The sequence below is a fragment of the Hyla sarda genome, chromosome 7 (genome assembly GCF_029499605.1).
Source record: "Hyla sarda isolate aHylSar1 chromosome 7, aHylSar1.hap1, whole genome shotgun sequence".
Classification (NCBI taxonomy): Eukaryota; Metazoa; Chordata; class Amphibia; order Anura; family Hylidae; genus Hyla; species Hyla sarda.
The window spans coordinates 27,858,174-27,930,262 of NC_079195.1; positions in this window are offsets into that span (position 1 = coordinate 27,858,174).

Sequence of the window (72,089 nt, forward strand, 5' to 3'; positions counted from 1 at the left end):
CTAAAGTGCATGCTGGGAGTTGTAGTGGTGCATCTGCTGGTTGCATAACTACAACTCCCAGCATGCCCGTTGGCTGTCGGTGACTGCTGAGAGTTGTAGTTTTGCAACAGCTGAAGGCACAATGGTTGTGAAACTCAGAGTTTCTTTTTACCTAACTCAGTGTTTCACGACCGGTGTGCCTCCAGCTGTTGCAAACTACAACTCTAAGCAGTCACCGTACACCATGCACCGTACATGCTGGGAGTTGTAGTCTTGCAACAGCTGGAGGCACACTGGTTGTGAAACACTGAGTAAGGTCACAAACTCAGTGATACATAACCAGTGTGCCTATAGCTGTTGCAAAACAAAAACTTGTAGTTTTGCAACAGCTGGATGTCCCCCCCCCCCCCCCAATGTGAATGTACAGGGTACACTCACATGGGCGGAGGTTTACAGTAAGTATCCGGTTGCAAGTTTGAGCTGTGGCAAATTTTCTGCCGCAGCTCAAACTGCCAGCGAGAAACTACTGTGAACCCCCGCCCATGTGACTGTACCCTAAAAACACTACACTAACACAAAATAAAATAAAAAGTAAAAAACACTACATATACACATACCCCTACACAGCCCCCCTCCCCAATAAAAATGAAAAATGTCTGGTACGCCACTGTTTCCAAAACGGAGCCTCCAGCTGTTGCAAAACAACTACTCCCAGTATTGCCGGACAGCCGTTGACCGTCCAAGCATGCTGGGAGTTTAACAACAGCTGGAGGCCCCCTGTTTGGGAATCACTGGCGTAGAATACCCCTATGTCCACCCCTATGCAATCCCTAATTTAGGCCTCAAATGGGCATGGCGCTCTCACTTTGGAGCCCTGTCGTATTTCAAGGCAACAGTTTAGGGCCACACATGGGGTATCGCCGTACTCGGGAGAAATTGTGTTACAAATTTTGGGGGGTATTTTCTGCTTGTACCCTTTTTAAAAATGTAAAATTTTTGGGAAAACAAGCATTTTAGGTAAAAAAAATATATATTTTTTTTACATATGCAAAAATTGTGAAACATCTGTGGGGTATAAAGGTTCACTTAACCCCTTGTTGCGTTCACCGAGGGGTCTAGTTTCCAAAATGGTATGCCATGTGTTTTTTTTTTCCTGTGCTGGCACCTTAGGGGCTTCCTAAATGCGACATGCCCCCGAGCAAAATTTGGTCTCAAAAAGCCAAATATGACTCCTTCTCTTCTGAGCATTGTAGTTCGCCCGTACTGCACTTCAGGCCAACTTATGGGGTACCTCCATACTCAGAAGAGATGGGGTTACAAATTTTGGGGGGTATTTTCTGCTATTAACCCTTGCAAAAATGTGAAATTTGGGGGGGAAACACATTTTTGTGAAATTTTTTTATTTATTTTTTTACGTATGCAAAAGTCGTGAAACACCTGTGGGGTATTAAGGTTCACTTTATTCCTTGTTACGTTCCTCAAGGGGTCTAGTTTCCAAAATGGTATGCCATGTGTTTTTTTTTGCTGTTCTGGCACCATAGGGGCTTCCTAAATGCAACATGCCCCCCAAAAACCATTTCAGAAAAACGTACTCTCCAAAATCCCCTTGTCGCTCCTTCCCTTCTGAGCCCTCTACTGCGCCCTCCGAACACTTTACATAGACATATGAGGTATTTGCTTACTCGAGAGAAATTGGGCTACAAATATAAGTATACATTTTCTCCTTTTAGCCCTTGTAAAAATTCAAAAATTGGGTCTACAAGAACATGCGAGTGTAAAAAATGAAGATTGTGAATTTTCTCCTTCACTTTGCTGCTATTCCTGTGAAACACCTAAAGGGTTAAAACGCTTACTGAATGTCATTTTGAATACTTTGGGGGTGTAGTTTTTATAATGGGGTCATTTGTGGGGTATTTCTAATATGAAGACCCTTCAAATTCACTTCAAACCTGAACTGGTCCCTGAAAAAAAGCGAGTTTAAAAATTTTGTGAAAAATTGGAAAATTGCTGCTGAACTTTGCCCTCTGGTGTCTTCCAAAAGTAAAAACACATCAATTTTATGATGCAAACATAAAGTAGACATATTGGAAATGGGAATAAAAAAAAAAATATTTGGAATATCCATTTTCCTTACAAGCAGAGAGCTTCAAAGTTAGCAAAATGCTAAATTGTCAAATTTTTCATCAAATTTTGGGATTTTTCACCAAGAAAGGATGCAAGTTACCACAAAATTTTACCACTATGTTAAAGTAGAATATGTCACGAAAAAACAATCTCGGAATCAGATTGATAACTAAAAGCATTCCAGAGTTATTAATGTTTAAAGTGACAGTGGTCAGAATTGCAAAAAAAAAGTCCTTAATGTGAAAAAGGGCTAAGTCCTTAAGGGGTTAAGGGGGGCAGCACTTTAGTGAGTAAAATGTTTCCTGCAGATTTAAATCATTGTGGCTTTGTGAATGATTTGTTTTGTGTATATATCTACAGTGAATCTGCAACAAAATCTGCTTGTAACACACATTTACTGTATATTTAGACAGATCTGTGTAAAAAAAATAAAATAAAAAAGTTGACACTTGTGGCACATTAATGGGGTGTACAAGCTGTAAATATGGCCCCACATGTTCAGCCACCACTCTTTTTACTTTTTATGGCGCTTCTGAACATTGCTTAGCCCTGAACTAATCACAGTAACTGGAGGGGTGACTGAACGTATGTACTTCACTCAGGGGGCAATTGACCTGTGTTCTTAAAGGGGTACTCCGCTCAGAACGTTTTTGTTCCAAATGCTTAGAGCCAGCGCCGGGGGATCGTGATGTCACGGTCACACCCCCTCCCATAGACTTGTATTGAGGAGGCGGGGCATCACGTCAAGAGGGGCGTGGTCATGACATCATGAGCCCCCCACGGGATCTCAACTCTCCTAAGACATTAAGAGGAAAATTTATCAAAATCTGTGCAGAGGAAGAGGGGTGCAGTTGCCCATAGCAACCAATCAGCTGACTTCTTTCATTTTTTGCAGACCTCTTTCAAAATGAAAGAAGCAATCTGAGTGGTCGCTATGGGCAACTGCACCACTTTTCCTCTCCACGGGTTTATATAAACACAGAGGTGTCTGGCAGCAGCCTATTCCCTTTTGAAAATGCAAGTATGTTAAGCTACGAGATACCTGTTGGCTAAATGAGCGTATGGCCAACATCTATTGAAGGTGTATGGGCACCTCTACCTGTTGACTCCAATGGAGGAGAGGCACTGGGGCCTGCAATAACTCTCTGGGTCATATTTGAGATCTGTATCACATAGGTTCTGAATACACTACTAATTTATTTCAAAGAGGCAGTGCATACTGATGTAAGTGCGTCATACATGTAAGTACGTCATACACGTAAGTACGTCATACTGATGTAAGTACGTCATACTGAGGTAAGTGCGTCATACTGATGTAAGTGCGTCATACATGTAAGTACGTCATACTGAGGTAAGTGCGTCATACATGTAAGTACGTCATACTGATGTAAGTACGTCGTACATGTAAGTATGTCATACTGATGTAAGTACGTCATACTGATGTAAGTGCGTCATACATGTAAGTACGTCATACTGAGGTAAGTGCGTCATACATGTAAGTACATCATACTGAGGTAAGTGCGTCATACATGTAAGTACGTCATACTGATGTAAGTACGTCATACTGATGTAAGTACGTCATACTGATGTAAGTGCGTCATACATGTAAGTACGTCATACTAAGGTAAGTGCGTCATACTGATGTAAGTGCGTCATACATGTAAGTACGTCATACTGAGGTAAGTGCGTCATACATGTAAGTACGTCATACTGATGTAAGTACGTCGTACATGTAAGTATGTCATACTGATGTAAGTACGTCATACTGATGTAAGTGTGTCATACATGTAAGTACGTCATACTGAGGTAAGTGCGTCATACATGTAAGTACGTCATACTGAGGTAAGTGCGTCATACATGTAAGTATGTCATACTGATGTAAGTGTGTCATACATGTAAGTACGTCATACTGAGGTAAGTGCGTCATACATGTAAGTACATCATACTGAGGTAAGTGCGTCATACATGTAAGTACGTCATACTGATGTAAGTATGTCATACTGATGTAAGTGCGTCATACATGTAAGTACGTCATACTGATGTAAGTGTGTCATACATGTAAGTACATCATACTGAGGTAAGTGCATCATACATGTAAGTACGTCATACTGATGTAAGTATGTCATACATGTAAGTACATCATACTGAGGTAAGTGCATCATACATGTAAGTACGTCATACTGATGTAAGTACGTCATACTGATGTAAGTACGTCATACTGATTTAAGTACGTCATACTGAGGTAAGTGCGTCATACATGTAAGTACATCATACTGATGTAAGTTCGTCATACATGTAAGTACATCATACTGATGTAAGTGCGTCATACATGTAAGTACGTCATACTGATGTAAGTGCGTCATACATGTAAGTACATCATACTGATGTAAGTATGTCATACATGTAAGTACATCATACTGATGTAAGTACGTCATACTGATGTAAGTACGTCATACTGATGTAAGTACGTCATACTGATGTAAGTACGTCATACATGTAAGTACGTCATACTGATGTAAGTGCGTCATACTGATGTAAGTACGTCATACTGATGTAAGTACGTCATACTGATGTAAGTACGTCATACTGATGTAAGTGCGTCATACATGTAAGTACGTCATACTGATGTAAGTGCGTCATACATGTAAGTACATCATACTGAGGTAAGTGCGTCATACATGTAAGTATGTCATACTGATGTAAATGTGTCATACATGTAAGTACGTCATACTGAGGTAAGTGCGTCATACATGTAAGTACATCATACTGAGGTAAGTGCGTCATACATGTAAGTACGTCATACTGATGTAAGTATGTCATACTGATGTAAGTGCGTCATACATGTAAGTACATCATACTGAGGTAAGTGCATCATACATGTAAGTACGTCATACTGATGTAAGTATGTCATACATGTAAGTACATCATACTGATGTAAGTACGTCATACTGATGTAAGTACGTCATACTGATGTAAGTGCGTCATACATGTAAGTACGTCATACTGATGTAAGTACGTCATACTGATGTAAGCACGTCATACTGATGTAAGTGCGTCATACATGTAAGTACGTCATACTGATGTAAGTACGTCATACTGATGTAAGTGCGTCATACATGTAAGTACGTCAGACTGATGTAAGTGTGTCATACATGTAAGTACATCATACTGAGGTAAGTGCATCATACATGTAAGTACGTCATACTGATGTAAGTGTGTCATACATGTAAGTACATCATACTGAGGTAAGTGCATCATACATGTAAGTACGTCATACTGATGTAAGTATGTCATACATGTAAGTACATCATACTGATGTAAGTACGTCATACTGATGTAAGTACGTCATACTGATGTAAGTGCGTCATACATGTAAGTACGTCATACTGATGTAAGTACGTCATACTGATGTAAGCACGTCATACTGATGTAAGTGCGTCATACATGTAAGTACGTCATACTGATGTAAGTACGTCATACTGATGTAAGTGCGTCATACATGTAAGTACGTCAGACTGATGTAAGTACGCTGTACATGTAAGTACGTCATACTGCACCCGGAGCAGTGCAGCTGTAGCCGCACTGCTCCGGATGCAGTATGACGTACTTACATGAAACCATCATAGCAGACCCGCAGTGTCTGACAGTGTTCCTGAAAACACATTGTGCCCCATAGGTCTTCCAAATATAATAGCGTCAAACAGATAGTGACCCATATTGTGTCCTAAGCATTAGATTTGCCCCACTCAGACACACAATGTGCCACATAATGAAAGTGCCACCATGTGTGCCTCAAAAAATAATAGTGCCCTCTTTATACCCCATTCAGTATTAGGGCTCCCGGCAGTGCTTCACACAGTAATAATGCCCACTTGTTGTATGTATACCCCTTTTATATCCCCATATAGTAATAATAGGTAATATTGCTCCATATTAGGTAAAAGTATATAATTTTTTTTCCCCCAGAAAGTGATAACATTTATTCTTACCCAACCCCAATTTCCTGACAAGTCAAGCAGATGGGGCCTGTAAGGTCAAGGCCATGGCCATGTCATCAAGGCACTTGTTACCACCATGGCATCCTGTGTATGGATCTGGCATTTTGTAGCTTGTACAAAAGTAGTAGAGAGATGGGCACTCGTCTAGGTGGTGGTGCACGTGGACCAAAGGTACAAATGGTAGATAGAAGAAATCCCGGCACTCACTAGGTATGCTGAATCATAATGGTTTTATTAATCCATATGCAAGATAATGGTAAGGGAGCAGCATAAATTTCATTGGATACAGTAGTCATCAAGGAAAAAACAAAATATCTGTACTTGGACTATATAGAGATTCATTTGGAACCATTCTGATATTTTGTTTTTTCCTTGATGACTACTGTATCCAATGAAATTTATGCTGCTCCCTTACCATTATTGGTTTATATTTATTTATTATCCTTTATTTATTTTCCTTTGTTTATGTATTATTTGTAAGATGCAGTCTCCTCCCGACTCAGCTGTCAGGTGTTTACACCTATGAGCCGGAAGGGGAGGGCTTCCTCTCCCTATATATGTACACCTGTGATCTCTATTTGGTAGATCAGTTGACAAAGGCCACCTGGCCGAAACGCGTCCTGCGAGTCGCTACATTATCTTGCATATGGATTAATAAAACCATTATGATTCAGCATACCTAGTTTTGTAGCTTGTAGGCCTAAAGCGCCCTGTTTTTACTCCATGATCCAACAAGGATCTGGGGCTCCAGGTCAAATGTCTGATGCCCCAGATGAGGGTGAAGGTCCTGGTCAGGTTCATGACCATTTGACCCCGAACCTGAACTTGGGTTTTTTTTCCTCCTGGGAAGAAGCCATGGAAAACATAACCCAGAATTAGGGTTCTGGGAACTATAGTGCTAATAACTGCTATAATCGATCAAAAACAATACAGATAAATCCCATTTATGTTTTAAAAGTAATAAAAGAACTGCGGGCTGTTCTGTACACATCAGAGGAAGCAGAGGAGATCAGAACCCATCAGAACAGCATTGGCGGGGGGATCAGAGTAAGGCTGGGTTCACACCATGTTTTTCAAATACGGTTACCGTATAGGTTTTCCGCTAAAAAATGTATGGCAAAAACCGTATGCAACCGTATACAACCGTATGGCTCCAAATTAAAACGTATACGTTTTTTCCCCGTACAGTTCTATCCGTTTGCATCAGTTTTTGCCAACGGTTTTGCTATTGTGTTGGAATTAGTTTTCCAGCAATTTAATAAAGTTACTATTGTTCTATTGAAATTCCAATCTGCGCATGTGTCAACTCCAAAAACGGATTAGAAAAACCGTGAGCAACCGTATTCTGAAATTCTGTGTACGGTTCTCATAGACAACAATGTTAAAAAAAAACGCATACGGTTCACATACGGTTTTCCAACCGGAGGCAAAAACGTGGTCGACAGCGTTTTTGCCTACGTTGAAAAATCGGCAAAACGGATGCAACCGTACACAACATTTGGAATACGGTTTACAATGCATTCTCTATGGATATGGTTTTGGATACGGTCGTATATGTTTTTTTGCGGAAAACCATATATGGTTACCGTATTTAAAAAACGTGGTGTGAACCCAGCCTAAGTGAGTATTGTTGCTTTTTAATTTTTAAAGCACCCTGAGCCAAATATAACAAAATTATCGGAATAACCGTATAAGCTTTCCTAATTTTATCTACACAAAGTCTAATCAATCATTGCATAATTAAAATTTCTGCAGTTTTCTAATATACTTATGTATGTCAATTATTCACTATTTTTCAAGATTTCAGTTTTCTGTGGGGATATATTTAATCACATCCAGAAGCCGAAAAAAACCTTTACCAACCTAAAGCTTATCACAGCTGTGGGTTTGTTACAATTGCATCACGTCTGAACAATCTTCTGTATGTTTTACAGCCCAAACTAATTTACCTGCACTGATACATTCTAGCAAATTATCAGGAAAAGAAGCAGATGTGGGCTGCACATTTATTTAGACTGGATATAGCTGTAGCAAACTCTCAGCTGTGAGAAGAATTAGGTATGAAGCCTCTGTTCACCAGCAGCAAGCAGAGAACGGAGAGGAACTGAAACACAAAGTATATTAGAAAGTTCCAGAACATTTAATTACCCAATGATTGAATGTTGTTTACATAAAACCACATAACCCCTTGAAGCGCATTAATAATGCTGACTGACACGGCCTCCGCGCCCACATCTTATTGCTTATTTCATCTTCATAATTTCATTCATCATTTCATTAGGATATGTGCCAATTGTCTGAGGGGAAATAATGTAGTAACAATTCCTTAAATCAATTAATAGGTTCTGAATCTGATTATAACATATTTAGGATTGTCAAACAGTTCATATGACACAAAGTTTCCGGATCAATATATGTTTTAATTAATAGAATTAATATTTATAGAATTTTAGAGGATTTTTTAAAATGTATTTGTTTAATTTATCAATACATAGATAGTTGTGATTGTTTATAGAGCGTGCACCAGGAAGATGCAGCCTTCTATTTGTACAGCTAGAATTTCTGCTTGCGGAATTCTGCCTCAAATTAGAGCCCATAGACTTCTATGGGATTCAGCTAGTGGAATAAGACCAATGATATCCATGATGGTAACGGGAGATTCATCAAAACTTGTGCAGAGAAAAAGTAGAGCAGTTACCCAAAGCAACCAATCAGATTGCGTCTTTCATTTTTTTTTGAAAAGGCCTCTGAAAAATAAAAGAAGCGATCTGATTGGTTGCTATGGGCAACTGGTCAACTTTTCCTCGGCACAGGTCTTGATGAATCTCCCCCAATGTTCCTGGTGTCTTGAGGGTTTAGTATAATTTGCCTGGTGTTAACAGCATTCAGAATGACGTCCCTGGTGTCTACAGTGTCCATAGGGTCCAGGATAATAACAATGATGTTCATGGTGTTTAAGATAATGCCCCTGGTGCAGGGGCGTACTTAGAGCATTTGGCACCCGGGCGGACCCTTTGTTTGGCACCCCCCCCTTAATTACACCCCCTCCCCTCCCCTTTATTTACCCCCTCCTCCCCCCCCCCTGAATTACAACCCCTCCCAGGAGCGGACTGACAACACTCAGGGCCCACGGACCAAAAAAAAAGCAAGGGCCCCTACTAGGCTCTGCAGCTTGTCAATCTTCTGCCACGCCCCTATTCCACCTAAATCCCACACACAATAAACTAAAATTTATAAGAAACACTTTAACATAGGTAAATTTCCATGACCAATAATACTGGTATACAAGGAGCAAATATATACCACCACACAATAACTGGATAATACCGCCATACTGTGCTGAATAAAACCACTATACACAGACCAGTATACTATAAAGGATCTGTATAAGTGATTATATACAGGACCATATGGTGGTAGATATCAGCTGTACACAGGATGTATATACCATATAAGTGATTGCAGTTACATTTTGGGACTCACAATTACGTCTTTTCTGATCAGGAGCGTCCTCTTTCCTTTTCTTCTCCGTCTGGATAAGACCGCCATGTGGATCTCTTAACATCTGCAGGAAAAACATGTCAGACTCTGCATTTTTCCAGTGCCCTCCCCTCCTCTACAGAATCTTCCCATCTATAGGCCCACAAACTGTTATAATGCCCTCCTTGGTGTCCTGCACAGTAAATGGGCAGGTAGGTAGGTAGCCAGGTAAATAGGTAACTAGGTAGGTAGATCAGGAAGCCAGATATGTAGGTAGGTGACAAGTTAGGTAGGTAGGGGGCTATCTAGGTAGTTAGGCAGTCATGTATGAAGGCCAGGTATGTACATAGTTAGGTAGCTGGGTATGTAGGTAAGTAGTGAGGCATCCAGGTATAAAGTTAGGTAGCCCCCCTTCCCTGTAGGTATAGGCAGCAGAGTTAAACCCCCTTCCCAATAGGTATAGGAACAGAGTTAACCCCCCCTCTCTCCTTAGGTATAGGCAGCAGAGTCCCCCCACCCCCTTTCCACGTAGGTATAGCCAGAGTTTAAAAAAAAACCTCCCCCCGTTTCCCATAGGTATCGGCAGAGTTAAACCCCTTTTTTCCCATAGGTATAGGCAGATCCCCCCCCCTTCCCAATTGGTATAGGCAGAGTTACCCCCCCCTTCCCAATTGGTATAGGCAGAGTTACCCCCCTCTTCCCCATTGGTATAGGCAGAGTTATCCCCCTCTTCCCCATTGGTATAGGCAGAGTTACCCCCCTCTTCCCCATTGGTATAGGCAGTTACACCCCCCCTTTCCCATAGGTATATGCAGTTACACCCCCCCTTTCCTCCCCTTTCCTCATAGGTATAGGCAGAGTTACCCCCCCCCCCCTCTTTCCCATAGGTATAAGCAGGTACACCCCCTCTCTTTCCCATAGGTATATGCAGTTACACCCCCCCTCTTTCCCATAGGTATATACAGTTGCACCCCCCCCTCTTTCCCATAGGTATATGCAGTTGCACCCCCCCTTCTTTCCCATAGGTATATGCAGTTACCCCCCCCCCCTTTCCCATGGGTATATGCAGTTACACCCCCCCCCCTTTCCCATTGGTATATGCAGTTACACCCCCCTTTCCCATAGGTATATGCAGTTGCACCCCCCCCCCCCCTCTTTCCCATAGGTATATCAGGGATGTGGAATTCCTATCGCCCGACGCTCGGGACAAGCAGTTTTGGGCACCGGGCAGGTGAATTTGTCCGGCCCTTAGCCCGGCTTCGGGCAAACAGGGCCGGACCTGATTAGCGCTGCGAACCTCTGCAGACTGTATGGAGCGGGCTCCCGACTCCTGCCCGCTCTGTACTCTGCAGCCCCCGGCTGTAAAAACCTGTGTCCTCTGAAGCAGAGCAGGGAGATGAAAAGCTGTGTATTTGTCTTCTCTCCCCTGCTCTGCAGACATGCGGGGGGGGGGGGGGGGATGAGGGGGCATGGCTTCTTGCTTCCCATGCAGACCTGCGTCCTCTGCCTTCACTCCCCCCAGCTGTAGCTTCGGAGATGGTGCGGCGCTCTGCAGTATGTATGGAGCGGGCTCGGAATTCCTGCCCGCTCCATACTCTGTACCCCCTGTCTGTTTTCAGTAGCCGGGGGCCGCCGCTAATAGCTAGCATGCGGTTGACTACGCGGTTCAACTTGTGTGCCACATTCAAAAAGGACTGTCTAGCAGGATTAAAGATGCCTTGGCTGCACGTGATCCTCCTTCTTCTCTTACTGAACTTATCCACCTGGCTACACATATTGGTGTGTGTTTTGTTGAGAGGCAGGAAAAACTGCGCTTAGAGAGGGAACACAGAGATATCCTCGCCTGGCAGCCGTGTTTCAACGTCCACCTCTACAGTTTCCTGCGCCTCTTGCTGAAGAGGCTATGCAAGTGGATCGTTCCCATTTTACGCAACAGGAGAGATCACGACGATGCAGTGAGAATATGTGTTTGTATTGTGCTAGCCCGGAGCACTTCCTCAAAGACCGTTCTGTTCGTCCACAGTATCCGGGAAAACACTCTAGGGCATGTGGGAGAGGCGTCCTAGGTGTGAATACCACCTCTCCTCGCTTGACCATTTCTGTCTTCGCTTCTGCCAAGTCTTCCTTTAGCCCTACAGCATTTTTGGATTCTGGATCTGCAGGTGACTTTATTGATGCTTCTTTCGTCCACAAATATAATCTCCCTGTTACTCGATTTGCCAAGCCTTTGTTCAACTCCTCTGTTAATAAACAAAATTTGGACTGTAAGGTGCTATTCCGTACAGAGCCTCTTGTCATGCAAGTGGTTGTCTTGCATAAAGAAAAGATTGAATTCTATGTTCTGCCTCACTGTACTTCTGAGATTCTTCTTGGCCTTCCTTGGCTCTGACGTCACTCTCCGCAACTAGATTGGAGAACTGTCCAAATTATTTGCTGGGGACAATCCTGTCAAAATCTTTGTCTCAGTCCAGTCCAGCCTAAAATTGTTTCTCGTCCTCCTCCTTTGCATGGTCTGCCTCCACCTTACTAAGATTTCTCTGATGTATTCTGCAAGAAACAGGCTGAGTCTCTGCCTCCACATTGTCCTTACGACTGCCCTATAGATCTTCTGCCTATCGGTTCCTGAGACCAAAGCTATGGTATATCCAGGAGTATCTCAAAAAGTGATTTATCCGTAAGTCCTCATATCCTGCTGGAGCAGGTTTCTTCTTTGTAGGGAAGAAGGATGGCTCACTCCGTCCATGCATTGACTACAGGGGACTTAACAAATTCATGGTCAAGAACAGTTACCCACTACCTCTTATCTCAGAACTTTTTGACCGTCTATGTGGTGCCAAGGTCTTCCCCAAGTTGGACTTAGGTGGAGCATTTAACCTCATTTGTATCCGGTAGGGAGAGAAATGGAAAACGGCCATCAATACTCGTGACGGACATTTTGAGTATCTCATAATTCATTTTGGTCTATGCAATGCTCCAGCTGTTTTTCAAGAGTTTGTCAATGATATCTTCCATGATCTTCTCTACACCTGTGTTGTCATATACCTAGATGACATCCTGATCTTCTCTTCCAACCTAAAGGAGCATTGTTCTCATGTTCGTCTGGTTCTTCAGCGACTACGGAAGAATCATCTCTACGCCAAACTGGAGAAATGATTGTTCGAGAAATCTAGTCTTCCGTTTCTTGGCTACATTGTCTCTCATCGGGGCCTGCAGATGAATCCTGATAAAATGCAGTTTTGGATTGGACTCGTCCTTCGGACCTACGTGCTATTCAATGCTTTCTGGGATTCGCTAACTATTATCGTCAATTTGTCCCACATTTTTCATCCTTGGTTGCTCCAATTGTGGCTCTCACTAAGAAGACTTCTAATCCTAAGTCTTGGCCTCAAGAGGCTGAAGAGGCCTTCTCCCATTTAAATTCTGCGTTTGCCTCTGCTCCCGTGCTTACAAGACCTGATCCGGAGAAGCCCTTAGCTTTGGAGGTTGATGCTTCATCTATTGGAGCGGGTGCCGTTCTTACTTGGAAAAACGCCAAGGGCAAGATTGTAACTTCTCCAAGACATTCTCTCTTGCTGAGAGGAATTACTCCATTGGAGATCGTGAACTCCTCGCTATCAAGCTAGCTTTGGAGGAATGGCGACATTTATTGGAAGGTTCTACTCCGACCATAAGAATCTTCTATACCTTCAGTCTGCTCATTGTTTGAACCCCCGCCAGGCAAGGTGGTCACTGTTCTTTTGAAGGTTCAACTTCTTCATCCACTTCTGTCCAGCAGACAAGAACATCAGAGCAGATGCTCTCTCCAGGTCCTCTGACGTCATTGGTTTGGATTCTATGCCTAGGCATATTATTCCTCCTGACCGTTTGATTCCTGCAGAAATTAAGCAAGTTCCTCCGGGAAAATCCTTTGTGCCTGCCTGATTGAGACGCAAGGTACTGAATTGGGGTCATTCTTCCTTGACAGCAGGACCTCATGGAATACACAAGACTCTACTTCTAATCTCCAGGCATTATTGGTGGCCTCATCTTGAAGGTGATGTTTCTGATTTTGTTCGTTCCTGTGAAACTTGTGCCCGTTACAAAAATCCTCGACAGAGACCTGCAGGACTCTTACAGCCTTTACCCATTCCGGAGACTCCCTTGTCCCATATTGCTATGGATTTCATCACCGATTTGCCACCATCTCATAATAACACTGTCATTTGGGTCGTTGTAGATCGCTTTTCCAAGATGGCTCATTTAATTCCTCTACCATGTCTTCCTTCTGCTCCACAGCTGGCAAAGTACTTCTTGCTGCATGTCTTTCGTTTATATGGTCTTCCTCAGCATATCATTTTGGATCGTGGTGTGCAGTTTGTTTCTAAGTTCTCGCAAGCCATTTGTAGCCGTCTGGACATCAAGCTGGACTTCTCCTCGGCCTACCACCCTCAGTCCAATGGTCAGGTGGTTAATCAAATCCTTGAGACTTATCTTTGGTATTTTGTTTCAGCTCGCCAAGACGATTGGGTCGACCTTCTCCCCTGGGCTGAATTCTCTTATAATAATAAGGATTCCGAGTCAACAAGGTCGTCTCCCTCCATCTCCATTCTCCTCTTCCTCTCCCAGTTTCCTCTGGAGTTTCTGCTGTTGATGAGCTGGTCCGTGACTTCTCCACCATCTGGCAACAGACCCGACAGTCTTTATCCCAGGCTTCTTCACGTATGAAGGTGCAAGCTGATAAAAGTAGAAGACCTCCTCCATCCTTCTCTCCTGGTGACATGGTGTGGCTTTCATCCAAATACATCCGCTTCAAGATCCCCTGTTACAAGCTTGGTCCTCGCTACCTTGGTCCCTTCCAGATTCTGCAAAATCAACCCTGTCTCCTACAAACTCCGTCTACCTGCTACGTTACGTATTCCCAATTCCTTCCACATCTCTCTCCTCAAGCCTCTTGTCATAAACCGGTTTTCTCAGAAGAATCTTGTCCCCACACCTGTCTCCTGCTCTTCTGATATCTTCAAGATTAAAGAGATTCTTGCTACAAAAAACGTGAGAGGTAAATAAATTTTTATTAGTGTAATTCACCTGTGGCTCATTGATAAATTCCTCAAACCTTCTCACTTCGCTGCCAGATCTTTGTTGCCTTGTGCTTGAGAGAAAGCATTCCTGAGTATTGTCTTGCCGTGTATATGATCCTTTGCTCCGTGACTTGACCTTGCTCCTCTGCCGCCTGCCTACTGACCTCCTGCTACGTCCTGACTACACTACTGTGCTGCCTTGTCCTTCTGCTATCCTGACTATGAGCTGCCTTATCCCTCCTGTGCCTCACATCTCCTCAGCCGCCTGTGTGGTCGAGCCGTGCCAGAGGTAGCGACCTGGGTGCTGCCTGCTGCAGCAAGTCCATCCCGCTTTGCGGTGGGCTCTGGTGGAAACCAGCGGCACCTTAGACTCCGCTCCCTGGTACGGTCCAAGTCATCTGCCACACAGGTCCAGTGGATTCACATCCACCGGGGTTCCTGTCTTCTGAAACGTGAGTGTTACACTAGTGGAGTGTAATATCCCTGGTGTCTTGTAAATAACTTAAAATATACCTATAGTTTACCTATGTCTAGTGGGGAACCTATCATATGTCTGGTGTCTATTGGGTTACCTATAATATGTCTAGTGTCTAATGGGGCTCCTATAATATCCCTGTCTAGAGGGGTACTTATAATATATCTGGTGTCTAGTGTAGTACCAATTATATTCATTGTGTCTATTGGGTACCTTTAATATTCCTGGTGTCTAGTGGGGTACCTATAATATTGTTGGTGTCCAATGGAGAGCCTATAATATACCTGGTGTCTAAAGGGGCACTAATAATATCTCTGGTGCCTGGTGGAATACCTATAATATCCCTGGGGTCTAGAGGGATACCTATAATATCCCTGGGGTCTAGAGGGATATCTATAATATCCCTGGGGTCTAGAGGGATACCAATAATATCCCTGGGGTCTAGAGGGATACCTATCATATCCCTGGGGTCTAGAGGGATACCTATAATATCCCTGGGGTCTAGATGGGCACTTATAATATCCCTGGTGTCTGGTGAAATACCTTTAATATTACTGACAAACCTTGTCAAACCTTACTGTCATTTCTCTGTTGCTATTTTGATTCATTCTGTATCGGTGCACTGTGTCCCAACACTGGGGTCCCTGAACTGGAAACCACATTGACCATGAGACTGCTATAGGAAAGGTTGTTGTGTTATTGCTGTGAGATTGGTGGGGGTGCACGTCTGTCATTGGTTGATACAGATGCTTAGTGCATTCGTGTGCGTTCTTCTGTATGCTTTGATCCCACAGCTTTAAGGTGTGTGCACAGAAATAGTTAATGCCATGTGGGTGCTTCAATATGTAAGATTTGTTTTAGAGGATTCCAGTGGGATTTGCTGACAATTTAATGTCTATAGGCACCGCCTCATGGTCTTTTGACATCTCCTGTCAAGAGAAACAAAGATCAGAAATGATAATTTTTTTTCTCTACCAGAGGAGTCTGGCAGCCGCTTATCTCTCTCCCTACATAAAATAACAAGTCTTTGGAGTAACAAAGATTTTCTGCCTTCTAAAAGTCTTATAGAGATGGTTATGGGGGAAAAAAGCTATAACCAGTGCATGCTGCAATTCAAAGAAAGCAACAAATCTCAAATAAACCTCAAAAATTACCTAAAACCGTATGTAAACTTTTAAATAATTTGCTATAGACTTTCATGCAATATCTTTCTTCAGAATTTCTTTAAATAAATAAATAAATAAATAAAACAGGAAATTAATGAGTAAATTAATAAAATACTACAGCAAAAATGTAAAATCTATCATGCTTTCTGTTATCGGACTATTGCATGCATTTGTATAAGGCTAATTTTACATCCTGCATTTTTTTAACCCCTCAAAGGGGTATTCAGCTGCTCAACATTTGGAACAAACTGTTTTAGAGTCTGTGCTGGGAGCTTGTGATGTCATAGCCTTGCCCCCTCATGACACGCTCCCCCCTATAGACTTGCATTGAGGGGGCGGGACGTGACATCATGACGTCATGAGCTCCCGGCTCCAGCGTTCGGAACAGTTTGTTCCAAACGCTGAGCAGCAGAATACCCCTTTAACCCCTTAAGGACTCAGCCCATTTTGGCCTTAAGGACTCAGACAATTTAATTTTTACGTTTTCATTTTTTCCTCCTCGCCTTCTAAAAATCATAACTCTTTTATATTTTCATCCACAGACTAGTATGAGGGCTTGTTTTTTGCGCGACCAGTTGTCCTTTGTAATGACATCACTCATTATATCATAAAATGTATGGCGCAACCAAAAAACACTATTTTTGTGGGGAAATTAAAACGAAAAACGCAATTTTGCTAATTTTGGAAGGTTTTGTTTTCACGCCGTACAATTTATGGTAAAAATGATGTGTGTTCTTTATTCTGAGGGTCAATACGATTAAAATGATACCCATTATTATATACTTTTATATTATTGTTGCGCTTAAAAAAAATCACAAACTTTTTAACCAAATTAGTACGTTTATAATCCCTTTATTTTGATGACCTCTAACTTTTTTATTTTTCCGTATAAGTGACGGTATGGGGGCTCATTTTTTGCGCCATGATCTGTACTTTTTTTTGATACCACATTTGCATATAAAAAAACTTTTAATAAATGTTTTATAAATTTTTTTAAATAAAATGTATTAAAAAAGTAGGAATTTTGGACTTTTTTTTTTTTTTTTCGTTCACGCCGTTCACCGTACGGGATCATTAACATTTTATTTTAATAGTTCGGACATTTACGCACGCGGCGATACCAAATATGTCTATAAAAAATGTTTTTTACGCTTTTTGGGGGTAAAATAGGAAAAAACGGACGTTTTACTTTTTTATTGGGGGAGGGGATTTTTCACTTTTTTTTTACTTTTACTTTTACATTTTTTTTACATTTTTTTTTTACACTTGAATAGTCCCCATAGGGGACTATTCATAGCAATACCATGATTGCTAATACTGATCTGTTCTATGTATAGGACATAGAACAGATCAGTATTATCGGTCATCTCCTGCTCTGGTCTGCTCGATCACAGACCAGAGCAGGAGACGCCGGGAGACGTTCTGAATGGGGGCGATCCGATAGTTCATTTAAATCGCGAACTCCCGCAGATGCCGGGATCTGTATTGATCCCGGCACCTGAGGGGTTAATGGCGGATGCCCGCGAGATCGCGGGCGTCGGCCATTGCCGGCGGGTCCCTGGCTGCGATCAGCAGCCGGGATCAGCCGCGCATGACACGGGCATCGCTCCGATGCCCGCGGTTATGCTTAGGACGTAAATGTACGTCCTGGTGCGTTAAGTACCACCTCACCAGGACGTACATTTACGTCCTGCGTCCTTAAGGGGTTAAGGACATTCTTTTTTTCTTTCTTTTTTTTTTGCACTTTTTTCCCCCTTCTCTCCTTATATTAATCAAAACACTTTCAATTTTCCACCTGTAGACCCATATGAGGACTTGATTCAATCTATGGTGAAACAAAAAAAAATCATTTGTGTGGCAAAATAGAAAAAAATTTTTTTAACTTTTGGGGGCTTCAGTTTCTACACAGTGCACTATTTTGGTAAAAAATGATACATAATCTTTATTCTGTAGGTCAGTTCCATTTAAATTACACCTAATTTATATAGTTTTTTTTTTTTTAAAGACCTTTAAGATATTATAACTTTTTGTGTACAAATAAGTCATCTTCTGACTACGGCCCAGGTTTATCAAACTTTGTGAGAGTTAAAACTGAAGGGATTTTTCTACAGCAACCAATTACAGCTCCGGGTAACTAGCTCTGAAAAAGTGAAAGCTGATCTGTGATTGGTTAGTGTTAGAAATCACTCCAGTTTTTTCTTTCACAAACTTGATAAATCTGGGCCGATAACTCTTAAATTTTTTCCATATACAGTTTTTATTTATTTTTTATTTTTTTTGTGAAATGATCTTTAACGGTATCTTCTTTGTTTTGATGGGACTTTTTGTAAATTTTTTCTGGTATATGAAATTTATGAGAAATATATGAAAAATATGCAAGTCTGGATTATATTTTTATAGTTCAAACATTTACGCACGCGAGGATGCCAAATATGTTTATGGTTATTTTTTTTCACATTATTTTATTTGAAAAAGAGGGGTAATTCAAACTTTTATAAATGAAGCCGCTTATTCACATGTTTTACACTTTTTTTTAATTAACATTTTATTCACAATTTTTTAGTCTGCATAGGAGACTATTACTTATGATCTTTTAATTGCATATACTGAACAATGCTGTCCTATAGCACGGCATTGGTCAGTGTTATAGGTACTCCATTAGTGCAGCCTGCCATGGTTTTCTTCACTAAAGGAGCACCGTTTGAACAACACGGAGGAAGATAAGGGAGATGATTGAGACCTTAGGATTTTGCAGTGGGTGTCCTGATCAGCTCCACTAAGCTACCAACATGTGGTATTTTTTTGTTGTTTTAGACGGCACGATCAACTATGATTGCAGTGTCTAAAGGGTTAATGCCGAACATTGTCTGGAATTACCCGTGGGTCCTTGCTGCTGATAGCATTCCTGATCCACCGGGTATGAATTGCGCTTTATATAACGGAAGCAGGACTAGGGCGTACAGGTACACCCGATGTCGTTAAAGGGGTACTCCGGTGGAAAACTATTTTTTTTATCAACTGGTGCCACAAAGTTAAACAGATTTGTAAATTACTTTTATATAAAAATCATAATCCTTACAGTACCTATCAGCTGCTGCATACTACAGAGAAAGTTCTTTTATTTTTGAATTATTTCCTTTCTGTCTGACCACAGTGCTCTCATTGACACCTCTGTCCATGTCAGGAACTGTCCAGAGCAGGAGAGGTTTGCTATGGGGATTTGCTCCTACTCTGGACAGTTCCTGACATGGTCAGAGGTGTCAGCAGAGAGCACTATTGTCAGACAGAAAGTAAACTCAAAAAGAAAAGAATTTCCTGTGGAGTATACAGCAGCCGATAAGTATTGGAAGGATTAATATTTTTAAATAGAAGTAATTTACAAATCTGTTTAACTTTCTGGCACCAGTTGATTTAAAAAATATGTTTTCCAGTGAAATACCCCTTTAAGGTGTTAAAGGGGTACTCCGGTGGAAAACAATTTTTTTATATTAACTTGCTCAAGAAAGTTAAACAGATTTGTAAATTACTTCTATTTATTCTCTTAATCCTTCCAGTACTTACTAGCTGCTGCATGCTTCAGAAGAAGTTGAGTTGTTCTTTTCTGTCTGACTACAGTGCTCTCTACTGACACCTTTGTCCATGTCAGGAACTGTCCAGAGTAGGAGCAAATCCCCATAGCAAACCTCTCCTGCTCCGGACAGTTCCTGACATGGACAGAGGTGTCAGCAGAGAGCACTGTGGTCAGACTGGAAAGAACTACACAACTTCCTCTGGAGCATACAGCAGCTGATAAGTACTGGAAGGATTAAGATTTTTAAATAGAAGTAATTTACAAATCTGTTTAACTTTCTGGAGCCAGTTGATTTAAAAAATAAAAACCCCTTTAAAGGTTAGAGAATAAAATGTACCTTTTACTATCATTTATTCAGGGCACTTTACATTTGATAGGGTTAAAACACATAACAAAAATGTGAACAGTGAACATGACACAGTAAATGTCAGACTGACATTGAGAGAGAGGGCTCTGTCTTATTCTTTTGCCTCTAGTGACCATTCACTTCTTTTGACAAAAGACAGGATCCGTCTGGATTTGCCTGTTCTTAGCTGGACAGTAAAAAGGAACCTGTATCATTTTTGTGTCCTGTTACATTATGTTTAAGGGAACATTGACATGTACAGTATCTGCTGCATATTTCCTTCAATGGTTCGCAAAATCAGCTGCAGAAAATATGCAGCAGATATTGTACGTGTGAACATACCTTGTATAGTAAATTTGCCCCCCCAAAAAAACAGGAAGTGATTAGTGTTGTGCTCTAGGATCGTGCTGCATTGGTGTTGTACTCTAGGATCGTGCTGCGTTGGTGTTGTGCTCTAGGATCGTGCTGCATTGGTGTTGTGCTCTAGGATCGTGCTGCATTGGTGTTGTGCTCTAGGATTGGGCTGCATTGGCGTTGTGCTATAGGATCGTGCTGCATTGGTGTTGTACTCTAGGATCGTGCTGCATTGGTGTTGTGCTCTAGGATCGTGCTGCATTGGTGTTGTGCTCTAGGATCGTGCTGCATTGGTGTTGTGCTCTAGGATTGGGCTGCATTGGCGTTGTGCTCTAGGATCGTGCTGCATTCATATTGTGCTCTAGGATCGTGCTGCATTGGTGTGCTCTAGGATCGTGTTGCATTGGTATTGTGCTCTAGGATCGTGTTGCATTGGTGTTGTGCTCTAGGATCGTGTTGCATTGGTGTTGTGCTCTAAGATCGTGTTGCATTGGTGTTGTGCTCTAAGATCGTGCTGCATTAGTGTTGTGCTCTAGGATTGGGCTGCATTGGTGTTGTGCTCTAGGATCGTGCTGCATTGGTGTTGTGCTTTAGGAGTGTGCTGCATTGGTGTTGTGCTCTAGGATCGTGCTGCATTGTTGTTGTGCTCTAGAATCGTGCTGCATTGGTGTTGTGCTCTAGGAGTGTGCTGCATTAGTGTTGTACTCTAGGATCGTACTGCATTGGTGTTGTGCTCTGGGATTTTGCTGCATAATTGTTGTACACTAGGGTTGTGCTGTGTTAATGTTGTACTCTAGGATCGTGCTGCATTGATGTTGTGCTCTAGGATCGTGCTGCATTGATGTTGTGCTCTAGGATCGTGCTGCATTGATGTTGCGTTCTAGGATTGTGTTGCATTGGTGTTGCGCTCTAGGATTGTGCTACATTGGTGTTATGGTCTAGGATTGTGTTGCATTGGTGTGGTGTCCCGGTACCGCATCCTACACAGTTTTTATTATTCAGGATTTATGTAAATATAATAGTACTAATGTATATAATTAGTTAATTACCTGTACGGAGTGTAGCAGGACCTGCGGGTCACGTGATCAGGTAAACTCTATGGTTTCTGCTTAGAGGACCTTTGGAGGTCCCTGTGACGTATTGCACCCATCATTCCTTGTAACGGTGAGTGACAGATATTCGGACCAATCAAAACGGCCCCGCCCCTGCCCATATAAGGGAGCGGCGGCCATTGTTAGCTCACTGAACTATATAGAGACTGTTTGAATGAAACTGTTACTGTTCATTGAATGTACCGCAAGCCTTTAAGTAAAGTTATCCAAGTTCAAGTTCAACTATCTTGTGGACCTTCAGTCGTTATTTATATGCACCTGTCGTTACTGGGAAGGGCGGCGATATACTGAAGCAATACTCTAGGATCGTGCTGCATTGGTGTTGTGCTCTAGGATTGTGCTGCATTGGTGTTGTGCTCTAGGATTGTGCTGCATTGGTGTTGTGCTCTAGGATTGTGCTGCATTGGTGTTGTACTCTAGGATCGTGCTGCATAGGTGTTGTACTCTAGGATCGTGCTGCATTAGTGTTGTGCTCTAGGATCATGCTGCATTGGTGTTGCACTCTAGGATTGTGCTGCATTGGTGTTGTGCTCTAGGAGTGTGATGCATTAGTGTTGTACTCTAGGATCGTACTGCATTGGTGTTGTGCTCTAGGATTGTGCTGCATTGGTGTTGTGCTCTAGGATCGTGTTGCATTGGTGTTGTACTCTAGGATTGTGCTGCATTGGTGTTGTGCTCTAGGATCGTGCTGCATTGGTGTTGTGCTCTAGGATCGTGTTGCATTGGTGTTGTACTCTAGTATCATACTGCATTGGTGTTGTACTCTGGGATCATGCTGCATTGGTGTTGTGCTCTAGGATCGTGCTGCATTAGTGTTGTGCTCTAGGATCATGCTGCATTGGTGTTGCACTCTAGGATTGTGCTGCATTGGTGTTGTGCTCTTGGATTGTGCTGCATTGGTGTTGTACTCTAGGATCGTACTGCATTGGTGTTGTGCTCTAGGATCGTACTGCATTGGTGTTGTGCTCTAGGATTGTGCTGCATTGGTGTTGTGCTCTAGGATTGTGCTGCATTGGTGTTGTGCTCTAGGAGTGTGATGCATTAGTGTTGTACTCTAGGATCGTACTGCATTGGTGTTGTGCTCTAGGATCATACTGCATTGGTGTTGTGCTCTAGGATTGTGCTGCATTGGTGTTGTGCTCTAGGATCGTGCTGCATTGGTGTTGTGCTCTGGGATCTAGGTGTTATCTATCTACTGGTGTCACCGTTCACTGTAATTCTGTACTGATCACTTTCCAGCATTCTCTTCCTTATCTTCACAGACAGAACAGCAAGTGTCAGATTAGATTTAGCCCTAGTGGACAGAATAAAAATTGCAGGATTATTTTAAAATATAGATTAGAAAATGGAAAATTAGAAGAAAAAAAAACACCACCACCAATTCCTAAAAAAAAGCAATTTTCTGATGACACATTCTCTTTAAGCTCACAGAGAAGTTTTTCCTAAACAGAGTGCCTCTAGCAGTTGCAAAACTACAACTCCCAGCATGCCCGGACAGCCTTTGACTGTCCGGGCATGCTGGGAGTTGTAGTTTTGCAATAGATGGAGGCACCCAGGTTGGGGTACACTGTCCAGACTGTATACACCCATATCAACACATCAGCTAGGAAACTGTTAGGTCTGTACAGCCTCTGGGTGTAAACAAGAATATTCAATTCCCTGACTGCAAACAGAGGAATTTGAATAAACCAAGTTTACTAAAATGTTTGTTGTTTGTTTTTAAATCAACTGGTGCCAAATAATGTAATAACTTCTATTTGAAAATCTTAATCTCTCCAGTACTTATCAACTGCTGCATGATCCACAGGAAGTTCTTTTCTTTTTTAATTTCTTTTCTGTCTGACCACAGTGCTCTCTGCTGACACCTCTGTCTAGAGTAGCAGCAAATCCCCATAGCAAACCTATTCTGTTCTGAACAATTCCTAAAATGGACAGAAGTGCCAGCAGAGAGCACTGTGGTCAAGAAGAAAGGAAATTAAAAAAGAAAAGAACTTCCTGTGGAGCATACAGCAGCTGATAAGTACTGGAAGGATTAAGATTCTTTTTAATAGAAGTGATTTACAAATCTGTTTAACTTTTTGGCACAAATTGAATTGAATTTTTTTTTTGCTTTTTCACCTGAGTACCCCTTTCACAAAGTAATTGAGCCATTTGTATGGATAAAATAACTTAGAAAAACTGACAAAAAATATGGTCATTTACAGCCATTTGCTACCACTGAAGTTGTCTATCACCCAACTTTTCAGGAGCTCTGCAGAGCAAATTTTCCAAAGTTATTGTGACACCTAGCGCTCCGGCCCTACCTCCTGGCTGTGAGCGCATTGTTCCTCTCTCTTCCCCAGCCCGCATGTGAACCCCAGCCCGTCACTCACCTCAGTTCTCTGCTTCTTCCTCTCAGCTCCGGCATGCATGCCCCCCCCTCCTAAGGCACGCACGCGCCGGAGCTCTTAGAGTTAAAGGGCCAGTGCACCCGTAATTATAGTTTGCACCAGACACACACTTACAGTTTGTGCACCTCCCATATTCCTTTGCCGCATCTTTGTTTGCCCCAGTGCCTTAGTGAAAGCGTTATACTGTGTTTCCTTGCCGTGTACCAAACCTAGTATTCCGTGACCTGACCGTGTACCTTGCCGGCCCCCTACTGACCTTCTGCTACGTTCCTGTTTACGCTCCTGAGCCGCCTGCCCTGACCTCCTGACCACGTCCTGTCTCTTCCTTTCTGCACCTCGTATCTCCTCAGCCGCCTGTGTGGTCGAGCCATGCCAGGGGTAGCGACCTGGGTGCCGCCTGCCACAGCAGGACCATCCCGTTTTGCGGCGGGCTCTGGTGTAAACCAGCGGCACCTTAGACTCCGCTCCCTGGCTTGGCCCTGTCATCTGCCACACATGTCCAGCGGATCTACTACCTCTCGAGTTCCAGACTACTGTGGTCCAGAGGATCTACTTCCTCCCGAGTGCCAGTCGACTATGGTGAGTGTAACAGTTATGCAACCCCAGTGGCCATATCTTCACCCAACTTTTGCAGAAACTGAACAGAAATTGTTAGGGGTTCCTTATCCTTTTCGTACATTATACCCATATCGGGGGAAACTGATTGGAGACCTCTATTCACATTAGTCTATAGATGTCTGTAGGTATCTGAGAAGGCTTCAATGAGGATCTGGGGGGAGGCTAATGAGTATCATCTGGGGAGGAAAGACAATACAGCCTGAGGGGGGTAAAGATCAGAGAAGACAGAGATTTAGGTCATTAGGTATGGCTGAAGAACAATGATGTGTCCCTGAGGCCGGTGTCCAGCACCAGCCCAAGCCCTGCCCTCATAGACCCATCAGGTTTTATTTATCATCTCGCCACGGTTACCGATTTATTATGACATTGCATCATTGCGTTACTTGACATCATCCTTTTGCTTTTCTTCCCCCTCGTAATGCCTGCTATGGAGGTCAAGCCTTATTATAATAATTCCCCTGTTTAATTTTCTCTTTTTTTACAAGGCTGAATGCTGCAGTAATCCTTTTATTGCCTGGGTGCAGTGCAGGGAGCTCAGTGAAACACCACGTAGACATGGGCTGCGCTAGACATCAGCCTCCGCACATCCAGGCTCGGGTGAGACAGCGTTGCCCAGATGCGGAGATGTAGCGATGGCGGCGACGGTGGCCATGTATTGTTCAGGTTACAGGGAGATGCGTACAATGACACACTCAAGATGCTCATCTACAATTAGGAGGACGCTGAGGCAGACAAATCCATACAAATTAGCTGACGCACCATGATTTCAGGAGGCTCTGCGAAACCACGACCCACTGAACCAGAGGAGAGACTGCACCATTTCTATTAACCCCTCACATGACGGTGATAGGGGGTGGGGTAGGGGGGGTGTCCTCCTATGTAGAGGATGATTCTGCAAGGTCTGTGAAGGATCAATCACTACATGTCAGACAGGATGATGACTCTGCTATATGTGAATGATCAGTGAACAAATCCACTCAGCGGCTACATGAAATGTGACCTGAAGATGCAGAGGCTTAAAGGGAATGTGTCATCAGAAAACAACTTCTTTGAATCACGTTTTTATGTTAAATATATAAAAAATATATATTTTTTCATATATCTTACAAATTTTAAATTTGTACACTGAGCCTAATAATAGGCTGGCATTACCTGTTCTGTGAATATCACTTCAGTATCATCACAGGCAGGATTACTATAAAAGATAATGGTCATACTGTATATATATAAATAGAAGTTGGCCATTTGCAATGGTTATAGCTCTCCTCCCTTTACGTTGACCTCTGCACAGGTCACAGAGCATGCTCTAAGCATTATTCAATATGTGATATCTAGACTCCAGCTGCTGGAAAACCCCGTGGACCAAAGGAGGCATAGTTAAACATGTGCTGTGTAGCTCCATTAAAGGGGTACTCCACCCATAGACATCTTATCCCCTATCCAAAGGATAGAGGATAAGATGTCTGATCGCGGGGGTCCCACCGCTGGGGCTCCCGCAATCTCCCTGCTGCACCCGGCATTCGTTTAGGGTATGTTCACGAGCGGATCCCCAGCGCATATTACACTGTGGATCTGCTGCTGAAGGACCGCTGTATGCTGCCTTTACAGGTGCCTGCTTGGAGTGGCAATCCGCCGCTACAAGCAGACACACTGCGATGTGCGAGTTGTCCTGCGCATGTGCAGTATACTCGCACATCACGGCAGCTCTCGGCCTAGTTCATAGAGTAGGGGGAGCGGCCGTGATGTGTGCAAGTACACTGCGCATGCGCAGCGACTCGCACATCACTTCAGTGTGTGTACTTGTAGCGGAGTATTGCCGCTCCGAGCAGGCACCTGTAAAGGCAGCATACAGCGGTCCTTCAGCAGCGGATCCGCAGCGTAATACCCGCTGGGGATCTGCTCGTGTGTATGTACCCTTAGAGCGTTGGGTGCAGCAGAGGAGGCTCGTGACGTCACAGCCACACCCTCTCAATGCAAGTCTATGGGAGGGGGCATGATGGCAGTCATGCCCCTTCACATAGACTTGCATTTAGGGGGCATGACCGTGACATCACAAGCCTCCGCCCAGCATCGCCATTCATCTGGCACAGAGTGAAGTTCACCTTGTGCACCGAATGTCTGGAGTACCGCAGCCGAAATCGCGGAGGGGACCCCCGCGATCAGCCATCTTATCCCCTATCCAAAAGATAGGGGATAAGATTTCTAGGAGTGGAGTATCCCTTTAAGTGTCTATGAGGCTTATGGAAATAGCCAAGAGCTGTTTTTAGCTCCATAGACCTTGAATGGAATGTTCAACTACTGTTTCATTTGTGGTGATGGGGTGGTGCTGGTGATATTGTAGGGTCTGTTGGTGTTAACCCTTAAATGTTGTGATGCCAGGGTGCGGTTTCCTCAATGTAATGGTCTTACTGCCAACCGTCCCACAAACGGCAGGGAGAAATAACGGAATGTCCACAGCAGATTTTGTTAAGTAAACTTGAAGTAACTTTGCTGTATATTTTATGCAACAGCATGGAACAGAACAGTCTTTTGAGAGAGAGAGAGAACCGTGGTACAGGTTCCTTACAGGTTTGCTGGGACTCCCGGATCAATGAGCTTTGTTTGCTAGCCACTGTGCTACTATTTTTAGGAGATTTGGGTTTCTAGTAGTCAAACAGAATTCAGTAGTTTGAGCTTTGAATAACTCACATTTAGTGGCAGCGGATTCTTAGGTTTTGGGCCTAGCTTGAATTGATGATTTGTGCTGAGATGTGCTTCTCTGATAATCCGGAACTAAAGAGGCAGAGCTAAGAGACAGAATTTAGTGGCTGCAGCCCCTTATATATTAACCCCTTAACGACGCAGGACGTATATTTACGTCCTGCGCCGGCTCCCGCGATATGAGGCGGGATCGCGCCGCGATCCCGCATCATATCGCGTCGGTCCCGGCGCTAATCAACGGCCGGGACCCGCGGCTAATACCACACATCGCCGATCGCGGCGATGTGCGGTATTAACCCTTTAGAAGCGGCGGTCAAAGCTGACCACCGCTTCTAAAGTGAAAGTGACCCGGCTGCTCAGTCGGGCTGTTCGGGACCGCCGCGGTGAAATCGCGGCGTCCCGAACAGCTGATCGGACACCGGGAGGGCTCTTACCTGCCTCCTCGGTGTCCGATCGACGAATGACTGCTCCGTGCCTGAGATCCAGGCAGGAGCAGTCAAGCGCCGATAATGCTGATCACAGGCGTGTTAATGCACGCCAGTGATCAGCATTAGAGATCAGTGTGTGCAGTGTTATAGGTCCCTATGGGAGCTATAACACTGCAAAAAAAATGTAAAAAAAAAGTGTTAATAAAGGTCATTTAACCCCTTCCCTAATAAAAGTTTGAATCACCCCCCTTTTCCCATAAAAAAAATAAAACAGTGTAAAAAAAATAAAAAATAAACATATGTGGTATCGCCGCGTGCGTAAATGTCCAAACTATAAAAATATATCATTAATTAAGCCGTACGGTCAATGGCGTACGCGCAAAAAAATTCCAAAGTCCAAAAAAGCGTATTTTGGTCACTTTTTATATCATTAAAAAATGAATAAAAAGTGATCAAAAAGTCCGATCAAAACAAAAATCATACCGATAAAAACTTCAGATCACGGCGCAAAAAATGAGTCCTCATACCGTCCTGTACGTGGAAAAATAAAAAAGTTATAGGGGTCAGAAGATGACATTTTTAAACGTATAAATTTTCCTGCATGTAGTTATGATTTTTTCCAGAAGTGCGACAAAATCAAACCTATATAAGTAGGGTATCATTTTAACCGTATGGACCTACAGAATAATGATAAGGTGTAATTTTTACCGAAATATGCACTGCGTAGAAACGAAAGCCCCCAAAAGTTACAAAATGGCGTTTTTTTTTCGATTTTGTCGCACAATGATTTTTTTTTCCGTTTCGCCGTGCATTTTTGGGTAAAATGACTAATGTCACTGCAAAGTAGAATTGGCGACGCAAAAAATAAGCCATAATATGGATTTTTAGGTGGAAAATTGAAAGGGTTATGATTTTTAAAAGGTAAGGAGGAAAAAACGAAAGTGCAAAAACGGAAAAACCCTGAGTCCTTAAGGGGTTAAGGGGGTGGGACAAAACTCATTGGTCAGCATAACCTGTCAGTCCTGACCCAATGAACTCTGGGTATCACATGACCCAAAGGTCCTTAAACCATAATACAATCAATTTAGGGCACGTGACCTCTAAGGTCCTATACAGAGGTATTCCTATATAACATCATATATATATATATATATATATATATATATATATATATACATACATTACGTACAATCTATATGAGGCGACTAGGGGTTTGTCCTAAAGGAGAGCCATATTGTCATGGAGGGGCTCTGGCTGAAGGGACTTTAGACAGAGGGACAGGACCAGGTCCTGTACCAGGATACCACAAACCCCCTTACTTAAGACAAGTCGTCCTCGACGTAGGTCCCCAAAGACAGAGGGACGAAATGACCATAAGGCCAGACACAGTCCTGGGCATAATTGCAATTGTCCCTGATCAGGCTGTAGATAAATAACAAGATAGAGTCCTTGTGCATAATAGAATGTCCATACATGCTCCAACATTTTATGTAACTAGAATTATATTACCTGAGGCTATTTATATATTTTGTTCAACACATAAGTCATACATGCATAACCTTATGACATTAGATTTGTTGTTGTTTTTTTTTCTTTTACTGACAAATACTTTTGATACGAAACTGCAAGTATGTATAGTGACAATGAAGATACTACATACTAGAATAAAAATCTCACTTTCTATTTTGTTCTATATCGCATTTTTATTATACCACATATTTATTACCTAAGTTACACACATGTTTCAGATTGGATTGTCTGAGGCTTTCTGCCCAATGCCTTAGCTACTAGGGTCCATAGGTATTACACTCTTACGCCTAGAACTCTGACTAGATAACACTTACATACTGTTAACTTTCTGGATACATGCATTTTTATTGAGCTACAGGAGCAACTTCTGGCCAGGAAGAGCATCCTGAACATGTAGGAGACAAAAGAACACATTAGTGCATAAACAGTGGTATGGAACTGAGATATAGCATGTTACAGTCCCTAAAAATTTTTTATTTTTTTATTGTGTAATATATATTTGGGAATTATGTGTACTGAATTTTATTGGGAAGTACACTAATGAGAGTTATGAAATGTATTATGTGTACACTGTATTGAATTAAGTCAGTATTCGTATCTAATGGGGATGTTTCAGTAGGCGCTAATGAGAGGTAGCAGTAATGCTACTCCCAGAGGAGCTGGGAGGGTACCTTAAAGTAACCACTATAACACCTGAAAGAAATTATGCATTTTGTGTACAGGAAAGGATATTCCAGGTAATGTTTACCCGATAGTAAAGTGTACACTTTTGCACACTAAATATGGTTACGTTACTAAACGTGGAACTTTCATGGCATAGTCCTGCCAGGCACCTTTCTTCTTAGACAGGTTACAACTGGAACAGGACAGTCTGTTGAGAAAACAAAGTTACTGGGTACCAAACAGTTAATGGCAAAAAAAAAGAAAATTAATGGCTTAAACAGGGTATCTTTGGGATTCCTAGCCTCACCGATCGGTGCTGCGCGCTATTAGCCACGGGTCCCGGCCATTGTTAGAGGCCGTGGCCCCACGTTATAGAACGGGAGCGGACTTATGACGTACATGTACATCATGGATCCTGAAGGGGTTAAAGATGCCAGGGTGCAGTTTCCTCAATATAATGGTCCTACCGCAAACCATCTCACAAACGACAGGGAGAAATAACGGAATGTCCACAGCAGATTTTATGAAGTAAACTTGAAGTAACTTTACTGTATATTTTACGCAACTGTATATTGCTTTGTTTGCTAACCACTTTGCTTCTATTTTTAGGAGATTTGGGTTTCTAGTAGTCACACAGAATTCAGTAGTTTGAGCTTTGAATAACTCACATTTTGTGGCAGCGGATTCTTGGGCCTAGTTTGAATTGATGATTTGTGCTGAGATGTGCTTCTCTGATAATCCGGACCTCAAGAGGCAGAGCTAAGAGACAGAATTTAGTGGCTGCAGTCTCTTATATATTAAGGAGGGGGGGGGGGGGGGGGCAAAACTCATTGGTCAGCATAACCTGTCAGTCCTGACCCAGTGAACTCTGGGCATCACATTACTCAAAGGTCCTTAAACCATAATACAATCAATTTAAGGCACGTGACCTCTAAGGTCTATATAGAGGTATTCCTATATAACATCTTAAATATATATATATATATATATATATATATATATATATATATAAATATATACATTAAGTACAATCTATATGAGGCTACTAGGGGTTAGCCTTAAAGGAAAGCCCTATTGGAGGGGCTCTGGCTGAGGGGACTTTAGACAGAGGGTCAGGACCAGGTCTTGTACCGGGACATCACACGTTCATATTGCTCCTCACATACAGTGAAGAGGAACAGTAGACACATCGCAGTGTGTCTGCTAGTAGTGGCATATTGCTGCTCATCTGAACGTACCCATAGATGGTTCAGAGCAATATTTCCAAATCACAGGTCTGCAGAGGCTTGGTATTTATTACCTAAAGGACCTCAGTGACAAGAGATGTCCCTTTTATAACATGGGGGGATTTTTAGTGAGTGACATAAATTATGAAAGCTGTGACACTCAAAGTTGTTTTTTATTTTTTTTGGGAGGTAAGCACAAGGGTATGCTAGAAGATGAATTTTTGTATACAAATTTCCCCATGGTAAAAAAGGTTGGGAGTCAATGAAAAGGTTTCTAAATGTATACTAAGTATACTGACACAGAGAATAATGATATTGTGGAAGGGTTAAAGAAAATAAGAGGTTGGGCTGAGAAACGGCAAATTAAATTTAATCTGGATAAAGGTAAGGTTATAGATGTGAGAACTATGTCATTATTGCATATTAAGTGGAATAAAGGAGACAAGGAAAAGGATTTAGGGATATCTATGGATCATACACTGACATGTAGCAACTAGTGCCAGGCAGCTGCCACCTTATCACGTACCGGCAGGACTGGTAGTGGATCCTCTGGACCAGAGAGGCGATGGCGCGGGTTGTACCAGAGGACCGGTTCTAGGTGGTTACTGGTTTTCACCAGAGCCCGCCGCAAGGCGGGATGGTCTTGCTGCGGCGGTAACCACCAGGTCGTATCCTCCAGTAGTAACTCAACCTCTCAGGCAGCTGATATGGCGTGGTACACAGGGAGCAGGCAGGAGTGTAGTCTGACGTAGCAGAGGTCAGGACAGGCGGCAAGGGTTCACAGGCGAGTAGGTGGTAGCAACGGGTTCAGCAACAGGCAAGGCAATACACACAATAGGAATGCTTTCCCAGAGGCACTAGAGCACAAAGATCTGGCAAGAGCAGGAAGGGGCAGGTGCCTTTTATAGGGAAGGCAGGGGAAGTGAGGAACCAGCGCACCAATTACCTTGGTGCTGGCCCTTTAAATTTACTGAAGGCGGCGCGCGCGCGCCCTAGAGAGTGGGGCCGCGCGCGCCGGGAGGCAGAGAAGGACGGCGCAAGGAGCGGGGAGCCAGGTGAGTGGAGCTGGGACGCGGCACGTGAACGGGGGCCAGCTGTCACGGCAGCCGCGTCCCCGACACAAGGGAACCCGGGCTCCCGGTAGAAGGCCGAGGGGGCGGACGCTCCAGTCCGGGGACGGGGAACGGAGCGCACGCATTAACAGTACCCCCCCCCCCTTAGGTCTCCCCCTTTTCTTGGTGCTCAGAAAAGAGAGAATGAGACTGCGGTCCAAGATATTCTCATCAGGCTCCCAAGACCTCTCCTCAGGACCGCAACCCTCCCAATCCACCAGAAAAAATATTTTCCCCCGAGAGATCTTGGTCACCAAGATCTCCTTAACAGAAAAAATATCGGAGGTACCGGCAACAGGGGTGGGAGAAAAAGGCTTGGGAGAGAAACGTTTGAAGACAGCAGGTTTAAGAAGGAAGACATGGAAAGAGTTATGGATTCGGAGGGAGGGAGGAAGATGGAGCTGGTAGGAGACCTGATTAATCCGACTCTTGATTTTGAAGGGTCCCAAGTAGCGAGAGCCAAACCTTGTCACCTGGGCGGAATTCTGGAGGAGCTCTGCGTCTCTTGTCGGCTTGGACCTTCATACAAGCAGATGCCTTGAGGAGAGCCGTTTGAGTATCATGCCAGATGGTGGAAAAGTCCAGTACTAGATTGTCAACAGCAGGTACAGAAGAAAGGGTGGAAGACTGCAGCAGAGGTGGAGTCGGCCAAAAACTACAAAAAAAGGAGATTTTTTAGTAGCAGAGGATAGTTTGTAATTGTAAGAAAATTCCGCCCAGGGAAGGAGATCCACCCAATTGTCATGGCGGGAGGATACAAAGTGGCGCAGATAGTCGTCCAAAATTTGATTCACCAGTTCTACTTTGCCGTTGGACTGAGGGTGGTAGGAAGAAGAGAAGTCCAATTTGATCCCAAATTGCCCACAAAGGGCCCTCCAGAACTTGGAGACAAATTGTACCCCACGATCTGAGACGATATGTTCGGGGAGGCCAAGGAGATGGAAGATTTGTTGGAAGAATAGTTTGGCTAACATGGGTGCAGAAGGTAGACTGGAGAGAGGTACAAAGTGAGCGATTTTGGAGAAGCGATCTACCACAACCCAGATAACAGCCATGCCATGGGAGGAGGGAAGGTCTGTAACAAAGTCCATGGCAATGTGAGACCAGGGCCTTGGAGGAACGGACAGAGGCAAGAGAAGACCCGCTGGTTTCTGACGGGGCGATTTATCCCGGGCGCAAATCACGCAGGCGTGGACAAAGTCCGAGACATCCTTCTCCAGAGATGGCCACCAGTATCTTTGGGAGATAAGCTGAAGGTTTTTGTACCCCTGGATGCCCGGCAAAAAGAGAAGAGTGGCCCCACTTGAGTACCTGCAACCGCTGACGTGGTGGTACATAAGATTTGCCGGGAGGAAGAAGACTCAGGTCCACGGGAGTGAGAACTTGACGCACATGGACCCGATGTTGAATCAAATGGGAGGAGAAGATTAGGATGTCATCCAAGTATACGACCACGCAGGTATAGAGTAGGTCTCTGAAGATGTCGTTGACAAATTCCTGGAAGACGGCAGGTGCATTACAAAGGCCGAAGGGCATCACCAGATACTCAGTGCCCGTCCCTTGTGTTGAAGGTGGTCTTCCACTCGTCCCCCTCTCGGATGCGGATCAAATTATAGGCCCCTCGTATGTCCACTTTGGTGAAGATCTCTGCCCCTCGGAGGCGATCAAACAGTTCTGAGATCAGGGGCAGAGGATAACGGTTCTTGATGGTGATCTTATTAAGTCCTCTGTACTCAATGCAGGGACGGAGAGAACCGTCCTTCTTAGTCACAAAGAAAAACCCGGCTCCAGCAATGGAGGAAGACTTTCTAATAAATCCTCTCTCTAGATTCTCACGAATATAGTCAGACATGGCAAGAGTCTCAGGAGGTGAGAGAGGATAGATCCTACCCCGTGGTGGGGTCGAACCGGGCACCAGGTCAATAGGACAGTCATAAGGTCTGTGAGGAGGAAGGACCTCAGCTTGCTTCTTGCAAAAGACATCCGCAAAAGAATGGTACGGCTTGGGCAGACCAGGAGGCGGAGCGACTTGCAGGACCTGTTTGACAGGGGAAGGCTTGAGACAACGGCCAGAACAAGAGGAGCACCAACGCAGGATTTCACCAGAGGTCCAATTCAGGACGGGACAATGTCGTTGTAGCCACGGCAGACCCAGGAGGAGTTCGGAGGAGCAGAAATGTCCATCTGCAGAGGCTGGGTACGGAACTGCACGTGGTAGAGAGTCTCTCACCGTTAACTGTAGAAATGAGGAACGGCTTAGGAAGACGGGTTACTGGAATATGGTACTTGTCAACCAAGGAAGCATGAATGAAGTTGCCAGCTGAACCGGAATCCAAGAAGGCGGAAGCGGAGAAAGAGGACTTGGAAGAGATGAACAACTGCACGGGTATGATGAGTCGTGGAGAGGAGGAATCCACAACTAGCAACGCCTCTCCCACGTTTACTAGGTGCGAGCGTTTCCCGAACGCGGTGGACGGAGAGGACAGTCTCTTAGGAAGTGCTCAGTACTGGCACAGTACAGACATAGGTTCTCGTCTCTGCGATGGCTTAGTTCTTGCGGAGTCAGGCGTGACCGATCCACCTGCATGGCTTCCACAGCGGGAGGCCCGGAAAGAGGTTGAGGTGGATGCTGGAAAACGGGAGCCAGACGAGGGTAGTGTCTAGGTTGAGCTTTTCCTTTTTCTAGAAGAAGTTCTTCCCGTCTCTCGGCGAAACGATTGTCAATTCTAGTGGCCAGAAAGATGAGGTCACTAAGGGTGGAAGGTAGTTCACGTGCTGCCAGAAAGTCCTTTACTTCACTATTAAGTCCCTTCTTGAACGTGGCACAAAGGGCATCACTGTTCCAGTTCAGTTCTGAGGCTAAGGTGCGAAACTGAATGGCGTAGTCGCCCACGGTAGAGTTTCCCTGGGACAAGTTTAGTAAGGCAGTCTCTGCGGAGGTTACCCGGGCCGGTTCTTCGAAAACATTCCGGAACTCTTGGCAGAAGCTCTGGACGGAGGAGGTGGCTGGATCAGCGCGGTCCCACAGCGGTGTAGCCAAGGCCAGGGCCTTCCCGGAGAGCAGACTGAGAATAAAGGCTACCTTGGCTTGCTCGGAAGGAAACTGGTCATACAGTAGCTTCGAGGTGGAGAGAGCACTGTGAGAGGAACCCTCGGCACTGCTTAGGATCTCCGTCATACTTGTCTGGCAGGGATAGACGGACTCGGGAACCGGTGACAACTTCAGGCAGTGGAGATACAGCAGATGCAGGAGGAGGAGCTGGCTGTTGCTGAGACGGCAGGAGCTGCTGCATCATGGCGGTTAGCTGGACCAGCTGCTGACCTTGCTGGGCCACAATGGAGGTGAGGTCCGCTAGGCTTGGCAAAGGAACATCAGCGGGATCCATGGCCGGATTTTACTGTCACGCACCAGCAGGACTGGTAGTGGATCCTCTGGACCAAAGAGGCGATGGCGCGGGTTGTTCCAGAGGACCGGTTCTAGGTGGTTACTGGTTTTCACCAGAGCCCGCCGCAAGGCGGGATGGTCTTGCTGCGGCGGTAACCACCAGGTCATATCCTCCAGTAGCAACTCAACCTCTCAGGCAGCTGATATGGCATGGTACACAGGGAGCAGGCAGGAGCATAGTCGGACGTAGCAGAGGTCAGGGCAGGCGGCAAGGGTTCACAGGCGAGAAGGCGGTAGCAACGGGTTCGGCAACAGGCAAGGCAATACACACAATAGGAACGCTTTCTCAGAGGTACTAGGGCACAAAGATCCGGCAAGAGCAGGAAGGGGCAGGTGCCTTTTATAGGGAAGGCAGGGGAAGTGAGGAACCAGCGCACCAATTACCTTGGTGCTGGCCCTTTAAATTTACTGAAGGCGGCACGTGCGCCCTAGAGAGCGGGGCCGCGCGCGCCGGGAGGCAGAGAAGGATCGGAGCGCACGCTTTAACACACCTAACCAGGAATGTACTAAAGAGGTGAAAAGGGAATTTATCAAGGCTTATACCATAAAACTGGTGTAAAAAAATTTGCACATTTTTATACAAAGCACAAGAAAAGTTGCAAATTATTGAGCAAAATTGGTTTTCCACGAAAATTTGGGACTATTTTAACGCTGTCTTTTCTGTATGTAATATACAGGAAAGTTGAACCACAAGTTAGGTGTTACCTGATTTTAATAAAGAAAACATAACAAGAATACGCAGTCCATTCAGTACGCAGGTGATATCTCCAGCAGTGACATAGGTTGAGATTTAGGGTTCGTTCACATTAACATCAGTCCCCGTTAATTCATGTCCGGACTCAAATCTGTTCAAGGCTTTTGCAAACAGATGTAAATAGATCCCATTGATGGGATTTTTTTTTTACAGTCCTTTGTCATCCGTTTCCACTCGTTTGGTTCCTATTCCGTTTTTTTAGCAGAGAAAAAACGTTACATGCAGTATTTTTTTCTCTGTCAGAAAAAAACCAAAACAGAACAGAAACGGATATATTAAATTTAACATTGAAGTCTAATGCAAACAGATGAACGGATGCATCCGTTTGCTCCCAGTTTTTAAAATCCGTTTTTGAACTTTTATTACTTCTGAGCATGCCCAGAAGAGGTGCACGTAGGCTCCTGCAGTGCTGCGGGACTACTACTACTCCCATCATGGAACAAGCTTGTTTCCATGATGGGAGTAGTAGTTCTCCCAGCTGCAGGAGTCTGTGGGTGGCTGGGGAGACTACAGTAGTGTTTGTAATACTACCCATATCATGGTACAGAGTCTGTTCCATGTTGAAGGTAGTAGTGCAGGGGCTGAGGGATTGATCACACCAGGTCTCACTTCTGAGACCCGCTACGATCATAAGCTACCAGGGGAGCGGGCGACATGCTCCACTCCCCAGTAATGTATATTTGTCCCGTACTTTCATTTTTAAAGTGTACCTGTCAGCAAAAATGTTTTATATAACGTAGATAATACCATTATATGTATATATGTAATATACATTGGTTAAAAAATATGTATATTTTTGTCCCTATTCCCTGTGTGTCTCTATGAGGAGTCCAAATACAGAAAGTGAGGGTGGACAAGCAGGGCTCTGTGCACTAAGGACAAGCGGGGCTCATGTGCAGTGAGGCTCTGTGACATGCTACGGGCTCACACATGAAAATGATTGACAAGCCAGGAGCCTGCATAGAGCCTTGTTTGTCCTGTCCTTACTTCCTGTATTTGGACTCCTCACAGGCAATAGCTGCAGGGACAGCACATTTTCACCCATAAATATACACATTTTTTAACCAATGTATATTACAAATATACATATAATTGTATTATCTACATTATGTAAAAAGTTTTTGTTGATGACAGGTACACTTTAAATACCCCGCCAGAGCCCTGAATGGCCGGCATCGAGTGGCCATTCACGGCTCTCGGTGGGGTTTTTAACCACCACACGAAGCAGTGGCTGAAGCGCCCCCTCCATGCATCTCTGTGGGAGATCCGGAGATACACAAGAGCTGTGTATAGGGAATTAGAACTTCTGAGTTCATCTTTAAGCTGCGATTTGTCAAGAGAGACATCAGCATCCCAGGCCTGTGTGATGAGCCAGCACTCCTACAGCAGTGTGAGAGAGCGAGAAACCTGCTGGAGCAGCAGACACATCAGCAAGCAAAGATATGCCGGGCCCTAACAAGTGGAGAATGTGAAGCTGTGGCTGCAGAGAAGCTCTGAAATTTGAGACTTCTGTGGAGAGCAGTCGTGCCAATCATTCCTATCAGAGGCTGAGAAAGGGCTCAGACGACTCTTACTAAGAGTTCAATGAGTTCGGTTCAATGAGTTCAGCCGGAGAGGCCGCGTTGTGTAATGCAGAAGCGTTTCGCTACCAGGGTGCCTCCAGCTGTTGCAAACCTACAACCCCCAGCATGCTCAGACAGCCGAACCATTGACGGCTATGCAGTGCTTGTGGACTTCTGCGCAAAGAATGAACATGTTCCTTCATTGCGTGGAACAATTTCAGTGGCTGAATTGTCCGCCGCTGAAATTCCTCAGTGTGAACGGGTCTCGCGGAAGACCCATTTACACTGATGGTAATGTTCACTGCGTGGAATTCCGCTCACTGAATTCCGTAGTGTGAACATACCCTTACCCAGTGATACCAGATGTCCATACAATAGGATAGGGTTGTCAAAACCTAACCTATTGTGAGACCTAACCTAAAAAATGGTAAGAAAAAAACGTTAAAAATGCCATAAAAGTGCTTTTTAACGTTGCAGACGAATAGATTCTACTTGTTCACGACCCACTTTAACACGAGGAACTACGGCTCATATCTCATTTCTTATGCTCGCAGACACAGAGTAGCCTTGTTGTTCCTCCGCTATCTACTGTGCTGACAAAACAAGGTCATTAAAACATGCAAGACTGACGCCTCCTGCGCCCTGTCCAGTAAACAACCTCATCACCCCTCCATATGTGACAATGGCCTTTTCACTACTTTGGAGGGGACTTATCCCCACCAGTTAATCATCTTTTCTGCTCAGGAAGTCATTTATCGAACATTAGCACATCAATGACCTACTAAACCTGCGCATAGCCAGAGAAGACTAATGGAGAACAAAGCTTTTGTTCCCACCTTTCCTGTGTCCATGGACAGAATCTCCAGGACTGTATTCAAGAGCAAAGGGAGGAGAGAAACCAAAATGGGGAGATCAGGTCCATTAAAGAAGCACTCCAGGAATGGTTTTCTATGCTTATGTAGTGCAGCGTAGGCTATTAGAATAATGTAGAGGTTCTTGTGCGTGCCTTGTGCTTACCTGTTTTAGCTGATGTAGCAGGCATGGGATAGGCTCCATGTTGGTTTGGAAGTGTTAGCGTGTCATTATCCAGTACCCCAAGTGTCAGTGCATCATTATCCTGTACTCCAAGTGTCATTGTCATTATCCTTTACCCCAAGTGTCAGTCAGTGGCGGATCCGGTGGGGGGGAGGTGTCAACGGGGAATTAGGACATCCCTGTGTCCCGCAAGATATTTTTGGGACACAAGGACATCCCAGTTACTTCTCTGTGGCCCAGCGTTTACTTTAAAAAAGCAAGGGCTGCTGGGAAGTAGCGCATGCAGCAGTGAGCAGGAGGACGCACACATGGTAAGTCAGCTTCAGTGCTTCGACCACCGCTCCTCCGGTCCAGGGACCTACTGCCAGGGCCGGACTGAGACCAAAAATAGGCCCGGACAGTTTAGACTAAGCAGCCCATTTTTTATGTGGGAGTCTGAATGCTGGGACCCCCATGATCACCTTGGTTCAAGCGGCTGTCCAGCTGTTGCAAAGATACAACTCCCATTGTGCCTGGAGAGCCTCTGGTATTATGGGAGTTATAGTATGGTAACAGCTGGAGAGCCACAGATTGGGCACAGGTTTACCCATTATTCCTGCAGAACTTACAAGTGACTACAGCTCTGATGGGACAGTCAGGAGAATACACAATGATGTCAGTGACCTGAGTGACTCCTTCTCGGTTGTCTTCTTGTCCAGGCACCTGGACTTCTTTCAGAGCTACATCTTCTGTCTGCAGAGATTGACACCCAGACATCATTGGTTCCTATACAGGGGTAAAGTTCTGGGGGGAAAAAGTGTGGGAACTCTTCCACTAAAAGGCTGGTCCTGCAGGACTCCAGCTAATGGAAATGGTGTTCTTGCTGTAAAAAAAAAAAAAGTTCAGTAACTCAGTTCCCACACGTTCCTGCAGGACTTGAGCCCTGTGTGGTATCCCGGTACAGGACCTTGTCCTGTTCCTGTCTTAATTCCCCTCAGGAAGAGTCCCTGCAGTCCATAGGGCTCTCCTGCAGGGCTTCACCCCTTGCTCAGCAGTTACTGTTTCCTATAAATATGCACATAATATGTCTGTATATTGTTCAGTGTATATAAAGGATGTACAGATGTATAAAATGTATAGGACCTTCCTGGGTCATGTGATACTGTCATGTGATGTACCCAGAGTTCCCTGGGTACAGGACCTCCAGGCTTGGCAACCATTGGGATTAGTCTAGCCCCCCCTAGTATATAAGGGGCTGTAGTCTCTAAATTCACTCTCTTGTCCCTGGCACTCAAGCAAGTAGTGTTGAGCGGCATAGGCCATATTCGAATTCGCGAATATTCGCGAATATATGGACGAATATTCGTCATATATTCGCGAATATTCGCATATTCGTTATATTCTCGTTTTATTTTCGCGTGTGCGAAAATACGTGTATGCGAAAATTAACGTATGCGAATTTTCGCATATGCGAAAATTAGCTTATGCTAATTTTCGCATATGCGAATTTTCGCACGCCAGTCTTACACAGTAGTATTACAGCCTTCTTTACACCACACAAGCTGGAAGCAGAGAGGGGTGATCACTGTGATGTGTACTGTGAAGAAAAAAAAAAAAAAAAAAACGAATATTCGTAATTACGAATATACAGCGCTATATTCGCGAAATTCGCGAATTCGCGAATATGCGATATTCGCGAATAATATTCGAATTGCGAATATTCGCGAGCAACACTACAAGCAAGCACAATCAGCATATATACTAAATTCATCTCATCTAGGCCAAAGCCCAAGGAACCTGCAGCCACTAAAACCGTGAGTTACCAAGCTCTACCTACAATTCCTAGTGACTACTATTCAACTCAAGAGTATAATTAGTAGCACAGTGGCCTGCATAAATCTCAATACTACAAGTCCCAGCAAGCCTGCGAGGTATCCTGCATCCCGGTTGCCTCTAGAGAAACTGCATAATTGTAAAGACTGTTCTATAAGACTGTTCTATAAGACTGTTCTATAAGACTGTTCTCATAATTCCTGCTGTGGACATTCCATTATTTCCTGCCGTTTTTGGGTTGGTTGTCGGCAGGGCCTTCTACAGAAAACAACCACATCCTGGTGTCACAACAAATATGGGGTTGATAACGCCTTACCCCACAGGATTAATACCACCAGACCCTACTACACCGTTGCAACACCCCAGACACCAAATCGCTTTTGGCGTCCTACGAACAGGATACGGGTGTGTGCCTTTAACAACTTGACCACCCGCAATGAAAAAATGGATGTACATTGTTATTTCAAGTGCCATAGTCCTTCCCCTATGCAGGAATGTGTATAGAATACAGTCCAGGATTTTCGCAAGTAGCGATTGAAAGTGCGCCCAAAAGTGTACAGGACATTGTTGCTGAAATTGTGCTTTGCCAGGGCGCAAGAAAAAGTAAGGGGGGAGGTGAAGAATATTGTATTGTGGCCATGTGTAAAATCAGGAACGAAGCCATGCTACGTGCTCCGCTGCAGACTATACCTGAAAGGGTTAAGGCAGAACCCAAGAAGCGAGCCAATAAGTCCCGCGCTGGTCTGCGTTCTGTCCCTGGGCGTGGACATCATGTAGCTGCTCCTATGCCGATGTGGAACTGTTATCTTCTGCTTGTGTTTACCGGGAGACAGGAAGTCAGAGCTGCACCGATGACGTCCTTCCGGCTGGCGGCCATTTTGTTGAAGCCTCATATAAAAGAAGCCACGCGGCCAGACCTCTACAGTCCAGAGATGGCAGCGAGGTGTAGGGAGATGGCGGAGCCCACCGCAACATGTGAGGAAAGCAGCAAGATGGCGCAGGAGCAGCGGAAGGTTGCCACGGCCGCAGCGCAACTTTTCCAAGAACTTGCTGACCGCTTGCAGCAGTTGTCCCTTGGGGCTGAGGAGGCCTGCAACCTGCCCCCGCTTCCAGAGGACGACGAGTGGCCAGCCACCCCGAGAGGGGAATCCCCGCAGACTTCGGGACCTGGAGTGTCCCCTCACCACAGATCCTGGGGATCCTGGGTGGAGATCGCAACCGAGTAGTCGGATGTAAGTACGCCGGCCAAAGCCGCTTTTTCTACTCCTTCATCCTCCTCCAGCCCTGACAGGGAACCCCTAGCACAGACGTCTGCACCTGCTAGCGCACGCCTGCGGTCACCCCCTTCCACAGTGGGTGTTCGGCGACGAGCCTGCGCTCATACAGTACATGTGGGAGTAAACACAATAGAGGACAGTGCACTGTGTATAGTAGATAACTGTTAAGTCCCTGCTCCTCCCCGGAGCGCTCGCGGCGTTCTCCTCTCTGCAGCGCCCCGGTCAGACCCGCTGACCGGGAGCGCTGCACTGACATTCATGATGGGGATGCGATTTGCATAGCGGGACGCACCCGCTCGCGAATCGCATCCCAAGCCACTTACCCGTCTCGGTCCCCGGCTGTCATGTTCTGGCACGCGCGCGCCAGCTCTATAAGATTTAAAGGGCAAGTGCACCAGTGATTGGTGCCTGGCCCAATCAGTCTAATTAGCTTCCACCTGCTCCCTGTCCATATAACCTCACTTCCCCTTTCCTTCCTTGCCGGATCTTGTTGCCTTGTGCCAGAAAGCGTTTAGTGTTGTCCAAAGCCTGTGTTTCCAGACCTTCTGCTATCGCCATTGACTACGAACCTTGCCGCCTGCCCCGACCTTCTGCTACGTCTGACCTTGCCTCTGCCTAGTCCTTCTGTCCCACGCCTTCTCAGCAGTCAGCGAGGTTGAGCCGTTGCCGATGGATACGACCTGGTTGCTACCGCCGCAGCAAGACCATCCCGCTTTGCGGCGGGCTCTGGTGAAAACCAGTAGCAACCTAGAACCGATCCACCGACACGGTCCATGCCAATCCCTCGCTGACACAGAGGATCCACATCCAGCTAGCCAAATCCTAACAATAACACTATAGAGGACAGTGCACTGTTACAAATGGATCTGGATAGGTTGGAAGTTTGGGCTGGGAAGTGGCAGATGAGGTTCAACACTGATAAATGTAAGGTAATGCACATGGAGAGGAAAAATCCGGGCGGGGATTATGCATTAAATGGGAGAACACTTGGGACGACTGACATGGAAAAGGACTTGGGAGTCTTAGTTAACAGTAAATTTAGCTGTAGAGACCAGTGTCGGGCAGCTGCTGCCAAGGCTAATAAAATCTTTGAGTGCATCAATAGGGGCATAGATGCCCACGACAAGGAAATAATTCTACCACTGTACAAATCACTAGTCAGACCACACATGGAATACTGTGTACAGTACTGGGCACCAGTGTACAAGAAAGATATAGTGGAGCTGGAGAGGGTTCAAAGATTGCAACCAGGGTAATATGGGGAATGGGAGGACTACAGTACCCAGAAAGATTATCAGAATTAGAGCTATTTAGTTTAGAGAAAAGAAGGCTTAGGGGAGACCTAATAACTATGTATAAATATATCAGGGGACCATACAGAGATCTCTCCCATGATCTATTTATATCCAGGACTGTATCTATAACAAGAGGGCATCCTCTACATCTAGAGGAAAGAAGGTTTCTACACCAGCACAGACGGGGGTTCTTTACTGTAAGAGCAGTGAGACTATGGAAGTCTCTGCCAGAGGAGGTGGTCATGGTGAACTCTGTAAAAGAGTTAAAAAATGGGCCGGATGCATTTTTGGAGAATAATAACATCGCTGGTTATGTTTACTAGATTTATAAGGACAGAACGTTGATCCAGGGATTTATTTTGATGCCATATTTGGAGTCAGGAGGGAATTTCTACATCTAGTATGAGTTTTTTTTTTTTTTTTAGCCTTCCTCTGGATCAACTCAACTCAGTAGGGACTTATTAGGGGTATAGGTTGTACTTGATGGACTCTGGTCTTTTTTCAACCTTATGAACTATGTTACTATGTATGTAACCTAATGTTGGGGAACTATGCTGCCAACCTAATGTGGGGGAACTATGCTTCCAACCTAATGTGGGGGAACTATGCTGCCTACCTAATGTAGGGGAACTATACTGCCTACCCAATGTGGGGGAACTATGCTGCCAACCTAATGTGGGGGAACTATGCTGCCTACCTAATGTGGGGGGAACTATACTGCCTACCAAATGTGGAGGAACTATGTTGCCAACCAAATGTGGGGGAACTATGCTGCCTACCTGATGTGGGGAAACATACTGCCAACCTAATGTTGCGTACTTAAAGGAGTACTCAAGGAGAAGAAAACGTATCACCTATTCTAAGGATGGGGATAAGGTTCAGATCGCGTGGGGTTCGGCCACTGGGACCCCCCTTTGATCTCCCGTACGGGACCCCGGCAGTCTGCAGAAAGGGGTGTGTTGACCACCGCATGAAGCGGTGGCTAACATGCCCCCTCAATACAATTCTATAGGAGAGCAGGAGTGCCGCATTCGGCAATCTCCGGCTCTGCCATAGCGCTGCATTGGGGGGTCAGCCGTGGTCAACATGCACTATTTGGCTGGAGAGCCAGGGCCCGGTATGGGAGATCGCTGAGACCCAGCAATCTGAAACTTATCCCCTATCCTTAGGTTACGGGATATGTTTTCTTATCCTGGAGTACTCCTGTGGGGGACTTATGCTGCGGACTTTATGTGGGGGACTTATGTTGCGTACCTAATGTGGAGGACTTATGCTGCGTACACCTTATTTTCTGTCCACCAACACAAAATACTCTGATTGTGCCCCTCCCGAGACTAGACGCTGGATCCGCCCCTGGTGTCAGTGCATCATTATCTGGTACCCCAAGTGTCAGCGTGTTATTATCCTGTACCCCAAGTGTCAGTGTGTCATATCCTGTACCCCAAGTGTCATCATCCTGTACCCCAAGTGTCATCATCCTGTACCCCAAGTGTCATCATCCTGTACCCCAAGTGTCATCATCCTGTACCCCAAGTGTCATCATCCTGTACCCCAAGTGTCAGTGTGTCATATCCAGTACCTCAAGTGTTATTATACTGTACTCCAAGTATTAGAGTCATTATCCTGTACCCCAAGTGTCAGTGTCATTATCCTGCACCCCAAGTGTCATTATCCTGCACCCCAAGTGTCATCATCCTGTACCCCAAGTGTCATCATCCTGTACCCCAAGTGTCATCATCCTGTACCCCAAGTGTCATCATCCTGTACCCCAAGTGTCAGTGTGTCATATCCAGTACCTCAAGTGTTATTATACTGTACTCCAAGTATTAGAGTCATTATCCTGTACCCCAAGTGTCAGTGTCATTATCCTGCACCCCAAGTGTCATTATCCTGTACCCCAAGTGTCACTGTCATTATCCTGTACCCCAAGTGTCATCATCCTGTACCCCAAGTGTTATTATCCTGTACCCCAAGTGTCAGTGTGTCATTATCCTGTACCCCAAGTGTCATTATCCTGTACCCCAAGTGTCATTATCCTGTACCCCAAGTGTCATTATCCTGTACCCCAAATCTTATTATCCTGTACCCCAAGTGTCATCATCCTGTACCCCAAGTGTCATCATCCTGTACCCCAAGTGTTATTATCCTGTACCCCAAGTATTAGAGTCATTATCCTGTAACCCAAGTGTCAGTGTCATTATCCTGCACCCCAAGTGTCATTATCCTGTACCCCCAGTGTTATTATCCTGAACCCCAAGTGTCATATCCTGTCCCCAAGGGTTATTATCCTGTACCCCAAGTGTTATCATCCTGTACCCCAACGGTTATTATCCTGTGCCCCAAGTGTCATCATCCTGTGCCCCAAGTGTTATCATCCTGTGCCCCAAGAGTTATCATCCTGTACCCCAAGTGTTATTATCCTGTACCCCAAGTGTTATCATCCTGTACCCCAAGTGTCTGTGTGTCATTGTCCTTTACCCCAAGTGTCATTTTCCTGTACCCCAAGTGTCATTATCCTTTACCCCAAGTGTCATTGTCAGTATCCTGTACCCCAAGCTTTATTATTATATACCCCAAGTGTCATTATCCTGTAACCCACTTGTTATTATCCTGTACCCCAAGTGTTATTATCCTGTACCCCAAGTGTCATTATCCTGTACCCCAAGTGTCATTATCCTGTACCCCAAGTGTCATTATCCTGTACCCCAAGTGTTATCATCCTGTACCCAAAGTATTATTATCCTTTACCCCAAGTGTCAGTGTCATTATCCTGTACCCCAAGTGTCATTATCCTGTACCCCAAGTGTCAGTGTGTCATATCCTGTACCCCAAGTGTCATTATCCTGTACCCCAAGTGTTATCCTGCACCCCCAAGTGTCATTATCCTGCACCCCCAAGTGTCATTATCCTGCACCCCCAAGTGTCATTATCCTGTACCCCAAGTGTCATTATCCTGTGCCCCAAGTGTTATTATCCTGTACCTCAAGTTTCATTATCCAATACCCCATGTGTCATTATCCTGTACCCCAAGTCATTATCCTTTACCCCACATGTTATTATCCTGTACCCCAAGTGTCATTATCCTGTACCCCAAGTGTCATTATCCTGTACCCCAAGTGTCAGTGTGTCATATCCAGTACCCCAAGTGTCATATCCAGTACCCCAAGTGTCATATCCAGTACCCCAAGTGTCATTATCCTGTACCCCAAGTGTTATTATCCTGTACCATCCTGTACCCCAAGTGTCATAATCCTTTACACCAAGTGTCAGTGTCATTATCCTGTACCCCAAGTGTCAGTGTGTCATATCCTGTACCCCAAGTGTCATTATCCTGTACCCCAAGTGTTATTATACTGTACCCCAAGTGTTATTATCCTGTACCCCAAGTGTCATTATCCTTTACCCCAAGTGTCAGTGTCATTATCCTGTACCCCAAGTGTCAGTGTGTCATATCCTGTACCCCAAGTGTCATTATCCTGTACCCCAAGTGTTATTATACTGTACCCCAAGTGTTATTATCCTGTACCCCAAGTGTCATTATCCTTTACCCCAAGTGTCAGTGTCATTATCCTGTACCCCAAGTGTCAGTGTGTCATATCCTGTACCCCAAGTGTCATTATCCTGTACCCCAAGTGTTATTATCCTGTACCCCAAGTGTCATAATCCTTTACCCCAAGTGTCATTGTCATTATCCTGTACCCCAAGTGTCATTATCCTTTACCCCAAGTGTCATTATCCTGTACCCCAAGTGTTATTATCCTGTACCCCAAGTGTCATAATCCTTTACCCCAAGTGTCATTGTCATTATCCTTTACCCCAAGTGTAAGTGTCATTATCCTTTACCCCAAGTGTAAGTGTCATTATCCTGTACCCCAAGTGTCATTATCCTGTACCCCAAGTGTCTTTATCCTGTACCCTTAGTGTCTTTATCCTGCACCCCAAGTGGTATTATCCTGCACCCCAAGTGGTATTATCCTGCACCCCAAGTGTCATTACCCTGCACCCCAAGTGTCATTACCCTGCACCCCAAGTGTCATTATCCTGTACCCCAAGTGTCATCATCCTGTACCCCAAATCTTATTATCCTGTACCCCAAGTGTCAGTGTGTCATATCCAGTACGTCAAGTGTTATTATCCTGTACCCCAAGTATTAGAGTCATTATCCTGTAACCCAAGTGTCAGTGTCATTATCCTGCACCCCAAGTGTCATTATCCTGTACCCCAAGTGTCAGTGTGTCATATCCAGTACGTCAAGTGTTATTATCCTGTACCCCAAGTATTAGAGTCATTATCCTGTAACCCAAGTGTCAGTGTCATTATCCTGCACCCCAAGTGTCATTATCCTGTACCCCCAGTGTTATCCTGAACCCCAAGTTTCATAATCCTTTACCCCAAGTGTCATTGTCATTACCCTGTACCCCAAGTGTCATTACCCTGTACCCCAAGTGTCATTACCCTGTACCCCAAGTGTCATTACCCTGTACCCCAAGTGTCATTATCCTGTACCCCAAGTGTCATTATCCTGTACCCCAAGTGTCATCATCCTGTACCCCAAGTGTCATCATCCTGTACCCCAAGTGTCATCATCCTGTACCCCAAGTGTCATGATCCTGTACCCCAAGTGTTATTATCCTGTACCCCAAGTGTCAGTGTGTCATATCCAGTACGTCAAGTGTTATTATCCTGTACCCCAAGTATTAGAGTCATTATCCTGTAACCCAAGTGTCAGTGTCATTATCCTGCACCCCAAGTGTCATTATCCTGTACCCCCAGTGTTATTATCCTGAACCCCAAGTGTCATATCCTGTCCCCAAGGGTAATTATCCTGTACCCCAAGTGTTATCATCCTGTACCCCAAGGGTTATCATCCTGTACCCCAAGTGTTATTATCCTGTACCCCAAGTGTTATCATCCTGTACCCCAAGTGTCTGTGTGTCATTTTCCTGTACCCCAAGTGTCATTGTCAGTATCCTGTACCCCAAGCTTTATTATTATATACCCCAAGTGTCATTATCCTGAAACCCACTTGTTATTATCCTGTACCCCAAGTGTTATTATCCTGTACCCCAAGTGTCAGTGTGTCATATACTGTCCCCTAGTGTCATTATCTTGTACCCCAAGTGTTATTATCCTGTACCCCAAGTGTCATTATCCTGTACCCCAAGTGTTATCATCCTGTACCCAAAGTATTATTATCCTTTACCCCAAGTGTCAGCGTCATTATCCTGTACCCCAAGTGTCATTATCCTCTACCCCAAGTGTTATCCTGTACCCCAAGTGTCATTATCCTGCACCCCCAAGTGTCATTATCCTGCACCCCCAAGTGTCATTATCCTGTACCCCAAGTGTCATTACCCTGTGCCCCAAGTGTTATTATCCTGTACCTCAAGTTTCATTATCCGATACCCCATGTGTCATTATCCTGTACCCCAAGTCATTATCCTTTACCCCACGTGTTATTATCCTGTACCCCAAGTGTCATTATCCTGTACCCCAAATGTCATTATCCTGTACCCCAAGTGTCATTATCCTGTACCCCAAGTGTCATTACCCTGTACCCCAAGTGTCGTCATCCTGTACCCCAAGTGTCGTCATCCTGTACCCCAAGTGTCGTCATCCTGTACCCCAAGTGTCATCTCACTGTACCCCAAGTGTCGTCATCCTGTACCCCAAGTGTCGTCATCCTGTACCCCAAGTGTCATCATCCTGTACCCCAAGTGTCATCTCACTGTACCCCAAGTGTCGTCATCCTGTACCCCAAGTGTCATCATTCCGTACCCCAAGTGTTTTCATACTGTACCCCAAGTGTTATTATTAGAGATGAGCGAATCGAAGTTGACGAACCCGAATTAGTTACGAATTTCATGAAAAATTTGATTTGCAACGAATACAATATATATATATATATATATATATATATATATATATATATATATATATATATATATATATACATATACACACACACACATTGGCATCAACTAAATAAAATGTGTGTGTATATATATATATATATATATATATATATATATATATATATATATGCACTCATTCACACACTTACTGGCCACTTTATTAGGCACACCTGTTCAATTGCTTATTAACCCAAATATGCAATTATTCAATCACATGACACCAATACAACACATTTAGGCATGTAGATGTGGCCAAAACTTGCTTAAATTCAAATCAAGCATCGGAATGGGGAAGAAAGGGGATTTAACCACTTAAAGGGGTACTCTGCAGCTAGACATCTTATCCCCTATCCAAAGGATAGTGGGGATCCCACTGCTGGGGCCCCCCATGATCTCCCACAGAACCATGCGTTCTAAACAAATACCGGGTACCTGCGGCAGTGGTCGTGACTAGAGATGAGCAAATCAAAGTTGACAAACACGAATTCGTTACGAATTTCATGAAAAACTCAATCCGCAATGAATGCGAATATCGCAGCGATTCGCTTCATTAAACTCCATTTTACAGCGTTCCAGGCTATTGGAGACCTAAGATGGGGAATCCACATGTGAGTACATGGGGCAGGGGATTATGGGAGGGTGGGAAACAGTGGCTGGAATGAAGGTAGGCGGGCTGACACTGAATCACATGTGAGATGCAGCCTATCAGTGTTCACTGACCCCTGTGATGTCACAGCCCCTATATAATCGGCGGCCATCTTGCCTCTCTTCATTTCATCTATGCACTCAGATGGAGAGGACAGGACTGCGTGTGTGTGAATAGCTTATACCACAGCGTTACACTGCAACTGCTAGTCACATCAGCATTAGGGAAAGGCAGGAGTGCAGAGTGCTTTGCTGTTACTCTGAGAAGGATCATTGATTGCTAAACCTCCTATTCACGTTATTGAGCATTGCAGCAGAGAGGGGCAGATAGCTGTCAGCTGCCTCATCCAGATCTCTAAGCTGCCTGAACTTTCTGAAGCATCTTATGTCCTAATTTTTCAGCCCAGTTGAGTTTTTTTTTTTTTTGCTCCACAAATCTTCTGCTGCTCAGAATTGTTTGACAGAGTGCAATTTAGGGTTTAATCCCTGAATTTTTTTTGTGGTGCTGCACTGTTTGGTCCTGCTGCTGTTCAGAAATATGTGATTGTTCAGTGGTCTGTAGTGCATTTGTACCATTTTGTACCTGTTAATCTGTCAAGGGGCTACATACTGTGCAAGTCCAAACAATAGTATTCATCGGCTGTTTTTTTTTCTTTTTTTAAATACAGAGTTTTTTCTGCGTATAGTTACGCACATTACTGCCCTCATCAGTGCATACCGCATAGGTACATCCAAGTATTGTACCATTTAGTTCCTGTTAATCTGTCAAGGTGCTCCATACCGTCAAAGTCCAAACAATAGTATACACCCGCTGGTGTTTTACAAAAATACAGAGTTTTTTCTGTGTATAGTTACGAATATTACTGCACTCATCAGTGCATACCGCATACGTACATCCAAGTAGTGTACCATCTTGTACCTGTTAATCTGTAAAGGGCCTACATACTGTGAAAGGACAGCCGTAAGTAATCACCTGCTGCTGTTCTAGACAAATACTGTTTAAAGAGTAGTGTAGCGTATTGTAATACCCTCATAAACTCACTAAGTATGTCAGGCAGAGAAGTGCCAGGATGTGCACAGAGGAATGGCAGAGGCCTAAATACTTCAGGCAGAGTTGGCAGCAGACTTGGGGCGAGTGGCAGCAGGAGTCGCAGTGAGGGGCCTGAGCTCCCGTTATCAGCCAGCGTTCGTGTCTCCACCAGCAACCCATCTGCCGTCGTCGATTGGTTAACACGCTCATCCACATCATCACAAGTGACATCTGACACCCCCAGTCAACAGTCGGTGGGTTCCTCAGACACAACCCTCAGTTGGCATGGCCCGGGAGCATTCCCTGTCCTCCCATTGCCTTTGTCCTATGCTGTTCCCTCTCCTAAAAAAGTATCTTATGCTGTGGGTTCAGCTCCACTATTTACTGAGGATGATCTAATAGAGGACAGTCAGCAGCTACTGGACAGACAAGAAGGGGAGGAGACATGCGCCGCTTGCTCCGCTAGGCAGCCAAGTAGTGATGCGGAGAGTGACGGGGAAGGCGGTGTTGCAAGTGTTCAGGGTCCTGAAGCAGACACTGTTGGGGAACCTGAGGAGGACATCCGTAACGTGCACACACCTGTTGATGATGAAGCCGATCGCAATTGGGAGCCGGGTGCAGAAGGGGCTTCATCATCAGGAGAAGAGAGTTGCAGGTTGCCCTTGAGGCAGCAAGGCGATAGCACGGTTGGCAGTCAGCGTGGTGGCAGGAGTGGAAATTCAGGAGCCAAACGTGCCCGGGGGAGACCACCTGCTTTGCGGCAGCCTACCTTTCCGGGAGGTAGTGGAACAGGGGTTCCTGGAGACGGCGCCAGTAGCAGTCAATTAGTGCGAACTGCGGGTGGGAAAATCAGCTACTCGGCGGTGTGGAAGTTTTTCATCAGGCATCCGGAGGAGGTTCACGTAGCCACATGCAAGATCTGTCGGCAGAAGGTGAAGCGTGGCCAGGGTCCCAATGTTGGCACCACGGCCCTGCGTCAACACATGCTTCGCCACCATAAAGTGGCCTGGGAGAACCGTGGCTCCGATGTAGTGGTCCAGCCTGCTGCATCAGCCAGTAGCCATCCGCTCCCTCCTTCATCCAGCCAAGGCTCCACCACCTCAGCCGAAGGGAGCTGTGTGTCAAACCCTCCTTCTGTCGCTCCTGCGTCTCCCACTTTTAGTCAGCCATTCCGCATACAATCCATCTGCGAAGCCATGTCCAAGAGACAACAGTATGCGCCCACTCATCCAACGGCACAGAAGTTGAATGTGCTCCTGTCCAAGTTGCTGGTGTTGCAGTCCCTCCCTTTTCAAGTGGTGGACTCTGCACCTTTCAGAGAATTGATGGCTTGTGCCGAGCCGAGGTGGAGAGTCCCAAGCCATCATTTCTTTGCGAAGAAGGCAGTACCAGCCATGCATAAGTTTGTACAAGAGAAGGTGAGCCAGTCCTTGAGCCTGTCGGTGTGTTCAAAAGTGCACAGCAGTGCCGACGGGTGGAGCTGTAACTACGGGCAGGGAGAATACTTGTCTTTTACTGCCAACTGAGTAAATGTGGTTCCTGCTAAGCCACAACAGCAACTTGGACAGGTCACACCGCTTACTCCTCTACACTCTCGCTCCCAGGCAGTTGTTCCTGCTACAGTGTGCGCCGCCTCCTCATCCTCCTCCGTGTCCTCGGCCTCCAGTGCACGTCCAAATTTCGGTGGCCCTTCATCGTACCATGTGTGTAGGGAACGGCGATGTCAAGCCTTGGCGAACGGAGTCACACAGGGGAGGAACTGCTAAAGTTAATTCGTAAAGATATCCGAGTATGGCTTACTCCACGAAATCTGGAAATGGAAACCATGGTTACCGACAATGGGAAGAACATTGTGTCCGCGCTGTGACAAGGAAGTGTGAAACATGCTCCCTGCATGGCACACGTGTTGAATCTGGTTGTCAAGCACTTCCTCAAGTCTTCACCCCATTTGCAAAACATCCTGAAAATGGCAAGGAAACTGTGCATGCACTTCAGCCACTCGTACACCGCCAAGTACACCTTCCTTGAGCTGCAGCGTCAGAACAGTATCCCACAACATAGTCTTATTTGTGACGTTGCCACACATTGGAATTCCACCCTCCATATGTTGGATAGACTATACGAACAAAGAAAATCCATCACCGATTTCTTGATGATCCAAACAGGTAGGAGTACTCCCCTGTGTAACTTCAATGTGAACTAGTGGCAGCTCGTACGTGACACCTGCCATTTGCTGAGGCCCTTTGAGGAAACCACATTATTTGTAAGTCGCTTGGATTACGCCATGAACGATGTAATTCCACTCCTACATTTCTTACAACAAATGATTGAAACCATGGCTGGTCACGGCAATGGAGACGTTGCGCCTACATTTCAAGGCTACATGAGCCCAGTGGGGGCTGAACTGGAGGAGGAGGAGGATGATGAGGGGCAGAGCGGAGCACAGTTTAGTTTGAATGAGATGGCCGGTGTTTCTAGTCATCGGACAGGAGGAGCAGGAGCAGCCAGAGGAGCTGGAGGGTTATGAGGAAGGCGAGACAGAGGACCCAGACACACCGTGGCAGTATGCAGTGGAGATGGAGGCAGGTAGTCCCTCCGAGTCACTGGCACAAATGGCACGATGCATGCTCAGTTGCTTGTGTAGTGACCCCCGAATTGTCAAAATTCGTCAGAAGGATGACTTCTGGATCTCCACCTTATTAGACCCTCGCTACTGTCCCAGAATGGGGGCCTATATTACACCCACTGAGAGGGAGGACAAACTGACCTACTACAGAGAGATTCTACGTAGTCAGTTGGCCGATGCCTATCGGCCACTTAGTCCATACACTCGCAGGTCTGACTCGGCGGGGGGGGGCCTCTGCGCTCACCTTCCACTGCCATGGCTGCTGAGGAGGGGAGGGGTGGAAGTAGTAGTACCAGCTCAATCAGTAGCAGCCTGAGTCTACAGTCGCTGATGAGTAGCTTTCTTCACCCGCATAGTAAAGCAACTCATCAGCAGCAGGTAGACATGGAGCAGGACCTGTACCAGCAGGTGGTGGCATACCTTGACATGACCATGCCAACAACCATTGAAGATCCGCTGGACTTCTGGGCAGCCAAACTTGATTTATGGCCGCAACTAGCAGAGTTTGCCCTGGAAAAGCTGTCCTGCCCGGCCAGTAGTGTGCCATCAGAGCAGGTGTTTAGTGCGGCCGGGGCCATAGTCACCCCAAGGCGAACTCGTCTGTCCACTAAAAATGTGGAGAAACTGACGTTTGTCAAGATGAAGCAGAGATGGATCAGCCAGGATTTCCAGCCACCAATGCCAGATGCCTCAGAGTAGATTGACCATGCTGCTACACCAACATTTCCCAATTATGGTTGGTTATGAAACCCTCTTGGGTTATCAATTAGGGTTATGAAACCCTCTTTGGTACTGCCATTGCCTGCTCCTGGCTCATCCTGTGTCTTTCAGGAACTACTTGCCTCACTGATGCTTCTGGCCTTGGGCCTTTAATTTTTGGAAGTTTAGCAGTAGCTAAATACATGCTTAATGCAAATGTCAACATTGATCTTTAAATGTAAGAGGTTATGAAATCTCTTGGGTACTGTGAATGCCTGCTCCTGACTCATCCTGTGTCTTTCAGGAACTACTTGCCTCACTGACACTTCTGGCCTTGGGCCTTTAATTTTTGGAAGTTTAGCAGTAGCTAATACATGCTTAATGCAAATTTCAACAATGATCTTTCAATTCTCGGCGCTCTGCCAGGGCCTTCTCCTACCCTGCCGGGGACGATCCGAGGACCTCACTAAACCATCCAATCGGTAGTAGAGACATGCGATATGTAAAAGGGCAGGGACTTAATGAACCCGAGCTTATTACCCACACCTAGTTGGGATTCTTCTTTCCTGGCAAATAATTGCTATCCCTGATCCCTATCGCGAACGGGGTTCAGCGGGTTACCCACACCTGTCGGTGAAAGATAGACACACGCTGGTCCGTTCAGTGTAGCGCGCGTGCAGCCCTGGACATCTGAGAGCATAACACACCTGTTATTGCTCGATCTCGCGATTGATCGTGCAATGTAAGGGGTTATTAATGCCTCTTGAGTACTGCTGATGCCTACTCCTTACTGCTCCTGTGTCTTTCAGGATCTACTTGACTTCATGATGCTTCTGGGCTTGGGCCTTTAATTTTAGGATTTTTGAAATACATACATGCTTAATAAAAATTTCAACATTTATGGTGCAATGTATGGGGTTATTAAACACTCTTGGGTAGTGTTTTTTTTTTTTTAATTTTCTGATAATTATCACTGTAATGAACAAAAATTTTCCAGAATAATAACCATTGCACTATTGAACGCTTGTTGCGTGTGATTTTTTTAAGTAACATTTTCCCAAAAAATACGGAGAGGGATGAACTCTGCTTCTTTATCTCATAAAAAATTATTTTATAGAAGAATGTCTTTTGGTGGTCCACCATCCTGTATTATAGAGTCTTCTGGACTCTTGGATATGTGCTTGTTCTTAAACAAAGGTACAAAAACCAAAAATGGCCGGTCAGGGCTATGAAGACGTTGCGCCCACATCTTATGGCCACATGAGCCCTGTGGGTGCTTGTGAGATTAGGTCCTTTGTACCCACATGGCGGGGTCCGGGACACAAATTTTGATTTAAATTTCAAATAAAACACACATTTCAATGGTCTCCTCATGCTGCAGCCAACTCCAGGCTGCGTCATTCTGGAAATATATAGAGAGTACTCGCTGTCCTAAATTTACATTAAAATTTTTCGTCAAAAATGTTTGTCTTTTTTATTAGGGATTGTGAAGCTTTGGTACGTACTCATGCATCAGCCAACTCCAGCCTGTGTCATTCAGGCAATATATGGTTTACTGATGGCGCTGCTGGGCCTTGGTCTGGGAATTTCAAATTTTCTCATAGGTAGCACCCGCTATCCAAAAGTCTTCTTCATAAATTTCTACAATTGTTGTGTTTTTTGGGGGGGATTGTGAAGCCCTAGTGTGTACTCATGCATCAGCCAACTCCAGGCTGTGTCATTCAGGTAATATATAGGTAGCACCCGCTGTCCTAAATATTCTTTTACTTTTTTTTTTGAAATAGTTGTTTTTTTCTTTGGGATTCTGAAGCCCTGGTGTGTACTTAATGCTGCTTCCTACTACACTCTGTCAGCCCGTTGGTCCTGTGAAAGTGTGCTACTCCGCCTTGTTGGATTTGGTCCTTCATACCCACATGCTGGGGTCCGGGACACGCAAAGGTTGTTTTAAATTTCAAATCAAAAAATGATGCTGCTGCTGGGCCTGGGTCTGGTAATTTCAAATTTTCTCATAGGTAGCACCCGCTATCCAAATTTTTTTTTAAAAATTTGTAAAATTGTGTTTTTTTTTTTGGAGGAATTGTGAAGCCCTGCTGTGTACTCGTGAATCAGCCAACTCCAGGCTGTATCATTCAGGCAATATATGCTTTACTGATGTTGCTGTGGGGGCTTGTGGGATTTGGTCCTTCGTACCCACACGATGGGGTCCAGGACACTCAAAGTTTGTGTTAATTTTCAAATAAAAAAATGATGGCGCTGCTGGGCCTGGGTCTGGGAATTTAAAATTTTCTCATAGGTAGCACCCGCTATCCAAAATCTTTTTCAAAAATTTCTAAAATTGTGGTGTTTTGGGGGGGGGAATTGTGAAGCCCTGCGGTGTACTCGTGAATCAGCCAACTCCAGGCTGTGTCATTCAGGCAATATATGGGTTACTGATGCCGATGTGTGGCCTGCGTCTGGGAATTCCAAATTTTCTCATAGGTAGCACCCGCTATCCAAAATCTTTTTCAAAAATTTATAAAATTGTTGTGTTTTTTGGGGGGGATTGTGAAGCCCTGCTGTTTACACGTGCATCAGCGAACTCCAGGCTGTGTCATTCAGGCAATATATGGGTTACTGATGCCGCTGTGGGGCCTGGGTCTGGGAATTTCACATTTTCTCATAGGTAGCACCCGCTATCCAAAATCTTCGGTTTAAATTTCTTAATTCATCTTTTAATCTTAGGGATTGTGAAGGCCTAGTGCCTACTCATGCTGCCGGCAACTCCGGGCTGTGCCATTCATCCACTATATGGTTTCCTCATGCTGCCAACACCTCCACGCTGTGCCATTGAGACACTATATGGTCTCCTCATGTTTCAGCCTCTGTCATTGTGCTGCTGTGCGGCAGTGATTGTAAGAGCGATGCCGATTATCTGCATGTTATTCTGAATAACGGTATTATTTCACTAACCCAGTACGCTCCATATGCGTTTTAGAACACAGCAAAGTGTTCTATACCCCTATAGAGGCTGTATGTAGGCTACAAATAGCCTTTTTTAATATAGATTCGCCACGAAAAAATTCGGATCGAAACTAACTTTTTCGGAAAATTCGGCGAATCGGCCGAATCGAATTTTTGAAAATTTCGATCATCTCTAGTTATTATCCTGTACCCCAAGTGTCATCATCCAGTACCCCAAGTGTCATCATCCTGTACCCCAAGTGTCATCATCCTGTACCCCAAGTGTCATCATCCTGTACCCCAAGTGTCATCCTCCTGTACCCCAAGTGTCATCCTCCTGTACCCCAAGTGTCATCCTCCTGTACCCCAAGTGTCATCATCCTGTACTCCAAGTGTCCCTTCCCTAAAATAGACTTTGCGTTTCCTGTTATAATGTGCTGCAGACAATGACACGGATTGTAAAACTCTTTTTTGCCATACACGCTCTGTATGTGAGGAGTCGTGGTAACACATCAGATATTTCCACCCTAATCAGCCCATTAACCTGTACATTCTGCTCCGCTGAACAGGGACAGATCTATTCCACATCATACACACAAAGGAGAACAGTTCTAATAGCGCTTATTCCAGGAAGTGTAAACTTATCATCCCCGGCCTCACAAAATAGGAAAAACAAAGGTGTCTTACATTCTGCGTTCTTTAATGTTCATGACTTTCCATAGGAGTATAGCAATACACAGCAATGTCAATTCTTAGCTTAGACCAGTGTTTTCCAAACCATGCACCTCCAGCTGTTGCAAAACTACAACCCCCAGCATGCCCGGACAGCCGAAGGCCCCCCAACAAGACCCCCCCAACAAGCTTTTTATTTTTGGCCCAATAGGACATGTTTGTTGAATCCTCTCCTGTCTCATAAGAGGCTTAAAGGGGTACTCCGGTGGAATATATATATATTTTTTAAATCAACTGGTGCCAGAAATTTTAAACATATTTGTAAATTACTTTTATTAAAAAATCTTAATCCTTCCAGTACTTATCAGCTGCTGTATGCTGTTCTTTTTTAATTTATTTTCAGTCTGACCACAGTGCTCTCTGCTGACACCTCTGTCCATGTCAGGAACTGTCCAGAGCAGGAGAGGTTTGCTATGGGGATTTCCTCTTGCTCTGGACACTTCCTGACATGGACAGAGGTGTCAGCAGAGAGCACTGTGGTCAGACAGAAAGGAAATTCAAAAAGAAAAAAAATTCCTCTGGAGCATACAGCAGCTGATAAGTACTGGAAGGTTTAACATTTTTAATAGAAGTAACTTTCTGGAGCCAGTTGATATGAACATTTTTTTTTTTACACCGGAGTACCCCTTTAAGCTGCTGCTCTATCCCTCATGCTTTCCACTGCAGATCTAATTTGCAATTTCCAGAATTCCCATCCATAAATAAGAAGTTAAAGTGTCCTTGATTTTTTAATAAAACTTTTGACTTTTCAGACATGTCAAAAGTTTGGATTATTTGGGGGGCTGGATGTTAAAGGGGTACTCCGGAGGGGGGGGGAAATTGCAAACCAACTGGTGGCAGAAAGTTATACAGATTTGTAAATGACTTCTATTTAAACATCTTAATCCTTCCAGTACTTATCAGCTGCTGTATACTACAGAGGAAGTTGAGTAATTCTTTCCAGTCTGACCACAGTGCTCTCTGCTGACACCTCTGTCCATGTCAGGAACTGTCCAGAGCAGGATAGGTTCTCTATGGGGATTTGCCTGTACTCTGGACAGTTCCTGACATGGACAGTTCCTGACAGGTGTCAGCAGAGAGCACTGTGGTCAGACTGGAAAATAACTATACAATTTTCTCTGGAGCATAAAGCAGCTGATAAGTACTGGAAGGATTAAGATTTTTTATATAGAAGTCATTTACAAATCTGTTTAACTTTCTGGCACCAGTTGATTTGAAAACAATAGTTTTTCTCTAGAGTACCCCCTTAAATAAAAATCATTATATAGCTTAGGGTAAAGGGTGAATAAAAGAACTATACTAAATACAGAGTTAGCGCCTTAGTTGTTTATCTTTCTCTTGTCCGTGTACGCTTTGGCGCTCTGCACTGTTTGTACACAGCTTGATGAACGTTATCACAAGCAAATATACACAGGTACACAAATGTCTGCACTCAGTGACCGGCGGGAACCATCAAACCAGTTCTACACAGACTGTGTATACATTGCAGCATAGTTGGCCTGACCCGCCATTGTTTAACCATACATTAGCCTTCTTTTTGGAATTCTTTGGGGAGTATAGGTTTATTGGTCTTGGGCAGTATGTTTTGTAGTTGCACACATTTATTGAATGCATTATCTGGCTCACACCACAATCACAATTCCTCAAGGTAACACAATGTTTGCATTGTGTACTCTCCACCTCAACCGCAATAAAGGTAGTCGATGACCTCAATCTTGCCCATAAGTTGTGTTCCTCAAAGAAGTCCTTCTGACGTCCTCTTTTAGCATTACTGAAATGGTAAGAAATTATTTCCAGCTGCCCTTAAGCTTAAAGAGATAAAAATACACTTGGTAGTGGGCATATCATTTGCATCCCCCCCCCCCCCCCCAACCAACACAAAACACAACCAGATCTACCAAAATCCTTATATCCATCCACATAAATGAAGACATTACATTAAAGGGTTACTCCGGTGGAAAACTTTTCTTTTTTTTTTTCCCTAAATCGACTGGTGCTAGAAAGTTGAAAAGATTTGTAAATTACTTCTATACTTCTAAATTACTTCTATTTAAAAAATCTTAATCCTTCCAGTACTTCACGAGCACAGTGCTCTCTGCAGACATCTCTGTCCATTTTAAGAACTGTCCAGAGTAGGAGAAAATTCCCATAGCAAACATATGCTGCTCTGGACAGTTCCTAAAATGGACAGAGATGTCAGCTGAAAGCACTGTGCTCGTGATGTCAGCATAGAGCACTGTGTTCCGAAAAGAAAAGAATTTCCTCTGTTGTATTCAGCAGCTAATAAGTACTGGAAGGAATAAGATTTTTTTAAATAGAAGTAATTTACAAATCTGTAGAAATATATATATTAGGGCTCAGGGTTTGAGACAACTGGACAGGTTGTGTTTCAAGTAATATTTCAATTTATTGATTATGTATAGTGTGACAATAGAATATTAGATAAAATGTAAATAGCAGCAACTGCGTCTCACAGGGCCCTTGTGTAGGCGCAGCACAAACTATTAAGAACTGTAGCATATGTATAGTACAGTATATAAAATATAAAAATATACTTGTAAAAATTTTTAAAAATGATAAAATATAGAGACCACCATAAACATATATAGAGAGAGGGATCTGGGTGGGAGAGTCTTAGTCCATCCGCTAAGGTCAATAATCTCCTCTCATAAAAAAGTCCTGCTAATAGAGACCGATTCTGGTATTGTGGTAACCAATGGCAACTATAAGGTTAGTAACCCGTAGCAACCGTTCAGATGAGTCCGGCTATTTTAGCACTTCAACGTTTAAGTAGAAGATATACTTGCTATTTGTAGACAATATTCAACATAAACAGCTAGTGTGCAGTCACTGTTAATATGCATGCATATTTGTATGATACTTTGTATCTCACCGCTCCCGGACACTGATGCGCTGAACTTCACGGGGATGCTGCGATCTCCTCCTGTTGCGCTGTGTAATCCCACAGTGTGTTAGCACTGAGTAGCTGTCTTGGCAAGCGACAGCATCACCGGAGACTCGGCCGTCTCCCACAGTGGTGATGTTGGTAGATGGTGGGTTGCGGGTGGTGTTGTCGCAGCGGTTTTGCGGATGCACACGTACATGTGCCGGTGGCGTCCTCGTGGCAGCGAGGCGCGGATGTCTCCTTCACCGGGTGCCGGGTGATTGACAGTTTATTATCCGGTTTCGGACTGCTATTGACTAAGCAGGGCAAGTATGCTGGTGGTCTCAATAGATATTGAGGGGACGCTGGACGCGTTTCAGGACTGTCTCAGTCCTTTCTTCAGCAGCTAAGAATAAGACAAACTACAATCTGACACCTTGGGTATAGGTGTCTAATTAGGTAGCCCGGGTTTATTTGGTGGGTAGTCAGACAAGAGCCTCTCCAACTCTTCTATATAATTTACAAATCTGTTTAACTTTCTGGCACCAGTTGATAAAAAAAAAAAAAATTGTACCCCTTTAAGTACAATTGGTCTCGCAAAAACAAGCCCTTATATAGGTGTATAGATAAAAATAAAAATAACAGAGTTATTAGAGGGTAACAAAGGAAATTGGCCTGGTCCTTAAAAGGGTACTACGGTGCTCCAGCGTTCTGAACATTTTGTTCAGAACGCTCGGATTTGGAGGCCACATTTGATGTCACAGTCACACCCCCTCATGACGTCACACTGCGCCCCCTCCATTCATGTCTATGGGAGGGAGCATGTCAACCATCACTCCCCCTCCCATAGAAATGAATGGAGGGAGCGTGGCGTCACGACTAGAGATGAGCGAACTTCTCAAAAATTCGATTTGGCCGAATTTTCCGATAAAGTTTGTTTCGATCCAAATTTTTTCGTGGCGAATCTATATTAAAAAAAAAGGCTATTTCTAGCCTACAGACAGCCTCTATAGGGGTATAGAACACTTTGCTGTGTTCTAAAACGCATATGGAGTGTGCTGGGTTAGTGAAATAATACTGTTATTCAGAATAACATGCAGATTAACGGCATCGCTTTTAGAATCCCTGCCGCACAGCAGCACAATGACAGAGCCTGGTAGTGGCATCAGTGTTAGGAGACCATATAGTGACTGAATGACACAGCGTGGAGGTGTTGGCAGCATGAGGAGATCATATAGTGGCTGAATGGCACAGCGTGGAGGTGTTGGCAGCATGAGGACACCATATAGTGGCTAAATGACACAGCATGGAGGTGTTGGCAGCATGAGGAGACCATATAGTGGATGAATGGCACAGCCCGGAGTTGCCAGCAGCATGAGTAGGCACTTGGCCTTCACAATCCCTAAGATTAAAAGATGAATTAAGAAATTTAAACCGAAGATTTTGGATAGTGGGTACTACCTATGAGGAAATTTGAAATTACCAGACCCAGGCCCAACAGCGGCATCAGTAACCCATATATTGCCTGAATGACACAGCCTGGAGTTGGCTGATGCACAAGTACACACCAGGGCTTCACAATCCCTCCCAAAAAACACCACCATTTTAGAAATTTTTTAAAAAGATTTTGGATAGCGGGTGCTACCTATGAGAAAATTTGAAATTACCAGACCCAGGCCCAGCAGCGCCATCAGTAACCCATATATTGCCTGAATGACACAGCCTGGAGTTGGCTGATGCACAAGTACACACCAGGGCTTCACAATCCCCCCCAAAAAACACCACAATTTTAGAAATGTTTTAAAAAGATTTTGGATAGCGGGTGCTACCTATGAGAAAATTTGAAATTACCAGACCCAGGCCCCACAGCGGCATCAGTAACCCATATATTGCCTGAATCACACAGCCCGGAGTTGGTTGATGCACGAGTACACACCAGGGCTTCACAATCCCTCCCAAAGAACACCACAATTTTAGAAATTTTTTTAAAAGATTTTGGATAGCGGGTGCTACCTATGAGAAAATTTGAAATTACCAGACCCAGGCCCCACAGCGGCATCAGTAACCCATATATTGCCTGAATGACACAGCCTGGAGTTGGCTGATGCACGAGTACACACCAGGGCTTCACAATCCCCCCCAAAAAACATCACAATTTTAGAAATTTTTGAAAAAGATTTTGGATAGCAGGTGCTACCTATGAGAAAATTTTAAATTAACAGACCCAGGCCCCACAGCGGCATCAGTAACCCATATATTGCCTGAATGACACAGCCTGGAGTTGGCTGATGCACGAGTTGACACCAGGGCTTCACAATCCCACCCCCCACCACCAAAAAAACCCACAATTTTAGAAATTTTTGAAAAAGATTTTGGATAGCGGGTGCTACCTATGAGAGAATTTGAAATTACCAGGCCCCACAGCAGCATCAGTAACCCATATATTGCCTGAATGACACAGCCTGGAGTTGGCTGATGCACAAGTTCACACCAGGGCTTCACAATCCCACCCCCAAAAAACACCACAATTTTAGAAATTTTTGAAAAAGATTTTGGATAGCAGGTGCTACCTATGAGAAAATTTTAAATTACCAGACCCAGGCCCCACAGCGGCATCTTAATAACCCATATATTGCCTGAATGACGCAGCCTGGAGTTGGCTGATGCACGAGTTCACACCAGGGCTTCACAATCCCCACCCAAAAAACATCACATTTTTAGAAATTTTTGAAAAAGATTTTGGATAGCGGGTGCTACCCATGAGAAAATTTGAAATTCCCAGAACCAGGCCCAGCAGCGCCATCATTTTTTGATTTGAAATTTAAAACAACCTTTGCGTGTCCCGGACCCTAGCGTGTGGGTACAAAGGACCAAATCAAACAAGCCCCCACAGGGCTCATGTTGCCGTGAGATTATGGCGCAACGTCTCCATTGCCCTGACCGGCCATTGTTTCCAAGACTTCTTGCCAAGGCAAACCATGTGAACGTGACACCGCCGTGACCAGCACACATGGTATGCTGAAGGGCCACTGAGACTTGTCCGGGCAGTGAAGGCTTAAGACACAGTGGAGGATGTGGAGGCGGAGTAGTACACTGTCGCAGGACCAACGGGCTGACAGAGTGCAGCAGGAAGCAGCATTGAGTACACACCAGGGCTTCAGAATCCCAAAGAAAAAACAAACATTTTTAAAATTATTTTAAGAATATTTAGGACAGCGGGTGCTACCTATATATTGCCTGAATGACACAGCCTGGAGTTGGCTGATGCATGAGTACACACTAGGGCTTCACAATCCCTCCAAAAAAATACAACAATTGTAGAAATTTATGAAGAAGACTTTTGGTAGCGGGTGCTACCTATGAGAAAATTGGAAATTCCCAGACCCAGGTCCAGCAGCACCATCAGTAAACCATAAATTGCCTGAATGACACAGGCAGGAGTTGGCTGATGCATGAGTACACACCAAAGCTTCACAATCCCTAATAAAAAAGACAAACATTTTTGACGAAAAATGTTAACGAAAATTTAGGACAGCGAGTGCTCTCTATATATTACCAGAATGACGCAGCCATGAGGAGATCATTGAAATGTGTGATTTTTTATTTGAAATTTAAATCAAAATATGTGTCCCAGACCCCGCCGTGTGGGTACAAAGGACCTAATCTCACAAGCACCCACAGGGCTCATGTGGCCGTAAGATGTGGGCGCAACGTCTCCATAGCCCTGACCGGCCATTTTTTGTTTTTGTACCTTTGTTTAAGAACAAGCGCATATCCAAGAGTCCAGAAGACTCTATAATGCAGGACGGTGGACCACCAAAAGACATTCTTCTATAAAAAAAATTTTTTATGAAATAAAGAAGCAGAGTTCATTCCTTTGCGTATTTTTTTTTTTTCATTTTACTTAAAAAATCACGCGCAACAATCGTTCAATGGTGTAATGGTTATTATTGTGGAAAATTCAAGTTTATTACTGTGATAATTATCAGAAAATAAAAAAAAAACACTACCCAAGAGTGTTTAATAAACCCATACATTGCACCATAAATGTTGAAATTTAAATTAAGCATGCATGTATGTATTTCAAAAATCCTAAAATTAAAGGCCCAAGCCCAGAAGCATCATGAAGTCAAGTAGTTCCTGAAAGACACAGGAGCAGTCAGGAGTAGGCATCAGCAGTTCCCAAGAGGCTTTAATAACCCCTTACATTGCACGATCACTCGCGAGATCGAGCAATAACAGGAGTGTTATGCCCTCAGATGTCCGGGGCTGCACGCGCGCTACACTGAACGGACCAGCGTGTGTCTATCTTTCACCGACAGGTGTGGGTAACCCGTAGGAGAAGGCCCTAGCAGAGCGCCGAGAATTTAAAGATCATAGTTGAAATTTGCATTAAGCATGTATTAGCTACTGCTAAACTTCCAAAAATTGAAGGCCTAAGGCCTGAGGCATCAGGGAGGCAATTATTTCTTTAAAGACACAGAATGAGTCAGGAGCAGTTCCCAAGAGGGCTTCATAACCAACCCCTTACATTTAAAGATCAATGTTGAAATTTGCATTAAGCATGTATTTTGCTACTGCAAAACATCCAAAAATTGAAGGCCCAAGGCCTGAGGCATCGGTGAGGCAAGTAGTTACTGAAAGACACAGAATGAGTATGGAGTAGGTATTTGCAGTACCCAAGAGGGTTTCATAGCCCCTTACATTTAAAGATCAATGTTGACATTTGCATTAAGCATATATTTAGCTACTGCTAAACATCCAAAAATTAAAGGCCCAAGGCCAGAAGCATCAGTGAGGTGAGTAGTTCCTGAAAGACACAGGATGAGCCAGGAGCAGGCAATTGCAGTACCAAAGAGGGTTTCATAACCCTAATTGATAACCCAAGAGGGTTTCATAACCAACCATAATTGGGAAATGTTGGCTGATCCATCCCTGATTCATCTTGACAAACGTCAGTCTCTCCGCATTTTTAGTGGACAGACGAGTTCGCCTTGGGGTGACTATGGCCCCGGCCGCACTAAACACCCGCTCTGATGGCACACTACTGGCCGGGCTGGACAGCTTTTCCAGGGCAAACTCTGCTAGTTCCGGCCATATATCAAGTTTGGCTGCCCAGAAGTCCAGCGGATCTTCAATGGTTGTTGGCATGGCCATGTCAAGGTATGCCACCACCTGCTGGTTCAGGTCCTGCTCCATGTCTACCTGCTGCTGATGAGTTGCTTCACTATGCGGGTGAAGAAAGCTACTCATCAGCGACTGTAGACTCAGGTTGCTGCTGATTGAGCTGGTACTGCTCCTGCCACCCCTCCCCTCCCCAGCAGCCATGGCAGTGGAAGGTGAGCGCAGAGGGTCCCCCCCGAGTCAGACCTGCGAGTGTATGGACCATGTGGCCAACTGACTACGTAGAATCTCTCTGTAGTAGGTCAGTTTGTCCTCCCTCTCAGTGGGTGTAAAAAAGGCCCTCATTTTGGGACGGTAGCAAGGGTCTAATAAGGTGGAGATCCAGAAGTCATCCCGCTGACGAATTTTTACAATTCTGGGGTCACTACGCAAGCAACTGAGCATGCATCATGCCATTTGCGCCAGTGACTCGGAGGGACTACCTGCCTCCATCTCCACTGCATACTGCCACGGTGTGTCTGGGTCCTCTTTCTCAACTTCCTCATAACCCTCCAGCTCCTCTGGCTGCTCCTGCTCCTCCTCTCCTGTCCGATGACTAGAAACACCGGCCATCTCATCCAACCGAAACTGTGCTCTGTGCTCTCTATGCCCCTCATCATCATCCTCCTCCTCCAGTTCAGCCCGCACAGGGCTCATATAGCCTTGAGATGTTGGCGCAATGTCTCCATTGCCGTGACCAGCCATGGTTTCAATCATTTGTTGTAGGAAATGTAGGAGTGGAATTACGTTGTTCATGGGGTAATCCAGGCGACTCACAAATAATGTGGCTTCCTCAAAGGGCCTCAGCAAACGGCAGGTGTCACGTATGAGCTGCCACTGGTTCACATTGAAGTTACACAGGGGAGTACTCCTATCTGCTTGGATCATCATGAAATCGGTGATGGCTTTTCTTTGTTCGTATAGTCTGTCCAACATATGGACTTTAGCAGCCCCTGTGTGACTCCGTTCGCCAAGGCAAACCATGTGAAGAACAGCTTGACACCGCCGTGCACTACATACATGGTACGATGAAGGGCCACTGAGATTTGGACATGCAGTGGAGGCCAAGAACACGGTGGACGATGAGGAGGCGGCATCGCACGCTGTAACAGGACCAACTGCCTGGGAGCGAGAGCGTGGAGGAGGAAGCGGTGTGACCGGTCCAAGTTGCTGTTGTGGCTGTGCAGGAACCACATTTACCAAGTGGGCCGTAAAAGACAAGTATTGTCCCTGCCCGTAGTTACAGCTCCACACGTCGGCGCTGCCGTGCACTTTTGAACACACCGACAGGCTCAAGGACTGGCCCACCTTCTCTTGTACAAACTTATGCAGGGCTGGTACTGTCTTCTTCGCAAAGAAATGACGTCTTGGGACTCTCCACCTCGGCTCGGCACAAGCCATCAATTCTCTGAAAGGTGCAGAGTCCACCACTTGAAAAGGGAGGGACTGCAACACCAGCAACTTGGACAGGAGCACATTCAGCTTCTGCGCCCTTGGATGAGTGGGCGCATACTGTTGTCTCTTGGACATGACTTCGCAGATGGATTGTTGGCAAAATGACTGACTAAAAGCGGGAGAAGCAGGAGTGACAGAAGGGGAGTTTGACACACAGCTCCCTTCGGCTGAGGTGGTGGAGCCTTTGCTGGATAAAGGAGGGAGCGGATGGCCACTGGGTGATGCAGCAGGCTGGACCACTACATCGGAGCCACGGTTCTCCCAGGCCGCTTTATAGTGGCGAAGCATGTGTTGACGCAGGGCCGTGGTGCCGACATTGGGACCCTGGCCACGCTTCACCTTCTGCCGACAGATCTTGCATGTGGCTATGTGAACCTCCTCCGGATGCCTTATGAAAAACTTCCACACCGCCGAGTAGCTGATTTTCCCACCCGCAGTCCGCACTAATTGACTGCTACTGGCGCCGTCTCCAGGAACCCCTGTTCCACTACCTCCCAGAAAGGTAGGCTGCCGCGAAGCAGGTGGTCTCCCCCGGGCACGTTTGGCTCCTGAATTTCCACTCATGCCACCACGCTGACTGCCAACCGTGCTACCGCCTTCCTTCCTCAAGGGCAACCTTCAACTCTCTTCTCCTGATGATGATGAAGCCCCTTCTGCACCCGGCTCCCAATTGCGATCGGCTTCATCATCATCAACCGTTGTGTGCACGTCACTGATGTCCTCCTCAGGTTCCCCAACAGTGTCTGCTTCAGGACCCTGAACACTTGCAACACCGCTTCCCACGTCACTCTCCGCATCACTACTTGGCCGCCTAGCAGAGAAATCGGCACATGTCTCCTCCCCTTCTTGGCTTTCCAGTAGCTGCTGACTGTCCTCTATTAGATTGTCCTCAGTAAATAGTGGAGCTGAACCCACAGCATAAGATACTTCTGTAGGAGAGGGAACAGCATAAGACAAAGGCAATGGGAGAACAGGGACTGCTCCCGGGCCATGCCAACTGAGGGTTGTGTCTGAGGAACCCACCGACTGTTGACTGGGGGTGTCAGATGTCACTTGTGATGATGTGGATGAGCGTGTTAACCAATCGACGACGGCAGATGGGTTGATGGTAGAGACACGACCGCTGGCTGATAATGGGAGCTCAGGCCTCTCGCTGCGACTCCTGCTGCCACTCGCCCCAAGTCTGCTGCCAACTCTGCCTGAAGTATTTAGGCCTCTGCCACTCCTCTGTGCACGTCCTGGCACTTCTCTGCCTGACATACTTAGTGCGTTTATGAGGGTATTACAATATGCTACACTACTCTTTAAACAGTATTTGTCTAGAACAGCAGCAGGTGATTACTTACGGCTGTCCTTTCACAGTATGTAGGCCCTTGACAGATTAACAGGTACTAGAGGGTACAATACTTGGATGTACCTATGCGGTCTGCTCTGATGAGGGCAGTAATAAGCGTAACTATTTGCAGAAAAAACTCTGTATTTTTGTAAAACACCAGCCGGTGGATACTATTGTTTGGACTTTGACGGTATGGAGCACCTTGACAGCTTAACAGGCACTAAATGATACAATACTTGGATGTACCTATGCGGTATGCACTGATGAGGGCAGTAATATGCGTAACTATACGCAGAAAAAAATCTGTATTTTTGTAAAACACCAGCCGGTGGATACTATTGTTTGGGCTTTGACGGTATGGAGCACCTTGACAGCTTAACAGGCACTAAATGGTACAATACTTGGATGTACCTATGCGGTATGCACTGATGAGGGCAGTAATATGCGTAACTATACGCAGAAAAAAATCTGTATTTTTGTAAAACACCAGCCGGTGAATGCTATTGTTTGGACTTTGACGGTATGAAGCACCTTGACAGCTTAACAGGTACTAAATGGTACAATACTTGGCTGTACCTATGCGGTATGCACTGATGAGGGCAGTTATATATGCGTAACTATACGCAGAAAAAACTATTAAAACAAAATAAATAAAAACAGCCGGTAAATACTATTGTTTGGACTTGCACAGTATGTAGCCAGCCCCTTGACAGATTAACAGGTACAAAATGGTACAAATTCACTACAGTCCACTGAACAATCACGTATTTCTGAACAGCAGGAGGACCCAACATTGCAGCACCACAAAAAAAAAAATCCATGGATTAGACCCTAAATTGCAATCTGTCACACAATTCTGAGCAGCAGAAGATTTGTGGAGCAAAAAAAAAAATAAACTCAATTGGGCTGAAAAATGAGATAATATGCTTCAGAAAGTTCAGGCAGATTGGAGATCTGTATGAGGCAGCTGACAGCTATCTGCCCCTCTCTGCTGCAATGCTCAATAACGTGAATAGGAGGTTTAGCAATCAATGATCCTTCTCAGTGTAACAGCACAGCACTCTGCACTCCTGCCTTTCCCTAATGCTGATGTGACTAGCAGTTGCAGTGTAACGCTGTGGTATGAGCTATTCACACACACGCAGTCCCGTCCTCTCCATCTGAGTGCATAGATGAAATGAAGAGAGGCAAGATGGCCGCCGATTATATAGGGGCTGTGACATCACAGGGTTCAGTGAACACTGATAGGCTGCATCTCACATTTGATTCAGGGTCAGCCCGCCTACCTTCATTCCCGCTGCTGTTTTCCACCCTCCCATAATCCCCTGCCCCATGTACTCACATGTGGATCCGCCATCTTAGGTCTCCAATAGCCTGGAACGCTGTAAAATGGAGTTTAATGAAGCGATTCGCGCGATCGAATCGCGGCGATATTCACATTCGATGCAAATTACATTTTTCATGAAATTCGTAACAAATTCGGGTTCGTTAACTTCGATTTGCTCATCTCTAGTCACGACCACTGCCGCAGGAACCCGGTGTTTGTTTAGAACGCATGGTTCTGTGGGAGATCATGGGGGGCCCCAGCAGTGGGATCCCCACTATCCTTTGGATAGGGGATAAGATGTCTAGCTGCAGAGTACCCCTTTAAGTGGTTAAATCCCCTTTCTTCCCCATTCCGATGCTTGATTTGAATTTAAGCAAGTTTTGACCACATCTACATGTGTTGTATTGGTGTCATGTGATTGAATAATTAGATATTTGGGTTAATAAGCAATTGAACAGGTGTGCTTAATAAAGTAACAAGTAAGTGTGTGAGTGAGTGCATATATATATATATATATATATATATATATATATATATATATATATTTTTTTTTTTTAGTTGACGCCAAGAGATGTAATAGCTTCTTTACCTACTCGGCTCTGCTTGTAGCTCAGGATACAAAGACAAAAGAAATAGAAAAGTAATAAACAAAGGTCCAAGGCTTAGAATACAACCTCATCAACCCCACTGCATAGTCGCTGAATGAGCCTGATACTAGCTCTAGGTATATGTATGTCTAGTCATGGTCGGCCAACAGCACATCAATATTGTTATGTAACTATGTGTACAAAACAGCAGAGGTGAACTGACTGACTCCAGTACTATATGATATTCAGACGTCAAACACACCAAAGCTTTTACATTCAGTTCCTGATCCCTTTGCTTGTGCCTCTAGGCTCACACACCAAGGCTGGGTTTAAATAAACATTGTGAAGAAATACAGAATCCATCCAATGATCATAGCCATGTCCCCACCCAAATACAATGAGGTCCGCATCTGGCTATATATGCCCAACTACTACAGTGGTAGAGTAGATGTCTTTATGAAAAGAACTGCACTACTCTACTGATATTGACATCCTTAATACTGTTATATTAGATGATAAAGGCATTAAAACTATACATTGGAGTCGGCGTCTGCATGGAGCGCTCGGAGGCTACACCAGTTGTTTCATGGGATCAACCCACTTCTTTAGGCCGGAAGAAGTGGGTTGATCCCGCGAAACAACCGGTGTAGCCTCCGAGCGCTCCATGCAGACGCCGACTCCACTCGTGTCCCCGGACTCCCAGGATTGACAGCCATAGCCTAGCGGTGAGTGCATACTATCTTCTCTATATAATATTACTATAATAGTGCCCCCTATGTACAAGAATATACCAACTATAATACTGCCCCTATGTACAAAAATATACCCACTATAATAGTGCTAAAATAGTGCCCCCTATGTACAAGAATGTACCCACTATAATACTGCCCCTATGTACAAGAATATACCCGCTATAATAGTGCTATATAATAGTGCTATAATAGTGTCCCCTATTTACAAGAATATACCCGCTCTAATACTGCCTCTTAGCAAAAGACACAAAACACACACATATAAGGGTACAATAAATAATGATGTAAGTTAGTAATGACAGAGTAAAAGTTTTAGGCACCATATATTGTGACCTGCATTAAATATAGCCATAAAAAGAGAACGGAGTCACTAAATCATATAAAAATATGTATTTTATTAGTAGGCATTAAAAATACTGAATATATTAAAAGAGAAAAACAGCATCAACTGTGTGCAGGGTGTATGAGTATAAGCGTGACGCCAGGACA